The sequence below is a fragment of the Mchenga conophoros genome, linkage group LG6 (genome assembly GCF_057382185.1).
Source record: "Mchenga conophoros isolate Kocher_MC1m ecotype Shallow Benthic linkage group LG6, M_conophoros_male_GT1.1, whole genome shotgun sequence".
In the NCBI taxonomy this organism is placed as follows: domain Eukaryota; kingdom Metazoa; phylum Chordata; class Actinopteri; order Cichliformes; family Cichlidae; genus Mchenga; species Mchenga conophoros.
Window position 1 is genome coordinate 7,246,249 of NC_140531.1, and position 72,089 is coordinate 7,318,337.

Sequence of the window (72,089 nt, forward strand, 5' to 3'; positions counted from 1 at the left end):
TCAAACAGCTGCAAATCCTGTTTTCCCAGCACGGGGACCTTGAGTTCTATAAGATAAAGCCATAAACATGTGTATCCGAGTCTTCTATCAAAAGTTACAGCGATTTATATGAAGTTGTACAAAAACGCTTTATTTCGCTAAGACGGTGCGTTTCTCACTGTTACATGCATTTGAATGGGGAACTCGACCGAAACAAAGTATAGGTTTTCATTATGTGTATAACTTGGAAATCTTAGCTCAAACAGCTGCAAAACCTGTTTTCCCAGCAAGGGGACCTTGAGTTCTATAAGATAAAGCCATAAACATGTTTGTCTGAGTCTTCTATCAAAAGTTACAGCTATTTATATGAAGTTGTACAAAAACGCTTTCTTTCGCCAAGACAGTGCGTTTCTCACTGTTACATGCATTTGAATGGGGAACTCGACCGAAACAAAGTATAGGTTTTCATTATGTGTATAACTTGAAAATCTTAGCTCAAACAGCTGCAAATCCTGTTTTCCCAGCACGGGGACCTTGAGTTCTATAAGATAAAGCCATAAACATGTTTGTCTGAGTCTTCTATCAAAAGTTACAGCTATTTATATGAAGTTGTACAAAAACGCTTTCTTTCGCCAAGACAGTGCGTTTCTCACTGTTACATGCATTTGAATGGGGAACTCGACCGAAACAAAGTATAGGTTTTCATTATGTGTATAACTTGAAAATCTTAGCTCAAACAGCTGCAAATCCTGTTTTCCCAGCAAGGGGACCTTGAGTTCTATAAGATAAAGCCATAAACATGTGTATTCGAGTCTTCTATCAAAAGTTACAGCTATTTATATGAAGTTGTACAAAAACGCTTTCTTTCGCCAAGACAGTGCGTTTCTCACTGTTACATGCATTTGAATGGGGAACTCGCCCAAAACAAAGTATAGGTTTTCATTATGTGTATAACTTGAAAATCTTAGCTCAAACAGCTGCAAATCCTGTTTTCCCAGCACGGGGACCTTGAGTTCTATAAGATAAAGCCATAAACATGTTTGTCTGAGTCTTCTATCAAAAGTTACAGCTATTTATATGAAGTTGTACAAAAACGCTTTCTTTTGCCAAGACAGTGCGTTTCTCACTGTTACATGCATTTGAATGGGGAACTCGACCGAAACAAAGTATAGGTTTTCATTATGTGTATAACTTGAAAATCTTAGCTCAAACAGCTGCAAATCCTGTTTTCCCAGCACGGGGACCTTGAGTTCTATAAGATAAAGCCATAAACATGTGTATCCGAGTCTTCTATCAAAAGTTACAGCGATTTATATGAAGTTGTACAAAAACGCTTTATTTCGCTAAGACGGTGCGTTTCTCACTGTTACATGCATTTGAATGGGGAACTCGACCGAAACAAAGTATAGGTTTTCATTATGTGTATAACTTGGAAATCTTAGCTCAAACAGCTGCAAAACCTGTTTTCCCAGCAAGGGGACCTTGAGTTCTATAAGATAAAGCCATAAACATGTGTATCCGAGTCTTCTATCAAAAGTTACAGCTAACTTCGTGAAGTTGTACAAAAAGGCTTTATTTTGCAAAGATAGTGCGTTTCTGACTATTACATGCGAGACATGTGTCTCTTTACTGTGTTCAAGACACTTTACAGGTCCCTCCCCTAATGAAGAGTAGTGAGCAGCTGATTGGACCATGGAACAGGTGACCACGTTCAAAAAGCCGCTCTGACAGCTCCAGAGGGGAGAGAGAGAGTGTGTGTGCAACGAGCGAGTAGCCTGACAGCCGTCGCGGTCCTGACCATGGTTTTCCCAGCCTGTGCTTATCTTGTGTATTTGTGTGAGGGTGAATTGTAAAAGCCGCTCCTAGTGCATTAGCTGAGAGCTTAGGCACTCGTGGGCTGAAGCGGAAGGGGTGAGCTGCCTTTTCTTTTGGAATCGTTTTCTCCTGTTTTCTTGGTCAGGGAGCGAGGGATAGCTCTGTCATTTGTTTGTTCTTTTTCTTTCCTAGGGTTTAGTTCGTCTTTTCTGGTGGGTCTTAGTTGGTTTTGTTTATTATTTTGGCCTGGGCTCACCCTGGAGCTATGCTTCTTGTCCTTAAATAAAATCACCTTTTTTTACTCACAACTGGTTTGGATGTTTGGCTTGGGAACCAGGGCGGGGATTTGTCTCTCTCTCCTCCAACCTTATGTGTGTCCCTACAGCCTAGATTAGGGGCGTAACATAAATGGAGTTCTCACACGAAACAAAGTATAGCTTTTTATTTTGTGAATAACTTAAAAATCTTAGCTCAAATAGCTTTAAAACTGTTTGCTCAACGGGGATATTGAATTCTATAAGATAAAGCCATAAATACATATATCTGAGTTTCCTATCAAAAGTTACAGCTGTCTTCATGAAGTTGTAAACCCTTTTATTTGAATGGAGTTCTCGCACGAAACAAAGTATAGGCTTTCATTTTTTCAATAACTGGAAGCTCTTGGCTCAAACAGCTGCAAAACCTGTTTCCCCAGCACGGAGATGCTGAATTGTATAAGGCAAAGCCATATTGATGTGTGTCTGAGCCTTCTATCAAAAGTTACAGGTAACTTCATGAAGCTGTACAAAAACACTTTATTTCGCCGAGACCGTGCGTTTCTGACTATTACATGCATTTGAATGGAGTTCTCGCACGAAACAAAGTATAGGTTTTCATCTTGTGAATAACTTGAAAATCTTAGCTCACATAGCTTTAAAACTGTTTGCTCAACACGGGGATATTGAATTCGATAAGATAAAGCCATAAATACGCATATCTGAGTCTCCTATCAAAAGTTAGAGCTGTCTTCATGAAGTTGTAAACGCTTTATTTCGCCAAGACAGTGCGTTTCTGACTATTACATGCATTTGAATGAAGTTGTCGCACGAAACAAAGTATAGGTATTCATTTTGTGAATAACTTGAAAATCTTAGATCAAACAGCTGCAAAACCTGTTTGCTCAACACGGGGATATCGAACTTTATAAGATAAAGCCATAAATATGTTCTATCAAAAGTTACAGCTGTCTTGAATGAAAGCATTATAGCAGCTTACCTCGATCATGTGGTAGAACAGACACATGGGCCACCTATGTGTCCTTCTACGGCAGGAGTAGTTGCCACAAACCTGCAAAACAAAAAGTCCTGGACTTGTAGCTCACGGTGCCTGGTGCTCAATAAGACAACCTTTTTTCTTTGCTTGGGAATGTAGGAAACCACAGCCTTGCCCCCCCCCCCCCCCCCCCCCCCCCCCCCCCCCCGTAGCGACCTGGACGGGAGAGACGATCATCGAATCTTACTGCCCGATTAATTTGCTCAAATCTTTTTTTTTTTTTTTTGACATGGTAGCATGAAACAGAAGAGCCCTGTCTCCCCATTTCACAGGCTTGTTGTCGTTTCATGTTGAGACCTGTACAGGCCAGCCAGCATCACAAGCCCCATGTAAGCCTCATCTATGTCCTTCCAGTCTTTTACTGACCTGTTGCCCCTGCAGGTTGGTGAAATGCAGGATTAGCTGCATAATGTCCTCTGCAAAAAAAAGATGGAAAGTGCTCACAGGGCTGCTGATCCTATACGAATTGCATAATGGGTTGGTCCTGGGGTTAAAATGGGGGGAGGAAAAAATAGCAGGACCTCTTCGTGTGTGGGTTGCCACATGATTTCTCCATTTTTAGATCTCTACTGGCCATCCTCCAGTCTTGTCTCTTCCTCCTGCTCTTCTTCCTCCTTCTCCTTCTCCTCCTCCGCACATGAGCTGCAAAGCTCCTCGGTGCCTGGCAAAAATTCTTCTTCGCTGTCAGAAGTATCTCCACTGCTTGTGGAGAGTGCAAAACTGCAGCAACAGCCTCCTCTAAACTGAGTGCACGCTTCATTGTGTCTGTGCAGAAATGACCACTCAGACCAGGCTGCAAAGTATTTTCATAGACTTCAAAGGTGCACCTGAATAAACATGCTATACCATACATCCAATAAGAGAGAGGAGGCACACTCTTGATCAAGAAAAAACATAAGCGCACGCCTTTGATCTCTCCCCCCCCCCTCTCTCTTTCTCTCTCTCTCTCTCTCTCTCTCTCTCTCTCACACACACACACACACATGCACATACATACATACACAATACCATTTTATGGTGGTTAGCTGTTTTATTGTCATGCATTTTACAAGGTAAGATAACCATGTCCTGCATTCAAAACCACTGAAAATGTCTATGGTGGTGCTGTGCCTAATATTGTGCTGGTGTATGCTGGGTAATCGCACAGCTAGCGACTGGGTGACTTTATTCACCCGCTTCGGCTGTTATCAGTCCATATCCCCTAGATATGGACCATCTCCTGCTAGATTGTTCAGAAGGTTGTTATCATCCATCCAGATGGAGGATCACTAACAGGAGCGTGGGAAGACTCCAGAATCCACTCTGGCTGCAATCCGGTGGATACAGCAGTGTGTACAGGTAAGACCGTTTAAACGGACAGCATTTATAGAATGACTATTAAGTCAGACCAGCGAGTGTCAATAATGTTAATGTGGTTATGTTAGTAATACACCGAGTGCTAATATAACAGCTTTAAGATGCATTTGTAGATGTTATTACGTGTTTTACCGTCTTTATGGTGCTAGCTTAAAGTTACGGTGTAAACGTTAGCTTATATTGGAGTAAAGCTGTTACTGTTTAAACGATGTTAGCACAGAAATATTAGCTTCTGTCATGACTGACGAAGTTACTAGTTAATAAAGTTTCCAGTAAAGTGTTTAATCGCAGCCACAGACTGACAGCAAATATCTCGATTAGCTTCAGTGCATCTGTAATAAATATGTGCAAGTTTCAGTGCTTCGTTTAAACTGTATGATACTTATACTGACCCAGGGTCAGTGTAAAATACAATCCTAGCTGTGTGAACAAAGCCTGGCTCCTTTAATCCTGCATGAAAAACCTCAGGATGCAGGCTATTATTACTCTTTCCTGCTGGCACACCTGTCACACCTGAGAGTCAGCTAGAAACTTACAGTGACGTGGACATCATGCAAAGACTGCCAGACTCTGTAATACTGCAAATGATCAGTGACTCAAGTTAACACTAAACTTTAAACGGTACCTCTGTGTCTCTGTGTGCTGAACAGTTAGGATTGAGTCAGGCTGCATCTGTGTTAGTCCTCTGACAGACTGGTGACCTGTCCAGGTGTGCTCTACCTATGACTACTGGGACAGGCTCTAGCTCCTGTAATAGAAATTTTATGTTATTCTCATTTAAAGCATTTAAGTGCTTATGCATATGCTTAGTTGTGACACTGTTATAGACTGTTCAATGAAAGTTTCTAAAACTAGATGAACTTACTTCAGCAGTTTGAGAAAACAACTCCCTTTACAGGTGCTGATAACGTCAAGGGCACAAAACAGCATAACCATTGATCCGTTAGGTTTCATAGCGAGACACGTGAAGTGGCAGAGCTGACATGACTGAACTGTGATGTTTGATGTGTGTTTGCTCTCCTGTGCACAGTAATAAATAGCATGATCACAGCTCTTTCTGTGTTGCAGACTTTATTAAAAAAATTCCATGACATCTACTATAACTGAACCAACCTGGTGCTCTTCATTTATGGAGGCTGTTGAGTCTGAATGTTGGATGTTGTGTATCTCGTGTTCTCTGGGCTTTGTTGTCCTCAGTCTTTTTGCAGGATCAGAAAACAAAACCGGGAGGCGCGTAAATGTTTCTTCTCCATGATGTTTCTTCAAATGTTTCTTCTGGATGATGATATGACCGTGACACGGGATGCCACCTTTGGTCTTGTGACGAAGCAAAGCTCAGGAAGAAGTGTGATTAAATGGTACCCACATGTTGAGAAGGATGTACAGGGCACCTGCAGCCAAATCCAAGCTTCAGCTTAGTTGTAGTTGCAGAATGCTATAGGACTGAGACATCTAAGGCATCAAATGTTTGATTAAACGGATGAAAAAGAGAAGTTTTTTCCCTATAATTATCACTTCTTAAAATCTGTAGCAACTTCAAGTCTGTCAGCATGCTGAGCATGCTCAGAATGTGACAATATATTTTTGTTCAATATTTAATTTCTTTCAGTTGCAATTGTTAAATGAAAAAATATATATTCTTATAATTTAGCAAACGAATTTATCAAAAAAATACATATATCTGTATTAGTTTTAGTAAATTAATTTGACACCTGTATTGAAAATACCATATTGTATTCATACAGAATCAGTATGGTATCATTGTTTGTCTGTTCACTGATTGTTGAAGCTAAGAGCTACTTTGATCTGTTTAGATCTAAAGTATCCAAAGTTGAGTTCTAATGTTTCTTCACCCCTGTGTGTGTGATATGTGATTTCCTACATGCTGGCAGAGCAGAGCAGCAGTTTGTGCTCACAGATGGTGACGGTGTGGAGAGACAGTGGTATTTCCTCAGAAGAACCAGCAGAGTCACAAAGGACACCAGTCCATCTCACCACCTTGACTTGCTGACTGATGTTCGTCTGCACTGCACAGAGGAAATCAACTGACCGAGGTTTGTCCAGTGACGTGTTATGAAATGTATATTTGTTTTATGCTTACAGATATGTTTTTCTTGACAGAGGCTCTGCAGAGGTTAGACAAAGCAGAGAAAACATGTGCTTTACATTTTACTGTGATTTATTGAGATATTTGTTGCCTGATGTTCAGCAGGAATGGAGAAATAGAATCAAAGGGAGATGTTTTTCCTGTTTTTGTAATGATGTAAGTAAATCTTCAATATTATTTATTTGCTTGGTTATATTAGGAGCGTTTCTGAGTGAGGGGGAGAGGAGTCATCATCCAGGTAAAGTGACGTGGATCAGTGGATACACTTGTCTCCCCTTTAAAGGAGACGATCCAAGTCATCCTTAAATGTTAACGCTTTCAAATACACAAACATTTTTAAAGGACAAAAATGAACATCCAACTTTGACTGTAATACAAAATAAATCTTTGCATGTGTGTTTTCAAACTCTCAGATGGGCAGTATATCAGTCTTGGACTGTCTAACCTGCCGGAGCAGTACTGAATGACCACCGCACGAGCATGTTCCTGCAACATTCAGCATCTGATCCTTCATCTGTGTGCTTCTGCTTTTGGTAAGTAGAGTTACCCAACTCCAGTAACTCTAAACACATGCCATCCATTTCTAACGGCCTGGTTACTTCCTGTCAGTTACTTTAGAAACCATGTGGTCACCTGACCTAACACTGTTTCTTCTTCTTCCCCTTAATGTTGAAGTGTCAAATGTCAAACAGCTGGAGAGGAAACTACACCAGTGTACTGGGATGTTTCAGCAACACGTGCCAGATGCTGTTCCTTCATGGTGACATCACCAGAGACAGTCCCGCCCACCTCAGGACCCATTGATTATGATGATCTGATCCATCAAACCCCCAGCAGGTGAACTTTATTCATGACATAACACCGCAACAATGTAAAAAATTAAACAGCAACAGTCTAAATGTAAAGTGCATTCTAAAGTCCTCTTCAATAAATTGTATGCAAAGAGTCATTCAGGTCACTACAGAACCCAGAGTCTTCATCATTAAATCTCTGGTTGCTTCATTTTTTCTATCCTATATCAGATATTTTAAAGGTTAGCTTAGGTAAAGTTCCATTCTCATGGTGAGGCAAAGTGCTTTATATGTGTGTGTGTGTGTCATGAACGGCTATAAAAGGCCTATAATTAAAGAACAAAGCGGGGTTTGAGTTCGAGTTGCGGCAGACTGTCACTACTTGTAAATGGAACGCAGCCTTCCTACGGCGGACAGCTAATAACAGGAATCGGACGCGGTCCAGCCAAGTCCACAGCAACCACCATAGCAACCGCCTAGCATGACCTTAAAAACATATTCTGTCTTCATAACTATCAAAATCGTGAAATGATTTGCAAAGTGTGAAAGTGTTACAGCTGCAGAGAGCTATGGCGGTATCTATGGAAGCTGTTTGCATAGCTAATAATATACGATGTAACCATGGAGACAGTCAGTCACTTGAGCTAGCGGTGCATGTTTACTACAGTGAATAAGGTGATTGAGTGCACAGCGTCCACACTCTGCAGGGGGTAAAGACATTACTTCAATATTGTTTTATATTGATATATATTAGCCTTCTGTTGACCATCACCTCAGGTTCACCATTACAGTTTCAGATTACAGATGCACACTGTCTAAACACATTCAAAAACTCATGTCTCAGAAATAAGCACAGCTGTTCATGTTTGTCATTAGAGTTTTATTTGTAAGAAAATTATGAACTTCATATTGTGCATTAAATAAAAGAACATTTCACAACTCTGAGTCAACAGAAACAGGTAACAGAAATGTCTCTAATGTGTACAGTGTAGTGTAAGCATTAAAAGATCATAAAGGAAAAACTAACATTTATGTGAAACTAATTGTAATAAAAAATGAGCAGGTGCTTTATAGATTTAAAAGAAAGAATCTGAAAACAACACTTTTTTGGTCTAAGTGATCAAAGTAGAAAACAGAACTGATGTTCAAGAACAAACCGTAGCTGCACTAATATTACACATCTCGATCGTTGTACTGAACAGACGTGTTGCTTTTAAAACCACATGCAGTGTGTGACCATGACTGTTCACTGAGACCATGAACGCCACTTCGCTGAAGCATTCTTCTTCTTCTTCTTGCCATTAAATTGGAAGCAGAAGCAGCACGAGCTGATTTGATCTACTGAAAGGAAAAAGCAGAACATCTGAGTTGAAACCAGTCAGCTGAAATCATTAAGACAGGAACAAATTCAATGCAGTGTCTCAAGTGGCTTAGCCTGTTACAACTGTTGATACAAGCTAAATACGGTTAACACACAGTGTCAGGGAGCTCCAGTGTGGGAACTAGTGGCTTTAGGTTTGTAGTCATTTAACTTTCATCCATTCATTCATTTAATTCAGGAGGAAGAAATGCCAGGTTGGTGCAGGCTGGTTACATGCATTTGGTCCCATGCTGTCTTTAATTAAATGACTTGGTTCATTTTATGGCTGGGCTGTATGTGGGGTTATATCATGTTATTTGGGCAGGAGTACCTGTCCCCTGTTAGACTTAGAAAGTTTCTCCATAAGTAGAGTTTCTAACTCTTCTAGCACATCTGTGGCTGACAGCTTTTTGGTGGCTCTTTTTACCCCACACTGGTTGTGAGTGTGTAAATAGCCCCACTAGTTATTTTGGGTTGCAGTTAACTAGGGAGGAAGGGGTGGGTATGCCATGATTAGGTGAATAACAATTATATGTGATACATAAATTTCACAATGCATGCATATATCTCTATCAATTAAACCTGGCCTGAGGGCTGCCATTTTTTACATTCAGTTATTTCTCTTAGAAATGTTGGAACTAAATAATGAATGTGTTACAGTTAAAGTGAAACACTGGTCAGTGTAAATGGCTCATTGGGACACAGAAACCTTTAAATTAAACCTGATATCTAGTGTCAAACAATATCAAAGCTGTAAAAGATGTTTACATTCAGAATTTATAAAACTATGATTGTAAATAAATTCAAACAAGTGAGCTTTTCTCTTTGTGCTGAATATCAACACTGTGGTTTCTTAGACTGTAAGCTTTACTTTAGTGCAACCAGTTGCAGAAGCTGCCACTCCAAATGTCTTTTGATAACAAGAAAAAAATACCTTTTCAGTACACGGCCTGAAGTTCTTCTCCGACATCTTCTGCAATCGGCTTTGTCTGCTGGTTTGAAGACAATAAACCACAAAAAAGATGATTTAGTCACTTTGTCTGCGTCATGCAGCTCGAATGTGTCGTGTAACGATGTTGAATAGCCGTCGTTATCTCTCTGCTTTGAGCCTTTTATCAAAAGTTACAGCTAACTTCATGAAGTTGTACAAAAAGGCTTCATTTCGCCGAGACAGTGCGTTTCTGACTATTACATGCATTTGAATGGAGTTCTTGCACGAAACAAAGTATAAGTTTTCATTATGTGAATAACTTGTATTTTACACTGACCCTGGGTCAGTATCAACTTCATGAAGACAGCTGTAACTTTTGATAGAGGACTCACACACACACATATTTATGGCTTTGCCTTATAGAATTCAGCATCTCCGTGCTGAGGAAATAGGTTTTGCAGCTGTTTGAGCTAAGATTTTCAAGTTATTCACAAATTGAAAACCTATACTTTGTGTCGGTCGAGAACTCCATTCAAATGCATGTAATAGCGAGAAACGCACTAACGTGGTGAAATAAAGCGTTTTTCCATAAACTTCATAAAGACAGCTGTAAATTTTGAGAGAAGACTCACACACACATTGGGGGGATATTGAAGTCTATAAGATAAAGCCATGAGTCTTCTATCAAAAGTTACAGCAAGCTCTATGAAGTTGATGAGAAACGCTTTACTTCGCCAAGACAGTGCGTTTCTCACTGTTACATGCATTTGAATTTAGTTCTTGCCCGACACAAAGTATAGGTTTTAATTTGTGAATAACTTGAAAATCTTAGCTCAAACAGCTGCAAAACCTATTTCCTGAGCACTGAGATGCTGAATTCTATAAGGCAAAGCCATAAATATGTGTGTGTGATTCTTCTATCAACAGTTACAGCTGTCTTCTTGAAGTTGATACTGACCCACGGTCAGTGTAAAATACAATCCTAGCTGTGTGAACAAAGCTTGGCTCCTTTAATCCTGCATGACAAACCTCAGGATGCAGGTTATTATTACTCTTTCCTGCTGGCACACCTGAGAGTCAGCTAGAAACTTACAGTGACGTGGACATCATGCAAAGACTGCCAGACTCTGTAATACTGTGAATGATCAGTGACTCAAGTTAACACTAAACTTTAAACAGTACCTCTGTGTCTCTGTGTGCTGAACATTTAGGATTGAGTCTGCATTGACTTTATTTATTGAGACTTTAATGTGCTAAAAGCAGGTTGAAGACAGCTCAGAAACATTTGAAGATTAAAATTTAGCATTATGGCTGCTGGTGGTCTGTAAAGCCTATACTCAGCTGTAGTTTTTGTTACTAATTTATGTTTGTTGTTGTTTAACACAGATTTCAGAAGAGCAAATATGCTTAATAGTTTAACTAGATTTCATTTGTCAGTGTGGGACTGCTGAGTCACCTGAAGAACTCATTTCATTCATTCTCCACATGATGTTCATATACAGAAATGTTTCACAGGAACTGGTTCCTCCCAAACTGTGAACTAGTGTGTTTCCATAGATTATCTCTGTATGAATGTACTTTTAAATGAAGGCAAGTGTTTGTCCTTTTTTGTTCCTCAGTTACAGTACGTGATATCTTGATATCAGGCGGTCAACACTGGGGGAAGACAAGAAGCAGACGTACTTCCAAGAGGGAGCTGCAGTGAGGACACAGCCAGGTCACTGAGGTCAGAGGTCAGAATCTGAAACAGCTCAGGTTTATATTTTAGGGGTTATAAAAAATCAAAATGTATTTATGAAGAAACCTTTAAATAATAGTCATAATTATGATTATTATAAGAAATATCAAACATTTAAGTGGATTTTCTGTTACACATATTGTATTAGCCCTGCAATAAACTGGCAGCCTGTCTTTGTCCTGTATCAGCTGGGATAGGCTTCATCCTCCCGCAACCCTGAATTGGATACATTGTATTCCAATTATGTAATCTGATCATTTACAAACTCAAGGTATCTAATCAAAATGTAAGTAATAATTATAAAATGGGAAAGCAGAAATAAGTGTGACATAAATGTAAATGTGTGAGCTGACATAGAGGACAGCTACATGTAGTCTGAAAAACCTTTGTTGTCAAGTTTGCAGGTATATCAGCACGAGACATTCTTACATAGAAGAGTCTGTTAAAGTCTCTAACTCAGCGAAGCATTATTGGTCCCGTCTGTTTGGATAAATATAGTAAGTTGATGTTTGTCCATTTATTGACACATTTTCTTAAGTGCTTCTCCAGTTCAGGATCACAGTGGAGCTGCAGCTGGATATGTTCATTAAATAAACCTTACAAAAGTTAACAATAAACCTGCATCCATGTACGTTGTTGTCCACAGGATAAGAAAATCAAACTGGAACACTGTGGAACATGTTAATAAATGTTTGTGTGTTTATGCCTGTGTCTTTCACAGGAGGCGCTGGAAGGTTTCCCTAATAGTTCCTGGTGAATCAAAGCAGAACCATAAAGGTTGCTGGATTGCATGATGGCCTTACCCCTGAGCAGTCATCCTGTTAAAGGAGGAACCAATTAGAAGCTGTTTTCAAAGTAGCTGAGCAGATTTCATCTCAAGTAAGCGATTAACTGTTTGTTCATCTGTTCTGCCACTTAAAGAGCATTTAAGGACGTCTTTTGAGTGTCCAGCTGAATTAATTCTACTGGCTCTCATGGTCATTTGTTATTATAGACATATTTTTCATGTTCATCCAGCTATTTAGTAAATTCTATCTATTTAGTAAAATCCGTCAGCTATAAAATGTAATATAAATATAAAAAATATCTAAATATCTCCTGCACTTTATATTTTAATGATGTAAGTCTGTTATCGTGTTACATTAGCATTCCTCACATATCAATGAGATGCTGTACAGTACAATCCTACTGACGCAGCAGAGGGATAACGACGGCTATTCAACATCGTTACACGACACATTCGAGCTGCATGACACAGACAAAGTGACTAAATCATCTTTTTTATGGTTTATTGTCTTCAAACCAGCAGACAAAGCCGATTGCAGAAGATGTCGGAGAAGAACTTCAGGCCGTGTACTGAAAAGGTATTTTTTTCTTGTTATCAAAAGACATTTGGAGTGGCAGCTTCTGCAACTGGTTGCACTAAAGTAAAGCTTACAGTCTAAGAAACCACAGTGTTGATATTCAGCACAAAGAGAAAAGCTCACTTGTTTGAATTTATTTACAATCATAGTTTTATAAATTCTGAATGTAAACATCTTTTACAGCTTTGATATTGTTTGACACTAGATATCAGGTTTAATTTAAAGGTTTCTGTGTCCCAATGAGCCATTTACACTGACCAGTGTTTCACTTTAACTGTAACACATTCATTATTTAGTTCCAACATTTCTAAGAGAAATAACTGAATGTAAAAAATGGCAGCCCTCAGGCCAGGTTTAATTGATAGAGATATATGCATGCATTGTGAAATTTATGTATCACATATAATTGTTATTCACCTAATCATGGCATACCCAGCCCTTCCTCCCTAGTTAACTGCAACCCAAAATAACTAGTGGGGCTATTTACACACTCACAACCAGTGTGGGGTAAAAAGAGCCACCAAAAAGCTGTCAGCCACAGATGTGCTAGAAGAGTTAGAAACTCTACTTATGGAGAAACTTTCTAAGTCTAACAGGGGACAGGTACTCCTGCCCAAATAACATGATATAACCCCACATACAGCCCAGCCATAAAATGAACCAAGTCATTTAATTAAAGACAGCATGGGACCAAATGCATGTAACCAGCCTGCACCAACCTGGCATTTCTTCCTCCTGAATTAAATGAATGAATGGATGAAAGTTAAATGACTACAAACCTAAAGCCACTAGTTCCCACACTGGAGCTCCCTGACACTGTGTGTTAACCGTATTAAGCTTGTATCAACAGTTGTAACAGGCTAAGCCACTTGAGACACTGCATTGAATTTGTTCCTGTCTTAATGATTTCAGCTGACTGGTTTCAACTCAGATGTTCTGCTTTTTCCTTTCAGTAGATCAAATCAGCTCGTGCTGCTTCTGCTTCCAATTTAATGGCAAGAAGAAGAAGAAGAATGCTTCAGCGAAGTGGCGTTCATGGTCTCAGTGAACAGTCATGGTCACACACTGCATGTGGTTTTAAAAGCAACATGTCTGTTCAGTACAACGATCGAGATGTGTAATATTAGTGCAGCTACGGTTTGTTCTTGAACATCAGTTCTGTTTTCTACTTTGATCACTTAGACCAAAAAAGTGTTGTTTTCAGATTCTTTCTTTTGAATCTATAAAGCACCTGCTCATTTTTTATTACAATTAGTTTCACATAAATGTTAGTTTTTCCTTTATGATCTTTTAATGCTTACACTACACTGTACACATTAGAGACATTTCTGTTACCTGTTTCTGTTGACTCAGAGTTGTGAAATGTTCTTTTATTTAATGCACAATATGAAGTTCATAATTTTCTTACAAATAAAACTCTAATGACAAACATGAACAGCTGTGCTTATTTCTGAGACATGAGTTTTTGAATGTGTTTAGACAGTGTGCATCTGTAATCTGAAACTGTAATGGTGAACCTGAGGTGATGGTCAACAGAAGGCTAATATATATCAATATAAAACAATATTGAAGTAATGTCTTTACCCCCTGCAGAGTGTGGACGCTGTGCACTCAATCACCTTATTCACTGTAGTAAACATGCACCGCTAGCTCAAGTGACTGACTGTCTCCATGGTTACATCGTATATTATTAGCTATGCAAACAGCTTCCATAGATACCGCCATAGCTCTCTGCAGCTGTAACACTTTCACACTTTGCAAATCATTTCACGATTTTGATAGTTATGAAGACAGAATATGTTTTTAAGGTCATGCTAGGCGGTTGCTATGGTGGTTGCTGTGGACTTGGCTGGACCGCGTCCGATTCCTGTTATTAGCTGTCCGCCGTAGGAAGGCTGCGTTCCATTTACAAGTAGTGACAGTCTGCCGCAACACGAACTCAAACACCGCTTTGTTCTTTAATTATAGGCCTTTTATAGCCGTTCATGACACACACACACACACACACACACACACACACACACACACACACACACACACACACATAAAACACTTTGCCTCACCATGAGAATGGAACTTTACCTAAGCGCCTTGAGGCGACTTTTGTTGTGATTTGGCGCTATATAAATAAAATTGAATTGAATTGAATTGAATTGAACCTAAGCTAGCCTTTAAAATATCTGATATAGGATAGAAAAATGAAGCAACCAGAGATTTAATGATGAAGACTCTAAAACCCACTGTCTTGACAAAATAAAGCGTTTTTGTACAACTTCATATAAATAGCTGTAACTTTTGATAGAAGATTCAGATATACGTATTCATGGCTTTATCTTATAGAACTCAATATCCCCGTGCTGGGCAAACAGGTTTTGCAGCCGTTTGAGCTAAGATTTTAAAATTATTCACATAATGAAAACCTATACTTTGTTTCAGGCGAGTTTCCCATTCAAATGCATGTAACAGTGAGAAACGCATTGTCTTGGCGAAATAAAGCGTTTTTGAACAACTTCATATAAATCGCTGTAACTTTTGATAGAAGACTCAGACAACCATGTTTATGGCTTTATCTTATAGAACTCAATATCCCCGTGCTGGGCAAACAGGTTTTGCAGCCGTTTGAGCTAAGATTTTAAAATTATTCACATAATGAAAACCTATACTTTGTTTCAGGCGAGTTTCCCATTCAAATGCATGTAACAGTGAGAAACGCATTGTCTTGGCGAAATAAAGCGTTTTTGAACAACTTCATATAAATCGCTGTAACTTTTGATAGAAGACTCAGACAAACATGTTTATGGCTTTATCTTATAGAACTCAATATCCCCGTGCTGGGCAAACAGGTTTTGCAGCCGTTTGAGCTAAGATTTTAAAATTATTCACATAATGAAAACCTATACTTTGTCTCGGGTGAGTTTCCCATTCAAATGCATGTAACAGTGAGAAACACACTGTCTTGGCGAAATAAAGCGATTTTCAACCACTTCATATAAATCGCTGTAACTTTTGATAGAAGACTCAGACAAACATGTTTATGGCTTTATCTTATAGAACTCAATATCCCTGTGCTGGGCAAACAGGTTTTGCAGCCGTTTGAGCTAAGATTTTAAAATTATTCACATAATGAAAACCTATACTTTGTTTCAGGCGAGTTTCCCATTCAAATGCATGTAACAGTGAGAAACGCATTGTCTTGGCGAAATAAAGCGTTTTTGAACAACTTCATATAAATCGCTGTAACTTTTGATAGAAGACTCAGACAAACATGTTTATGGCTTTATCTTATAGAACTCAATATCCCCGTGCTGGGCAAACAGGTTTTGCAGCCGTTTGAGCTAAGATTTTAAAATGATTCACATAATGAAAACCTATACTTTGTTTCAGGCGAGTTTCCCATTCAAATGCATGTAACAGTGAGAAACGCATTGTCTTGGCGAAATAAAGCGTTTTTGAACAACTTCATATAAATCGCTGTAACTTTTGATAGAAGACTCAGACAAACATGTTTATGGCTTTATCTTATAGAACTCAATATCCCCGTGCTGGGCAAACAGGTTTTGCAGCCGTTTGAGCTAAGATTTTAAAATTATTCACATAATGAAAACCTATACTTTGTTTCAGGCGAGTTTCCCATTCAAATGCATGTAACAGTGAGAAACGCATTGTCTTGGCGAAATAAAGCGTTTTTGAACAACTTCATATAAATCGCTGTAACTTTTGATAGAAGACTCAGACAAACATGTTTATGGCTTTATCTTATAGAACTCAATATCCCCGTGCTGGGCAAACAGGTTTTGCAGCCGTTTGAGCTAAGATTTTAAAATTATTCACATAATGAAAACCTATACTTTGTCTCGGGTGAGTTTCCCATTCAAATGCATGTAACAGTGAGAAACACACTGTCTTGGCGAAATAAAGCGATTTTCAACCACTTCATATAAATCGCTGTAACTTTTGATAGAAGACTCAGACAAACATGTTTATGGCTTTATCTTATAGAACTCAATATCCCCGTGCTGGGCAAACAGGTTTTGCAGCCGTTTGAGCTAAGATTTAAAAATTATTCACATAATGAAAACCTATACTTTGTCTCGGGTGAGTTTCCCATTCAAATGCATGTAACAGTGAGAAACACACTGTCTTGGCGAAATAAAGCGATTTTCAACCACTTCATATAAATCGCTGTAACTTTTGATAGAAGACTCAGACAAACATGTTTATGGCTTTATCTTATAGAACTCAATATCCCCGTGCGGGGAAAACAGGTTTTGCAGCCGTTTGAGCTAAGATTTTAAAATTATTCACATAATGAAAACCTATACTTTGTTTCAGGCGAGTTTCCCATTCAAATGCATGTAACAGTGAGAAACGCATTGTCTTGGCGAAATAAAGCGTTTTTGAACAACTTCATATAAATCGCTGTAACTTTTGATAGAAGACTCAGACAAACATGTTTATGGCTTTATCTTATAGAACTCAATATCCCCGTGCTGGGCAAACAGGTTTTGCAGCCGTTTGAGCTAAGATTTTAAAATTATTCACATAATGAAAACCTATACTTTGTTTCAGGCGAGTTTCCCATTCAAATGCATGTAACAGTGAGAAACGCATTGTCTTGGCGAAATAAAGCGTTTTTGAACAACTTCATATAAATCGCTGTAACTTTTGATAGAAGACTCAGACAACCATGTTTATGGCTTTATCTTATAGAACTCAATATCCCCGTGCTGGGCAAACAGGTTTTGCAGCCGTTTGAGCTAAGATTTTAAAATTATTCACATAATGAAAACCTATACTTTGTTTCAGGCGAGTTTCCCATTCAAATGCATGTAACAGTGAGAAACGCATTGTCTTGGCGAAATAAAGCGTTTTTGAACAACTTCATATAAATCGCTGTAACTTTTGATAGAAGACTCAGACAAACATGTTTATGGCTTTATCTTATAGAACTCAATATCCCCGTGCTGGGCAAACAGGTTTTGCAGCCGTTTGAGCTAAGATTTTAAAATTATTCACATAATGAAAACCTATACTTTGTCTCGGGTGAGTTTCCCATTCAAATGCATGTAACAGTGAGAAACACACTGTCTTGGCGAAATAAAGCGATTTTCAACCACTTCATATAAATCGCTGTAACTTTTGATAGAAGACTCAGACAAACATGTTTATGGCTTTATCTTATAGAACTCAATATCCCTGTGCTGGGCAAACAGGTTTTGCAGCCGTTTGAGCTAAGATTTTAAAATTATTCACATAATGAAAACCTATACTTTGTTTCAGGCGAGTTTCCCATTCAAATGCATGTAACAGTGAGAAACGCATTGTCTTGGCGAAATAAAGCGTTTTTGAACAACTTCATATAAATCGCTGTAACTTTTGATAGAAGACTCAGACAAACATGTTTATGGCTTTATCTTATAGAACTCAATATCCCCGTGCTGGGCAAACAGGTTTTGCAGCCGTTTGAGCTAAGATTTTAAAATTATTCACATAATGAAAACCTATACTTTGTTTCAGGCGAGTTTCCCATTCAAATGCATGTAACAGTGAGAAACGCATTGTCTTGGCGAAATAAAGCGTTTTTGAACAACTTCATATAAATCGCTGTAACTTTTGATAGAAGACTCAGACAAACATGTTTATGGCTTTATCTTATAGAACTCAATATCCCCGTGCTGGGCAAACAGGTTTTGCAGCCGTTTGAGCTAAGATTTTAAAATTATTCACATAATGAAAACCTATACTTTGTTTCAGGCGAGTTTCCCATTCAAATGCATGTAACAGTGAGAAACGCATTGTCTTGGCGAAATAAAGCGTTTTTGAACAACTTCATATAAATCGCTGTAACTTTTGATAGAAGACTCAGACAAACATGTTTATGGCTTTATCTTATAGAACTCAATATCCCCGTGCTGGGCAAACAGGTTTTGCAGCCGTTTGAGCTAAGATTTTAAAATTATTCACATAATGAAAACCTATACTTTGTCTCGGGTGAGTTTCCCATTCAAATGCATGTAACAGTGAGAAACACACTGTCTTGGCGAAATAAAGCGATTTTCAACCACTTCATATAAATCGCTGTAACTTTTGATAGAAGACTCAGACAAACATGTTTATGGCTTTATCTTATAGAACTCAATATCCCCGTGCTGGGCAAACAGGTTTTGCAGCCGTTTGAGCTAAGATTTAAAAATTATTCACATAATGAAAACCTATACTTTGTCTCGGGTGAGTTTCCCATTCAAATGCATGTAACAGTGAGAAACACACTGTCTTGGCGAAATAAAGCGATTTTCAACCACTTCATATAAATCGCTGTAACTTTTGATAGAAGACTCAGACAAACATGTTTATGGCTTTATCTTATAGAACTCAATATCCCCGTGCGGGGAAAACAGGTTTTGCAGCCGTTTGAGCTAAGATTTTAAAATTATTCACATAATGAAAACCTATACTTTGTTTCAGGCGAGTTTCCCATTCAAATGCATGTAACAGTGAGAAACGCATTGTCTTGGCGAAATAAAGCGTTTTTGAACAACTTCATATAAATCGCTGTAACTTTTGATAGAAGACTCAGACAAACATGTTTATGGCTTTATCTTATAGAACTCAATATCCCCGTGCTGGGCAAACAGGTTTTGCAGCCGTTTGAGCTAAGATTTTAAAATTATTCACATAATGAAAACCTATACTTTGTTTCAGGCGAGTTTCCCATTCAAATGCATGTAACAGTGAGAAACGCATTGTCTTGGCGAAATAAAGCGTTTTTGAACAACTTCATATAAATCGCTGTAACTTTTGATAGAAGACTCAGACAACCATGTTTATGGCTTTATCTTATAGAACTCAATATCCCCGTGCTGGGCAAACAGGTTTTGCAGCCGTTTGAGCTAAGATTTTAAAATTATTCACATAATGAAAACCTATACTTTGTTTCAGGCGAGTTTCCCATTCAAATGCATGTAACAGTGAGAAACGCATTGTCTTGGCGAAATAAAGCGTTTTTGAACAACTTCATATAAATCGCTGTAACTTTTGATAGAAGACTCAGACAAACATGTTTATGGCTTTATCTTATAGAACTCAATATCCCCGTGCTGGGCAAACAGGTTTTGCAGCCGTTTGAGCTAAGATTTTAAAATTATTCACATAATGAAAACCTATACTTTGTCTCGGGTGAGTTTCCCATTCAAATGCATGTAACAGTGAGAAACACACTGTCTTGGCGAAATAAAGCGTTTTTGAACAACTTCATATAAATCGCTGTAACTTTTGATAGAAGACTCAGACAAACATGTTTATGGCTTTATCTTATATAACTCAATATCCCCGTGCTGGGCAAACAGGTTTTGCAGCCGTTTGAGCTAAGATTTAAAAATTATTCACATAATGAAAACCTATACTTTGTTTCAGGCGAGTTTCCCATTCAAATGCATGTAACAGTGAGAAACGCATTGTCTTGGCGAAATAAAGCGTTTTTGAACAACTTCATATAAATCGCTGTAACTTTTGATAGAAGACTCAGACAAACATGTTTATGGCTTTATCTTATAGAACTCAATATCCCCGTGCTGGGCAAACAGGTTTTGCAGCCGTTTGGGCTAAGATTTAAAAATTATTCACATAATGAAAACCTATACTTTGTTTCAGGCGAGTTTCCCATTCAAATGCATGTAACAGTGAGAAACGCATTGTCTTGGCGAAATAAAGCGTTTTTGAACAACTTCATATAAATCGCTGTAACTTTTGATAGAAGACTCAGACAACCATGTTTATGGCTTTATCTTATAGAACTCAATATCCCCGTGCTGGGCAAACAGGTTTTGCAGCCGTTTGAGCTAAGATTTTAAAATTATTCACATAATGAAAACCTATACTTTGTTTCAGGCGAGTTTCCCATTCAAATGCATGTAACAGTGAGAAACGCATTGTCTTGGCGAAATAAAGCGTTTTTGAACAACTTCATATAAATCGCTGTAACTTTTGATAGAAGACTCAGACAAACATGTTTATGGCTTTATCTTATAGAACTCAATATCCCCGTGCTGGGCAAACAGGTTTTGCAGCCGTTTGAGCTAAGATTTTAAAATTATTCACATAATGAAAACCTATACTTTGTTTCAGGCGAGTTTCCCATTCAAATGCATGTAACAGTGAGAAACGCATTGTCTTGGCGAAATAAAGCGTTTTTGAACAACTTCATATAAATCGCTGTAACTTTTGATAGAAGACTCAGACAACCATGTTTATGGCTTTATCTTATAGAACTCAATATCCCCGTGCTGGGCAAACAGGTTTTGCAGCCGTTTGAGCTAAGATTTTAAAATTATTCACATAATGAAAACCTATACTTTGTTTCAGGCGAGTTTCCCATTCAAATGCATGTAACAGTGAGAAACGCATTGTCTTGGCGAAATAAAGCGTTTTTGAACAACTTCATATAAATCGCTGTAACTTTTGATAGAAGACTCAGACAACCATGTTTATGGCTTTATCTTATAGAACTCAATATCCCCGTGCTGGGCAAACAGGTTTTGCAGCCGTTTGAGCTAAGATTTTAAAATTATTCACATAATGAAAACATATACTTTGTCTCGGGTGAGTTTCCCATTCAAATGCATGTAACAGTGAGAAACACACTGTCTTGGCGAAATAAAGCGTTTTTGAACAACTTCATATAAATCGCTGTAACTTTTGATAGAAGACTCAGACAAACATGTTTATGGCTTTATCTTATAGAACTCAATATCCCCGTGCTGGGCAAACAGGTTTTGCAGCCGTTTGGGCTAAGATTTAAAAATTATTCACATAATGAAAACCTATACTTTGTTTCAGGCGAGTTTCCCATTCAAATGCATGTAACAGTGAGAAACGCATTGTCTTGGCGAAATAAAGCGTTTTTGAACAACTTCATATAAATCGCTGTAACTTTTGATAGAAGACTCAGACAACCATGTTTATGGCTTTATCTTATAGAACTCAATATCCCCGTGCTGGGCAAACAGGTTTTGCAGCCGTTTGAGCTAAGATTTTAAAATTATTCACATAATGAAAACCTATACTTTGTTTCAGGCGAGTTTCCCATTCAAATGCATGTAACAGTGAGAAACGCATTGTCTTGGCGAAATAAAGCGTTTTTGAACAACTTCATATAAATCGCTGTAACTTTTGATAGAAGACTCAGACAAACATGTTTATGGCTTTATCTTATAGAACTCAATATCCCCGTGCTGGGCAAACAGGTTTTGCAGCCGTTTGAGCTAAGATTTTAAAATTATTCACATAATGAAAACCTATATTTTGTTTCAGGCGAGTTTCCCATTCAAATGCATGTAACAGTGAGAAACGCATTGTCTTGGCGAAATAAAGCGTTTTTGAACAACTTCATATAAATCGCTGTAACTTTTGATAGAAGACTCAGACAACCATGTTTATGGCTTTATCTTATAGAACTCAATATCCCCGTGCTGGGCAAACAGGTTTTGCAGCCGTTTGGGCTAAGATTTAAAAATTATTCACATAATGAAAACCTATACTTTGTTTCAGGCGAGTTTCCCATTCAAATGCATGTAACAGTGAGAAACGCATTGTCTTGGCGAAATAAAGCGTTTTTGAACAACTTCATATAAATCGCTGTAACTTTTGATAGAAGACTCAGACAACCATGTTTATGGCTTTATCTTATAGAACTCAATATCCCCGTGCTGGGCAAACAGGTTTTGCAGCCGTTTGAGCTAAGATTTTAAAATTATTCACATAATGAAAACCTATATTTTGTTTCAGGCGAGTTTCCCATTCAAATGCATGTAACAGTGAGAAACGCATTGTCTTGGCGAAATAAAGCGTTTTTGAACAACTTCATATAAATCGCTGTAACTTTTGATAGAAGACTCAGACAACCATGTTTATGGCTTTATCTTATAGAACTCAATATCCCCGTGCTGGGCAAACAGGTTTTGCAGCCGTTTGGGCTAAGATTTAAAAATTATTCACATAATGAAAACCTATACTTTGTTTCAGGCGAGTTTCCCATTCAAATGCATGTAACAGTGAGAAACGCATTGTCTTGGCGAAATAAAGCGTTTTTGAACAACTTCATATAAATCGCTGTAACTTTTGATAGAAGACTCAGACAACCATGTTTATGGCTTTATCTTATAGAACTCAATATCCCCGTGCTGGGCAAACAGGTTTTGCAGCCGTTTGAGCTAAGATTTAAAAATTATTCACATAATGAAAACCTATACTTTGTTTCAGGCGAGTTTCCCATTCAAATGCATGTAACAGTGAGAAACGCATTGTCTTGGCGAAATAAAGCGTTTTTGAACAACTTCATATAAATCGCTGTAACTTTTGATAGAAGACTCAGACAACCATGTTTATGGCTTTATCTTATAGAACTCAATATCCCCGTGCTGGGCAAACAGGTTTTGCAGCCGTTTGAGCTAAGATTTTAAAATTATTCACATAATGAAAACCTATACTTTGTTTCAGGCGAGTTTCCCATTCAAATGCATGTAACAGTGAGAAACGCATTGTCTTGGCGAAATAAAGCGTTTTTGAACAACTTCATATAAATCGCTGTAACTTTTGATAGAAGACTCAGACAAACATGTTTATGGCTTTATCTTATAGAACTCAATATCCCCGTGCTGGGCAAACAGGTTTTGCAGCCGTTTGAGCTAAGATTTTAAAATTATTCACATAATGAAAACCTATATTTTGTTTCAGGCGAGTTTCCCATTCAAATGCATGTAACAGTGAGAAACGCATTGTCTTGGCGAAATAAAGCGTTTTTGAACAACTTCATATAAATCGCTGTAACTTTTGATAGAAGACTCAGACAACCATGTTTATGGCTTTATCTTATAGAACTCAATATCCCCGTGCTGGGCAAACAGGTTTTGCAGCCGTTTGAGCTAAGATTTTAAAATTATTCACATAATGAAAACCTATATTTTGTTTCAGGCGAGTTTCCCATTCAAATGCATGTAACAGTGAGAAACGCATTGTCTTGGCGAAATAAAGCGTTTTTGAACAACTTCATATAAATCGCTGTAACTTTTGATAGAAGACTCAGACAACCATGTTTATGGCTTTATCTTATAGAACTCAATATCCCCGTGCTGGGCAAACAGGTTTTGCAGCCGTTTGGGCTAAGATTTAAAAATTATTCACATAATGAAAACCTATACTTTGTTTCAGGCGAGTTTCCCATTCAAATGCATGTAACAGTGAGAAACGCATTGTCTTGGCGAAATAAAGCGTTTTTGAACAACTTCATATAAATCGCTGTAACTTTTGATAGAAGACTCAGACAACCATGTTTATGGCTTTATCTTATAGAACTCAATATCCCCGTGCTGGGCAAACAGGTTTTGCAGCCGTTTGAGCTAAGATTTTAAAATTATTCACATAATGAAAACCTATACTTTGTTTCAGGCGAGTTTCCCATTCAAATGCATGTAACAGTGAGAAACGCATTGTCTTGGCGAAATAAAGCGTTTTTGAACAACTTCATATAAATCGCTGTAACTTTTGATAGAAGACTCAGACAAACATGTTTATGGCTTTATCTTATAGAACTCAATATCCCCGTGCTGGGCAAACAGGTTTTGCAGCCGTTTGAGCTAAGATTTTAAAATTATTCACATAATGAAAACCTATATTTTGTTTCAGGCGAGTTTCCCATTCAAATGCATGTAACAGTGAGAAACGCATTGTCTTGGCGAAATAAAGCGTTTTTGAACAACTTCATATAAATCGCTGTAACTTTTGATAGAAGACTCAGACAACCATGTTTATGGCTTTATCTTATAGAACTCAATATCCCCGTGCTGGGCAAACAGGTTTTGCAGCCGTTTGGGCTAAGATTTAAAAATTATTCACATAATGAAAACCTATACTTTGTTTCAGGCGAGTTTCCCATTCAAATGCATGTAACAGTGAGAAACGCATTGTCTTGGCGAAATAAAGCGTTTTTGAACAACTTCATATAAATCGCTGTAACTTTTGATAGAAGACTCAGACAACCATGTTTATGGCTTTATCTTATAGAACTCAATATCCCCGTGCTGGGCAAACAGGTTTTGCAGCCGTTTGAGCTAAGATTTTAAAATTATTCACATAATGAAAACCTATACTTTGTTTCAGGCGAGTTTCCCATTCAAATGCATGTAACAGTGAGAAACGCATTGTCTTGGCGAAATAAAGCGTTTTTGAACAACTTCATATAAATCGCTGTAACTTTTGATAGAAGACTCAGACAACCATGTTTATGGCTTTATCTTATAGAACTCAATATCCCCGTGCTGGGCAAACAGGTTTTGCAGCCGTTTGAGCTAAGATTTAAAAATTATTCACATAATGAAAACCTATACTTTGTTTCAGGCGAGTTTCCCATTCAAATGCATGTAACAGTGAGAAACGCATTGTCTTGGCGAAATAAAGCGTTTTTGAACAACTTCATATAAATCGCTGTAACTTTTGATAGAAGACTCAGACAAACATGTTTATGGCTTTATCTTATAGAACTCAATATCCCCGTGCTGGGCAAACAGGTTTTGCAGCCGTTTGAGCTAAGATTTAAAAATTATTCACATAATGAAAACCTATACTTTGTTTCAGGCGAGTTTCCCATTCAAATGCATGTAACAGTGAGAAACGCATTGTCTTGGCGAAATAAAGCGTTTTTGAACAACTTCATATAAATCGCTGTAACTTTTGATAGAAGACTCAGACAAACATGTTTATGGCTTTATCTTATAGAACTCAATATCCCCGTGCTGGGCAAACAGGTTTTGCAGCCGTTTGGGCTAAGATTTAAAAATTATTCACATAATGAAAACCTATACTTTGTTTCAGGCGAGTTTCCCATTCAAATGCATGTAACAGTGAGAAACGCATTGTCTTGGCGAAATAAAGCGTTTTTGAACAACTTCATATAAATCGCTGTAACTTTTGATAGAAGACTCAGACAACCATGTTTATGGCTTTATCTTATAGAACTCAATATCCCCGTGCTGGGCAAACAGGTTTTGCAGCCGTTTGAGCTAAGATTTTAAAATTATTCACATAATGAAAACCTATACTTTGTTTCAGGCGAGTTTCCCATTCAAATGCATGTAACAGTGAGAAACGCATTGTCTTGGCGAAATAAAGCGTTTTTGAACAACTTCATATAAATCGCTGTAACTTTTGATAGAAGACTCAGACAAACATGTTTATGGCTTTATCTTATAGAACTCAATATCCCCGTGCTGGGCAAACAGGTTTTGCAGCCGTTTGAGCTAAGATTTTAAAATTATTCACATAATGAAAACCTATATTTTGTTTCAGGCGAGTTTCCCATTCAAATGCATGTAACAGTGAGAAACGCATTGTCTTGGCGAAATAAAGCGTTTTTGAACAACTTCATATAAATCGCTGTAACTTTTGATAGAAGACTCAGACAACCATGTTTATGGCTTTATCTTATAGAACTCAATATCCCCGTGCTGGGCAAACAGGTTTTGCAGCCGTTTGGGCTAAGATTTAAAAATTATTCACATAATGAAAACCTATACTTTGTTTCAGGCGAGTTTCCCATTCAAATGCATGTAACAGTGAGAAACGCATTGTCTTGGCGAAATAAAGCGTTTTTGAACAACTTCATATAAATCGCTGTAACTTTTGATAGAAGACTCAGACAACCATGTTTATGGCTTTATCTTATAGAACTCAATATCCCCGTGCTGGGCAAACAGGTTTTGCAGCCGTTTGAGCTAAGATTTTAAAATTATTCACATAATGAAAACCTATACTTTGTTTCAGGCGAGTTTCCCATTCAAATGCATGTAACAGTGAGAAACGCATTGTCTTGGCGAAATAAAGCGTTTTTGAACAACTTCATATAAATCGCTGTAACTTTTGATAGAAGACTCAGACAACCATGTTTATGGCTTTATCTTATAGAACTCAATATCCCCGTGCTGGGCAAACAGGTTTTGCAGCCGTTTGAGCTAAGATTTAAAAATTATTCACATAATGAAAACCTATACTTTGTTTCAGGCGAGTTTCCCATTCAAATGCATGTAACAGTGAGAAACGCATTGTCTTGGCGAAATAAAGCGTTTTTGAACAACTTCATATAAATCGCTGTAACTTTTGATAGAAGACTCAGACAACCATGTTTATGGCTTTATCTTATAGAACTCAATATCCCCGTGCTGGGCAAACAGGTTTTGCAGCCGTTTGAGCTAAGATTTTAAAATTATTCACATAATGAAAACCTATACTTTGTTTCAGGCGAGTTTCCCATTCAAATGCATGTAACAGTGAGAAACGCATTGTCTTGGCGAAATAAAGCGTTTTTGAACAACTTCATATAAATCGCTGTAACTTTTGATAGAAGACTCAGACAAACATGTTTATGGCTTTATCTTATAGAACTCAATATCCCCGTGCTGGGCAAACAGGTTTTGCAGCCGTTTGAGCTAAGATTTTAAAATTATTCACTTAATGAAAACCTATATTTTGTTTCAGGCGAGTTTCCCATTCAAATGCATGTAACAGTGAGAAACGCATTGTCTTGGCGAAATAAAGCGTTTTTGAACAACTTCATATAAATCGCTGTAACTTTTGATAGAAGACTCAGACAACCATGTTTATGGCTTTATCTTATAGAACTCAATATCCCCGTGCTGGGCAAACAGGTTTTGCAGCCGTTTGAGCTAAGATTTTAAAATTATTCACATAATGAAAACCTATACTTTGTTTCAGGCGAGTTTCCCATTCAAATGCATGTAACAGTGAGAAACGCATTGTCTTGGCGAAATAAAGCGTTTTTGAACAACTTCATATAAATCGCTGTAACTTTTGATAGAAGACTCAGACAAACATGTTTATGGCTTTATCTTATAGAACTCAATATCCCCGTGCTGGGCAAACAGGTTTTGCAGCCGTTTGGGCTAAGATTTAAAAATTATTCACATAATGAAAACCTATACTTTGTTTCAGGCGAGTTTCCCATTCAAATGCATGTAACAGTGAGAAACGCATTGTCTTGGCGAAATAAAGCGTTTTTGAACAACTTCATATAAATCGCTGTAACTTTTGATAGAAGACTCAGACAAACATGTTTATGGCTTTATCTTATAGAACTCAATATCCCCGTGCTGGGCAAACAGGTTTTGCAGCCGTTTGAGCTAAGATTTTAAAATTATTCACATAATGAAAACCTATATTTTGTTTCAGGCGAGTTTCCCATTCAAATGCATGTAACAGTGAGAAACGCATTGTCTTGGCGAAATAAAGCGTTTTTGAACAACTTCATATAAATCGCTGTAACTTTTGATAGAAGACTCAGACAACCATGTTTATGGCTTTATCTTATAGAACTCAATATCCCCGTGCTGGGCAAACAGGTTTTGCAGCCGTTTGGGCTAAGATTTAAAAATTATTCACATAATGAAAACCTATACTTTGTTTCAGGCGAGTTTCCCATTCAAATGCATGTAACAGTGAAAAACGCATTGTCTTGGCGAAATAAAGCGTTTTTGAACAACTTCATATAAATCGCTGTAACTTTTGATAGAAGACTCAGACAACCATGTTTATGGCTTTATCTTATAGAACTCAATATCCCCGTGCTGGGCAAACAGGTTTTGCAGCCGTTTGAGCTAAGATTTTAAAATTATTCACATAATGAAAACCTATACTTTGTTTCAGGCGAGTTTCCCATTCAAATGCATGTAACAGTGAGAAACGCATTGTCTTGGCGAAATAAAGCGTTTTTGAACAACTTCATATAAATCGCTGTAACTTTTGATAGAAGACTCAGACAAACATGTTTATGGCTTTATCTTATAGAACTCAATATCCCCGTGCTGGGCAAACAGGTTTTGCAGCCGTTTGAGCTAAGATTTTAAAATTATTCACTTAATGAAAACCTATATTTTGTTTCAGGCGAGTTTCCCATTCAAATGCATGTAACAGTGAGAAACGCATTGTCTTGGCGAAATAAAGCGTTTTTGAACAACTTCATATAAATCGCTGTAACTTTTGATAGAAGACTCAGACAACCATGTTTATGGCTTTATCTTATAGAACTCAATATCCCCGTGCTGGGCAAACAGGTTTTGCAGCCGTTTGGGCTAAGATTTAAAAATTATTCACATAATGAAAACCTATACTTTGTTTCAGGCGAGTTTCCCATTCAAATGCATGTAACAGTGAGAAACGCATTGTCTTGGCGAAATAAAGCGTTTTTGAACAACTTCATATAAATCGCTGTAACTTTTGATAGAAGACTCAGACAAACATGTTTATGGCTTTATCTTATAGAACTCAATATCCCCGTGCTGGGCAAACAGGTTTTGCAGCCGTTTGAGCTAAGATTTTAAAATTATTCACATAATGAAAACCTATACTTTGTTTCAGGCGAGTTTCCCATTCAAATGCATGTAACAGTGAGAAACGCATTGTCTTGGCGAAATAAAGCGTTTTTGAACAACTTCATATAAATCGCTGTAACTTTTGATAGAAGACTCAGACAACCATGTTTATGGCTTTATCTTATAGAACTCAATATCCCCGTGCTGGGCAAACAGGTTTTGCAGCCGTTTGAGCTAAGATTTAAAAATTATTCACATAATGAAAACCTATACTTTGTTTCAGGCGAGTTTCCCATTCAAATGCATGTAACAGTGAGAAACGCATTGTCTTGGCGAAATAAAGCGTTTTTGAACAACTTCATATAAATCGCTGTAACTTTTGATAGAAGACTCAGACAACCATGTTTATGGCTTTATCTTATAGAACTCAATATCCCCGTGCTGGGCAAACAGGTTTTGCAGCCGTTTGAGCTAAGATTTTAAAATTATTCACATAATGAAAACCTATACTTTGTTTCAGGCGAGTTTCCCATTCAAATGCATGTAACAGTGAGAAACGCATTGTCTTGGCGAAATAAAGCGTTTTTGAACAACTTCATATAAATCGCTGTAACTTTTGATAGAAGACTCAGACAAACATGTTTATGGCTTTATCTTATAGAACTCAATATCCCCGTGCTGGGCAAACAGGTTTTGCAGCCGTTTGAGCTAAGATTTTAAAATTATTCACTTAATGAAAACCTATATTTTGTTTCAGGCGAGTTTCCCATTCAAATGCATGTAACAGTGAGAAACGCATTGTCTTGGCGAAATAAAGCGTTTTTGAACAACTTCATATAAATCGCTGTAACTTTTGATAGAAGACTCAGACAACCATGTTTATGGCTTTATCTTATAGAACTCAATATCCCCGTGCTGGGCAAACAGGTTTTGCAGCCGTTTGAGCTAAGATTTTAAAATTATTCACATAATGAAAACCTATACTTTGTTTCAGGCGAGTTTCCCATTCAAATGCATGTAACAGTGAGAAACGCATTGTCTTGGCGAAATAAAGCGTTTTTGAACAACTTCATATAAATCGCTGTAACTTTTGATAGAAGACTCAGACAAACATGTTTATGGCTTTATCTTATAGAACTCAATATCCCCGTGCTGGGCAAACAGGTTTTGCAGCCGTTTGGGCTAAGATTTAAAAATTATTCACATAATGAAAACCTATACTTTGTTTCAGGCGAGTTTCCCATTCAAATGCATGTAACAGTGAGAAACGCATTGTCTTGGCGAAATAAAGCGTTTTTGAACAACTTCATATAAATCGCTGTAACTTTTGATAGAAGACTCAGACAACCATGTTTATGGCTTTATCTTATAGAACTCAATATCCCCGTGCTGGGCAAACAGGTTTTGCAGCCGTTTGAGCTAAGATTTTAAAATTATTCACATAATGAAAACCTATACTTTGTTTCAGGCGAGTTTCCCATTCAAATGCATGTAACAGTGAGAAACGCATTGTCTTGGCGAAATAAAGCGTTTTTGAACAACTTCATATAAATCGCTGTAACTTTTGATAGAAGACTCAGACAAACATGTTTATGGCTTTATCTTATAGAACTCAATATCCCCGTGCTGGGCAAACAGGTTTTGCAGCCGTTTGAGCTAAGATTTAAAAATTATTCACATAATGAAAACCTATACTTTGTTTCAGGCGAGTTTCCCATTCAAATGCATGTAACAGTGAGAAACGCATTGTCTTGGCGAAATAAAGCGTTTTTGAACAACTTCATATAAATCGCTGTAACTTTTGATAGAAGACTCAGACAACCATGTTTATGGCTTTATCTTATAGAACTCAATATCCCCGTGCTGGGCAAACAGGTTTTGCAGCCGTTTGAGCTAAGATTTTAAAATTATTCACATAATGAAAACCTATACTTTGTTTCAGGCGAGTTTCCCATTCAAATGCATGTAACAGTGAGAAACGCATTGTCTTGGCGAAATAAAGCGTTTTTGAACAACTTCATATAAATCGCTGTAACTTTTGATAGAAGACTCAGACAAACATGTTTATGGCTTTATCTTATAGAACTCAATATCCCCGTGCTGGGCAAACAGGTTTTGCAGCCGTTTGAGCTAAGATTTAAAAATTATTCACATAATGAAAACCTATACTTTGTTTCAGGCGAGTTTCCCATTCAAATGCATGTAACAGTGAGAAACGCATTGTCTTGGCGAAATAAAGCGTTTTTGAACAACTTCATATAAATCGCTGTAACTTTTGATAGAAGACTCAGACAACCATGTTTATGGCTTTATCTTATAGAACTCAATATCCCCGTGCTGGGCAAACAGGTTTTGCAGCCGTTTGAGCTAAGATTTTAAAATTATTCACATAATGAAAACCTATACTTTGTTTCAGGCGAGTTTCCCATTCAAATGCATGTAACAGTGAGAAACGCATTGTCTTGGCGAAATAAAGCGTTTTTGAACAACTTCATATAAATCGCTGTAACTTTTGATAGAAGACTCAGACAACCATGTTTATGGCTTTATCTTATAGAACTCAATATCCCCGTGCTGGGCAAACAGGTTTTGCAGCCGTTTGAGCTAAGATTTTAAAATTATTCACATAATGAAAACCTATACTTTGTTTCAGGCGAGTTTCCCATTCAAATGCATGTAACAGTGAGAAACGCATTGTCTTGGCGAAATAAAGCGTTTTTGAACAACTTCATATAAATCGCTGTAACTTTTGATAGAAGACTCAGACAAACATGTTTATGGCTTTATCTTATAGAACTCAATATCCCCGTGCTGGGCAAACAGGTTTTGCAGCCGTTTGGGCTAAGATTTAAAAATTATTCACATAATGAAAACCTATACTTTGTTTCAGGCGAGTTTCCCATTCAAATGCATGTAACAGTGAGAAACGCATTGTCTTGGCGAAATAAAGCGTTTTTGAACAACTTCATATAAATCGCTGTAACTTTTGATAGAAGACTCAGACAACCATGTTTATGGCTTTATCTTATAGAACTCAATATCCCCGTGCTGGGCAAACAGGTTTTGCAGCCGTTTGAGCTAAGATTTTAAAATTATTCACATAATGAAAACCTATACTTTGTTTCAGGCGAGTTTCCCATTCAAATGCATGTAACAGTGAGAAACGCATTGTCTTGGCGAAATAAAGCGTTTTTGAACAACTTCATATAAATCGCTGTAACTTTTGATAGAAGACTCAGACAACCATGTTTATGGCTTTATCTTATAGAACTCAATATCCCCGTGCTGGGCAAACAGGTTTTGCAGCCGTTTGAGCTAAGATTTAAAAATTATTCACATAATGAAAACCTATACTTTGTTTCAGGCGAGTTTCCCATTCAAATGCATGTAACAGTGAGAAACGCATTGTCTTGGCGAAATAAAGCGTTTTTGAACAACTTCATATAAATCGCTGTAACTTTTGATAGAAGACTCAGACAAACATGTTTATGGCTTTATCTTATAGAACTCAATATCCCCGTGCTGGGCAAACAGGTTTTGCAGCCGTTTGAGCTAAGATTTTAAAATTATTCACATAATGAAAACCTATATTTTGTTTCAGGCGAGTTTCCCATTCAAATGCATGTAACAGTGAGAAACGCATTGTCTTGGCGAAATAAAGCGTTTTTGAACAACTTCATATAAATCGCTGTAACTTTTGATAGAAGACTCAGACAACCATGTTTATGGCTTTATCTTATAGAACTCAATATCCCCGTGCTGGGCAAACAGGTTTTGCAGCCGTTTGAGCTAAGATTTTAAAATTATTCACATAATGAAAACCTATACTTTGTTTCAGGCGAGTTTCCCATTCAAATGCATGTAACAGTGAGAAACGCATTGTCTTGGCGAAATAAAGCGTTTTTGAACAACTTCATATAAATCGCTGTAACTTTTGATAGAAGACTCAGACAACCATGTTTATGGCTTTATCTTATAGAACTCAATATCCCCGTGCTGGGCAAACAGGTTTTGCAGCCGTTTGAGCTAAGATTTTAAAATTATTCACATAATGAAAACCTATACTTTGTTTCAGGCGAGTTTCCCATTCAAATGCATGTAACAGTGAGAAACGCATTGTCTTGGCGAAATAAAGCGTTTTTGAACAACTTCATATAAATCGCTGTAACTTTTGATAGAAGACTCAGACAAACATGTTTATGGCTTTATCTTATAGAACTCAATATCCCCGTGCTGGGCAAACAGGTTTTGCAGCCGTTTGAGCTAAGATTTTAAAATTATTCACATAATGAAAACCTATATTTTGTTTCAGGCGAGTTTCCCATTCAAATGCATGTAACAGTGAGAAACGCATTGTCTTGGCGAAATAAAGCGTTTTTGAACAACTTCATATAAATCGCTGTAACTTTTGATAGAAGACTCAGACAACCATGTTTATGGCTTTATCTTATAGAACTCAATATCCCCGTGCTGGGCAAACAGGTTTTGCAGCCGTTTGAGCTAAGATTTTAAAATTATTCACATAATGAAAACCTATACTTTGTTTCAGGCGAGTTTCCCATTCAAATGCATGTAACAGTGAGAAACGCATTGTCTTGGCGAAATAAAGCGTTTTTGAACAACTTCATATAAATCGCTGTAACTTTTGATAGAAGACTCAGACAAACATGTTTATGGCTTTATCTTATAGAACTCAATATCCCCGTGCTGGGCAAACAGGTTTTGCAGCCGTTTGAGCTAAGATTTAAAAATTATTCACATAATGAAAACCTATACTTTGTTTCAGGCGAGTTTCCCATTCAAATGCATGTAACAGTGAGAAACGCATTGTCTTGGCGAAATAAAGCGTTTTTGAACAACTTCATATAAATCGCTGTAACTTTTGATAGAAGACTCAGACAACCATGTTTATGGCTTTATCTTATAGAACTCAATATCCCCGTGCTGGGCAAACAGGTTTTGCAGCCGTTTGAGCTAAGATTTTAAAATTATTCACATAATGAAAACCTATACTTTGTTTCAGGCGAGTTTCCCATTCAAATGCATGTAACAGTGAGAAACGCATTGTCTTGGCGAAATAAAGCGTTTTTGAACAACTTCATATAAATCGCTGTAACTTTTGATAGAAGACTCAGACAAACATGTTTATGGCTTTATCTTATAGAACTCAATATCCCCGTGCTGGGCAAACAGGTTTTGCAGCCGTTTGAGCTAAGATTTTAAAATTATTCACATAATGAAAACCTATATTTTGTTTCAGGCGAGTTTCCCATTCAAATGCATGTAACAGTGAGAAACGCATTGTCTTGGCGAAATAAAGCGTTTTTGAACAACTTCATATAAATCGCTGTAACTTTTGATAGAAGACTCAGACAACCATGTTTATGGCTTTATCTTATAGAACTCAATATCCCCGTGCTGGGCAAACAGGTTTTGCAGCCGTTTGGGCTAAGATTTAAAAATTATTCACATAATGAAAACCTATACTTTGTTTCAGGCGAGTTTCCCATTCAAATGCATGTAACAGTGAGAAACGCATTGTCTTGGCGAAATAAAGCGTTTTTGAACAACTTCATATAAATCGCTGTAACTTTTGATAGAAGACTCAGACAACCATGTTTATGGCTTTATCTTATAGAACTCAATATCCCCGTGCTGGGCAAACAGGTTTTGCAGCCGTTTGAGCTAAGATTTTAAAATTATTCACATAATGAAAACCTATACTTTGTTTCAGGCGAGTTTCCCATTCAAATGCATGTAACAGTGAGAAACGCATTGTCTTGGCGAAATAAAGCGTTTTTGAACAACTTCATATAAATCGCTGTAACTTTTGATAGAAGACTCAGACAACCATGTTTATGGCTTTATCTTATAGAACTCAATATCCCCGTGCTGGGCAAACAGGTTTTGCAGCCGTTTGAGCTAAGATTTAAAAATTATTCACATAATGAAAACCTATACTTTGTTTCAGGCGAGTTTCCCATTCAAATGCATGTAACAGTGAGAAACGCATTGTCTTGGCGAAATAAAGCGTTTTTGAACAACTTCATATAAATCGCTGTAACTTTTGATAGAAGACTCAGACAACCATGTTTATGGCTTTATCTTATAGAACTCAATATCCCCGTGCTGGGCAAACAGGTTTTGCAGCCGTTTGAGCTAAGATTTTAAAATTATTCACATAATGAAAACCTATACTTTGTTTCAGGCGAGTTTCCCATTCAAATGCATGTAACAGTGAGAAACGCATTGTCTTGGCGAAATAAAGCGTTTTTGAACAACTTCATATAAATCGCTGTAACTTTTGATAGAAGACTCAGACAAACATGTTTATGGCTTTATCTTATAGAACCTAATATCCCCGTGCTGGGCAAACAGGTTTTGCAGCCGTTTGAGCTAAGATTTAAAAATTATTCACATAATGAAAACCTATACTTTGTTTCAGGCGAGTTTCCCATTCAAATGCATGTAACAGTGAGAAACGCATTGTCTTGGCGAAATAAAGCGTTTTTGAACAACTTCATATAAATCGCTGTAACTTTTGATAGAAGACTCAGATAACCATGTTTATGGCTTTATCTTATAGAACTCAATATCCCCGTGCTGGGCAAACAGGTTTTGCAGCCGTTTGGGCTAAGATTTAAAAATTATTCACATAATGAAAACCTATACTTTGTTTCAGGCGAGTTTCCCATTCAAATGCATGTAACAGTGAGAAACGCATTGTCTTGGCGAAATAAAGCGTTTTTGAACAACTTCATATAAATCGCTGTAACTTTTGATAGAAGACTCAGACAACCATGTTTATGGCTTTATCTTATAGAACTCAATATCCCCGTGCTGGGCAAACAGGTTTTGCAGCCGTTTGAGCTAAGATTTTAAAATTATTCACATAATGAAAACCTATACTTTGTTTCAGGCGAGTTTCCCATTCAAATGCATGTAACAGTGAGAAACGCATTGTCTTGGCGAAATAAAGCGTTTTTGAACAACTTCATATAAATCGCTGTAACTTTTGATAGAAGACTCAGACAACCATGTTTATGGCTTTATCTTATAGAACTCAATATCCCCGTGCTGGGCAAACAGGTTTTGCAGCCGTTTGAGCTAAGATTTAAAAATTATTCACATAATGAAAACCTATACTTTGTTTCAGGCGAGTTTCCCATTCAAATGCATGTAACAGTGAGAAACGCATTGTCTTGGCGAAATAAAGCGTTTTTGAACAACTTCATATAAATCGCTGTAACTTTTGATAGAAGACTCAGACAACCATGTTTATGGCTTTATCTTATAGAACTCAATATCCCCGTGCTGGGCAAACAGGTTTTGCAGCCGTTTGAGCTAAGATTTTAAAATTATTCACATAATGAAAACCTATACTTTGTTTCAGGCGAGTTTCCCATTCAAATGCATGTAACAGTGAGAAACGCATTGTCTTGGCGAAATAAAGCGTTTTTGAACAACTTCATATAAATCGCTGTAACTTTTGATAGAAGACTCAGACAAACATGTTTATGGCTTTATCTTATAGAACCTAATATCCCCGTGCTGGGCAAACAGGTTTTGCAGCCGTTTGAGCTAAGATTTAAAAATTATTCACATAATGAAAACCTATACTTTGTTTCAGGCGAGTTTCCCATTCAAATGCATGTAACAGTGAGAAACGCATTGTCTTGGCGAAATAAAGCGTTTTTGAACAACTTCATATAAATCGCTGTAACTTTTGATAGAAGACTCAGACAAACATGTTTATGGCTTTATCTTATAGAACCTAATATCCCCGTGCTGGGCAAACAGGTTTTGCAGCCGTTTGAGCTAAGATTTAAAAATTATTCACATAATGAAAACCTATACTTTGTTTCAGGCGAGTTTCCCATTCAAATGCATGTAACAGTGAGAAACGCATTGTCTTGGCGAAATAAAGCGTTTTTGAACAACTTCATATAAATCGCTGTAACTTTTGATAGAAGACTCAGATAACCATGTTTATGGCTTTATCTTATAGAACTCAATATCCCCGTGCTGGGCAAACAGGTTTTGCAGCCGTTTGGGCTAAGATTTTAAAATTATTCACATAATGAAAACCTATACTTTGTTTCAGGCGAGTTTCCCATTCAAATGCATGTAACAGTGAGAAACGCATTGTCTTGGCGAAATAAAGCGTTTTTGAACAACTTCATATAAATCGCTGTAACTTTTGATAGAAGACTCAGACAACCATGTTTATGGCTTTATCTTATAGAACTCAATATCCCCGTGCTGGGCAAACAGGTTTTGCAGCCGTTTGAGCTAAGATTTTAAAATTATTCACATAATGAAAACCTATACTTTGTTTCAGGCGAGTTTCCCATTCAAATGCATGTAACAGTGAGAAACGCATTGTCTTGGCGAAATAAAGCGTTTTTGAACAACTTCATATAAATCGCTGTAACTTTTGATAGAAGACTCAGACAACCATGTTTATGGCTTTATCTTATAGAACTCAATATCCCCGTGCTGGGCAAACAGGTTTTGCAGCCGTTTGAGCTAAGATTTAAAAATTATTCACATAATGAAAACCTATACTTTGTTTCAGGCGAGTTTCCCATTCAAATGCATGTAACAGTGAGAAACGCATTGTCTTGGCGAAATAAAGCGTTTTTGAACAACTTCATATAAATCGCTGTAACTTTTGATAGAAGACTCAGACAAACATGTTTATGGCTTTATCTTATAGAACTCAATATCCCCGTGCTGGGAAAACAGGTTTTGCAGCCGTTTGAGCTAAGATTTTAAAATTATTCACATAATGAAAACCTATATTTTGTTTCAGGCGAGTTTCCCATTCAAATGCATGTAACAGTGAGAAACGCATTGTCTTGGCGAAATAAAGCGTTTTTGAACAACTTCATATAAATCGCTGTAACTTTTGATAGAAGACTCAGACAACCATGTTTATGGCTTTATCTTATAGAACTCAATATCCCCGTGCTGGGCAAACAGGTTTTGCAGCCGTTTGAGCTAAGATTTTAAAATTATTCACATAATGAAAACCTATATTTTGTTTCAGGCGAGTTTCCCATTCAAATGCATGTAACAGTGAGAAACGCATTGTCTTGGCGAAATAAAGCGTTTTTGAACAACTTCATATAAATCGCTGTAACTTTTGATAGAAGACTCAGACAAACATGTTTATGGCTTTATCTTATAGAACTCAATATCCCCGTGCTGGGCAAACAGGTTTTGCAGCCGTTTGGGCTAAGATTTAAAAATTATTCACATAATGAAAACCTATACTTTGTTTCAGGCGAGTTTCCCATTCAAATGCATGTAACAGTGAGAAACGCATTGTCTTGGCGAAATAAAGCGTTTTTGAACAACTTCATATAAATCGCTGTAACTTTTGATAGAAGACTCAGACAACCATGTTTATGGCTTTATCTTATAGAACTCAATATCCCCGTGCTGGGCAAACAGGTTTTGCAGCCGTTTGAGCTAAGATTTTAAAATTATTCACATAATGAAAACCTATATTTTGTTTCAGGCGAGTTTCCCATTCAAATGCATGTAACAGTGAGAAACGCATTGTCTTGGCGAAATAAAGCGTTTTTGAACAACTTCATATAAATCGCTGTAACTTTTGATAGAAGACTCAGACAACCATGTTTATGGCTTTATCTTATAGAACTCAATATCCCCGTGCTGGGCAAACAGGTTTTGCAGCCGTTTGAGCTAAGATTTTAAAATTATTCACATAATGAAAACCTATATTTTGTTTCAGGCGAGTTTCCCATTCAAATGCATGTAACAGTGAGAAACGCATTGTCTTGGCGAAATAAAGCGTTTTTGAACAACTTCATATAAATCGCTGTAACTTTTGATAGAAGACTCAGACAAACATGTTTATGGCTTTATCTTATAGAACTCAATATCCCCGTGCTGGGCAAACAGGTTTTGCAGCCGTTTGGGCTAAGATTTAAAAATTATTCACATAATGAAAACCTATACTTTGTTTCAGGCGAGTTTCCCATTCAAATGCATGTAACAGTGAGAAACGCATTGTCTTGGCGAAATAAAGCGTTTTTGAACAACTTCATATAAATCGCTGTAACTTTTGATAGAAGACTCAGACAACCATGTTTATGGCTTTATCTTATAGAACTCAATATCCCCGTGCTGGGCAAACAGGTTTTGCAGCCGTTTGAGCTAAGATTTTAAAATTATTCACATAATGAAAACCTATACTTTGTTTCAGGCGAGTTTCCCATTCAAATGCATGTAACAGTGAGAAACGCATTGTCTTGGCGAAATAAAGCGTTTTTGAACAACTTCATATAAATCGCTGTAACTTTTGATAGAAGACTCAGACAACCATGTTTATGGCTTTATCTTATAGAACTCAATATCCCCGTGCTGGGCAAACAGGTTTTGCAGCCGTTTGAGCTAAGATTTAAAAATTATTCACATAATGAAAACCTATACTTTGTTTCAGGCGAGTTTCCCATTCAAATGCATGTAACAGTGAGAAACGCATTGTCTTGGCGAAATAAAGCGTTTTTGAACAACTTCATATAAATCGCTGTAACTTTTGATAGAAGACTCAGACAACCATGTTTATGGCTTTATCTTATAGAACTCAATATCCCCGTGCTGGGCAAACAGGTTTTGCAGCCGTTTGAGCTAAGATTTTAAAATTATTCACATAATGAAAACCTATACTTTGTTTCAGGCGAGTTTCCCATTCAAATGCATGTAACAGTGAGAAACGCATTGTCTTGGCGAAATAAAGCGTTTTTGAACAACTTCATATAAATCGCTGTAACTTTTGATAGAAGACTCAGACAAACATGTTTATGGCTTTATCTTATAGAACTCAATATCCCCGTGCTGGGCAAACAGGTTTTGCAGCCGTTTGAGCTAAGATTTAAAAATTATTCACATAATGAAAACCTATACTTTGTTTCAGGCGAGTTTCCCATTCAAATGCATGTAACAGTGAGAAACGCATTGTCTTGGCGAAATAAAGCGTTTTTGAACAACTTCATATAAATCGCTGTAACTTTTGATAGAAGACTCAGATAACCATGTTTATGGCTTTATCTTATAGAACTCAATATCCCCGTGCTGGGCAAACAGGTTTTGCAGCCGTTTGAGCTAAGATTTTAAAATTATTCACATAATGAAAACCTATACTTTGTTTCAGGCGAGTTTCCCATTCAAATGCATGTAACAGTGAGAAACGCATTGTCTTGGCGAAATAAAGCGTTTTTGAACAACTTCATATAAATCGCTGTAACTTTTGATAGAAGACTCAGACAAACATGTTTATGGCTTTATCTTATAGAACTCAATATCCCCGTGCTGGGCAAACAGGTTTTGCAGCCGTTTGAGCTAAGATTTTAAAATTATTCACATAATGAAAACCTATACTTTGTTTCAGGCGAGTTTCCCATTCAAATGCATGTAACAGTGAGAAACGCATTGTCTTGGCGAAATAAAGCGTTTTTGAACAACTTCATATAAATCGCTGTAACTTTTGATAGAAGACTCAGACAACCATGTTTATGGCTTTATCTTATAGAACTCAATATCCCCGTGCTGGGCAAACAGGTTTTGCAGCCGTTTGAGCTAAGATTTTAAAATTATTCACATAATGAAAACCTATACTTTGTTTCAGGCGAGTTTCCCATTCAAATGCATGTAACAGTGAGAAACGCATTGTCTTGGCGAAATAAAGCGTTTTTGAACAACTTCATATAAATCGCTGTAACTTTTGATAGAAGACTCAGACAAACATGTTTATGGCTTTATCTTATAGAACTCAATATCCCCGTGCTGGGCAAACAGGTTTTGCAGCCGTTTGAGCTAAGATTTAAAAATTATTCACATAATGAAAACCTATACTTTGTTTCAGGCGAGTTTCCCATTCAAATGCATGTAACAGTGAGAAACGCATTGTCTTGGCGAAATAAAGCGTTTTTGAACAACTTCATATAAATCGCTGTAACTTTTGATAGAAGACTCAGACAAACATGTTTATGGCTTTATCTTATAGAACTCAATATCCCCGTGCTGGGCAAACAGGTTTTGCAGCCGTTTGAGCTAAGATTTTAAAATTATTCACATAATGAAAACCTATATTTTGTTTCAGGCGAGTTTCCCATTCAAATGCATGTAACAGTGAGAAACGCATTGTCTTGGCGAAATAAAGCGTTTTTGAACAACTTCATATAAATCGCTGTAACTTTTGATAGAAGACTCAGACAACCATGTTTATGGCTTTATCTTATAGAACTCAATATCCCCGTGCTGGGCAAACAGGTTTTGCAGCCGTTTGAGCTAAGATTTAAAAATTATTCACATAATGAAAACCTATACTTTGTTTCAGGCGAGTTTCCCATTCAAATGCATGTAACAGTGAGAAACGCATTGTCTTGGCGAAATAAAGCGTTTTTGAACAACTTCATATAAATCGCTGTAACTTTTGATAGAAGACTCAGACAACCATGTTTATGGCTTTATCTTATAGAACTCAATATCCCCGTGCTGGGCAAACAGGTTTTGCAGCCGTTTGGGCTAAGATTTAAAAATTATTCACATAATGAAAACCTATACTTTGTTTCAGGCGAGTTTCCCATTCAAATGCATGTAACAGTGAGAAACGCATTGTCTTGGCGAAAGAAAGCGTTTTTGAACAACTTCATATAAATCGCTGTAACTTTTGATAGAAGACTCAGACAACCATGTTTATGGCTTTATCTTATAGAACTCAATATCCCCGTGCTGGGCAAACAGGTTTTGCAGCCGTTTGAGCTAAGATTTTAAAATTATTCACATAATGAAAACCTATACTTTGTTTCAGGCGAGTTTCCCATTCAAATGCATGTAACAGTGAGAAACGCATTGTCTTGGCGAAATAAAGCGTTTTTGAACAACTTCATATAAATCGCTGTAACTTTTGATAGAAGACTCAGACAACCATGTTTATGGCTTTATCTTATAGAACTCAATATCCCCGTGCTGGGCAAACAGGTTTTGCAGCCGTTTGAGCTAAGATTTTAAAATTATTCACATAATGAAAACCTATACTTTGTTTCAGGCGAGTTTCCCATTCAAATGCATGTAACAGTGAGAAACGCATTGTCTTGGCGAAATAAAGCGTTTTTGAACAACTTCATATAAATCGCTGTAACTTTTGATAGAAGACTCAGACAACCATGTTTATGGCTTTATCTTATAGAACTCAATATCCCCGTGCTGGGCAAACAGGTTTTGCAGCCGTTTGGGCTAAGATTTAAAAATTATTCACATAATGAAAACCTATACTTTGTTTCAGGCGAGTTTCCCATTCAAATGCATGTAACAGTGAGAAACGCATTGTCTTGGCGAAATAAAGCGTTTTTGAACAACTTCATATAAATCGCTGTAACTTTTGATAGAAGACTCAGACAACCATGTTTATGGCTTTATCTTATAGAACTCAATATCCCCGTGCTGGGCAAACAGGTTTTGCAGCCGTTTGGGCTAAGATTTAAAAATTATTCACATAATGAAAACCTATACTTTGTTTCAGGCGAGTTTCCCATTCAAATGCATGTAACAGTGAGAAACGCATTGTCTTGGCGAAAGAAAGCGTTTTTGAACAACTTCATATAAATCGCTGTAACTTTTGATAGAAGACTCAGACAACCATGTTTATGGCTTTATCTTATAGAACTCAATATCCCCGTGCTGGGCAAACAGGTTTTGCAGCCGTTTGAGCTAAGATTTTAAAATTATTCACATAATGAAAACCTATACTTTGTTTCAGGCGAGTTTCCCATTCAAATGCATGTAACAGTGAGAAACGCATTGTCTTGGCGAAATAAAGCGTTTTTGAACAACTTCATATAAATCGCTGTAACTTTTGATAGAAGACTCAGACAACCATGTTTATGGCTTTATCTTATAGAACTCAATATCCCCGTGCTGGGCAAACAGGTTTTGCAGCCGTTTGAGCTAAGATTTTAAAATTATTCACATAATGAAAACCTATACTTTGTTTCAGGCGAGTTTCCCATTCAAATGCATGTAACAGTGAGAAACGCATTGTCTTGGCGAAATAAAGCGTTTTTGAACAACTTCATATAAATCGCTGTAACTTTTGATAGAAGACTCAGACAACCATGTTTATGGCTTTATCTTATAGAACTCAATATCCCCGTGCTGGGCAAACAGGTTTTGCAGCCGTTTGAGCTAAGATTTAAAAATTATTCACATAATGAAAACCTATACTTTGTTTCAGGCGAGTTTCCCATTCAAATGCATGTAACAGTGAGAAACGCATTGTCTTGGCGAAATAAAGCGTTTTTGAACAACTTCATATAAATCGCTGTAACTTTTGATAGAAGACTCAGACAACCATGTTTATGGCTTTATCTTATAGAACTCAATATCCCCGTGCTGGGCAAACAGGTTTTGCAGCCGTTTGAGCTAAGATTTTAAAATTATTCACATAATGAAAACCTATACTTTGTTTCAGGCGAGTTTCCCATTCAAATGCATGTAACAGTGAGAAACGCATTGTCTTGGCGAAATAAAGCGTTTTTGAACAACTTCATATAAATCGCTGTAACTTTTGATAGAAGACTCAGACAACCATGTTTATGGCTTTATCTTATAGAACTCAATATCCCCGTGCTGGGCAAACAGGTTTTGCAGCCGTTTGAGCTAAGATTTTAAAATTATTCACATAATGAAAACCTATACTTTGTTTCAGGCGAGTTTCCCATTCAAATGCATGTAACAGTGAGAAACGCATTGTCTTGGCGAAATAAAGCGTTTTTGAACAACTTCATATAAATCGCTGTAACTTTTGATAGAAGACTCAGACAAACATGTTTATGGCTTTATCTTATAGAACTCAATATCCCCGTGCTGGGCAAACAGGTTTTGCAGCCGTTTGAGCTAAGATTTAAAAATTATTCACATAATGAAAACCTATACTTTGTTTCAGGCGAGTTTCCCATTCAAATGCATGTAACAGTGAGAAACGCATTGTCTTGGCGAAATAAAGCGTTTTTGAACAACTTCATATAAATCGCTGTAACTTTTGATAGAAGACTCAGACAACCATGTTTATGGCTTTATCTTATAGAACTCAATATCCCCGTGCTGGGCAAACAGGTTTTGCAGCCGTTTGAGCTAAGATTTTAAAATTATTCACATAATGAAAACCTATACTTTGTTTCAGGCGAGTTTCCCATTCAAATGCATGTAACAGTGAGAAACGCATTGTCTTGGCGAAAGAAAGCGTTTTTGAACAACTTCATATAAATCGCTGTAACTTTTGATAGAAGACTCAGACAACCATGTTTATGGCTTTATCTTATAGAACTCAATATCCCCGTGCTGGGCAAACAGGTTTTGCAGCCGTTTGAGCTAAGATTTAAAAATTATTCACATAATGAAAACCTATACTTTGTTTCAGGCGAGTTTCCCATTCAAATGCATGTAACAGTGAGAAACGCATTGTCTTGGCGAAAGAAAGCGTTTTTGAACAACTTCATATAAATCGCTGTAACTTTTGATAGAAGACTCAGACAACCATGTTTATGGCTTTATCTTATAGAACTCAATATCCCCGTGCTGGGCAAACAGGTTTTGCAGCCGTTTGAGCTAAGATTTTAAAATTATTCACATAATGAAAACCTATACTTTGTTTCAGGCGAGTTTCCCATTCAAATGCATGTAACAGTGAGAAACGCATTGTCTTGGCGAAATAAAGCGTTTTTGAACAACTTCATATAAATCGCTGTAACTTTTGATAGAAGACTCAGACAACCATGTTTATGGCTTTATCTTATAGAACTCAATATCCCCGTGCTGGGCAAACAGGTTTTGCAGCCGTTTGAGCTAAGATTTTAAAATTATTCACATAATGAAAACCTATACTTTGTTTCAGGCGAGTTTCCCATTCAAATGCATGTAACAGTGAGAAACGCATTGTCTTGGCGAAATAAAGCGTTTTTGAACAACTTCATATAAATCGCTGTAACTTTTGATAGAAGACTCAGACAACCATGTTTATGGCTTTATCTTATAGAACTCAATATCCCCGTGCTGGGCAAACAGGTTTTGCAGCCGTTTGAGCTAAGATTTAAAAATTATTCACATAATGAAAACCTATACTTTGTTTCAGGCGAGTTTCCCATTCAAATGCATGTAACAGTGAGAAACGCATTGTCTTGGCGAAATAAAGCGTTTTTGAACAACTTCATATAAATCGCTGTAACTTTTGATAGAAGACTCAGACAACCATGTTTATGGCTTTATCTTATAGAACTCAATATCCCCGTGCTGGGCAAACAGGTTTTGCAGCCGTTTGAGCTAAGATTTTAAAATTATTCACATAATGAAAACCTATATTTTGTTTCAGGCGAGTTTCCCATTCAAATGCATGTAACAGTGAGAAACGCATTGTCTTGGCGAAATAAAGCGTTTTTGAACAACTTCATATAAATCGCTGTAACTTTTGATAGAAGACTCAGACAACCATGTTTATGGCTTTATCTTATAGAACTCAATATCCCCGTGCTGGGCAAACAGGTTTTGCAGCCGTTTGAGCTAAGATTTTAAAATTATTCACATAATGAAAACCTATACTTTGTTTCAGGCGAGTTTCCCATTCAAATGCATGTAACAGTGAGAAACGCATTGTCTTGGCGAAATAAAGCGTTTTTGAACAACTTCATATAAATCGCTGTAACCTTTGATAGAAGACTCAGACAAACATGTTTATGGCTTTATCTTATAGAACTCAATATCCCCGTGCTGGGCAAACAGGTTTTGCAGCCGTTTGGGCTAAGATTTTAAAAATTATTCACATAATGAAAACCTATACTTTGTTTCAGGCGAGTTTCCCATTCAAATGCATGTAACAGTGAGAAACGCATTGTCTTGGCGAAATAAAGCGTTTTTGAACAACTTCATATAAATCGCTGTAACTTTTGATAGAAGACTCAGACAACCATGTTTATGGCTTTATCTTATAGAACTCAATATCCCCGTGCTGGGCAAACAGGTTTTGCAGCCGTTTGAGCTAAGATTTTAAAATTATTCACATAATGAAAACCTATACTTTGTTTCAGGCGAGTTTCCCATTCAAATGCATGTAACAGTGAGAAACGCATTGTCTTGGCGAAAGAAAGCGTTTTTGAACAACTTCATATAAATCGCTGTAACTTTTGATAGAAGACTCAGACAACCATGTTTATGGCTTTATCTTATAGAACTCAATATCCCCGTGCTGGGCAAACAGGTTTTGCAGCCGTTTGAGCTAAGATTTAAAAATTATTCACATAATGAAAACCTATACTTTGTTTCAGGCGAGTTTCCCATTCAAATGCATGTAACAGTGAGAAACGCATTGTCTTGGCGAAATAAAGCGTTTTTGAACAACTTCATATAAATCGCTGTAACTTTTGATAGAAGACTCAGACAACCATGTTTATGGCTTTATCTTATAGAACTCAATATCCCCGTGCTGGGCAAACAGGTTTTGCAGCCGTTTGAGCTAAGATTTTAAAATGATTCACATAATGAAAACCTATACTTTGTTTCAGGCGAGTTTCCCATTCAAATGCATGTAACAGTGAGAAACGCATTGTCTTGGCGAAATAAAGCGTTTTTGAACAACTTCATATAAATCGCTGTAACTTTTGATAGAAGACTCAGACAACCATGTTTATGGCTTTATCTTATAGAACTCAATATCCCCGTGCTGGGCAAACAGGTTTTGCAGCCGTTTGAGCTAAGATTTTAAAATTATTCACATAATGAAAACCTATACTTTGTTTCAGGCGAGTTTCCCATTCAAATGCATGTAACAGTGAGAAACGCATTGTCTTGGCGAAATAAAGCGTTTTTGAACAACTTCATATAAATCGCTGTAACTTTTGATAGAAGACTCAGACAAACATGTTTATGGCTTTATCTTATAGAACCTAATATCCCCGTGCTGGGCAAACAGGTTTTGCAGCCGTTTGAGCTAAGATTTTAAAATTATTCACATAATGAAAACCTATACTTTGTTTCAGGCGAGTTTCCCATTCAAATGCATGTAACAGTGAGAAACGCATTGTCTTGGCGAAATAAAGCGTTTTTGAACAACTTCATATAAATCGCTGTAACTTTTGATAGAAGACTCAGATAACCATGTTTATGGCTTTATCTTATAGAACTCAATATCCCCGTGCTGGGCAAACAGGTTTTGCAGCCGTTTGAGCTAAGATTTTAAAAATTATTCACATAATGAAAACCTATACTTTGTTTCAGGCGAGTTTCCCATTCAAATGCATGTAACAGTGAGAAACGCATTGTCTTGGCGAAATAAAGCGTTTTTGAACAACTTCATATAAATCGCTGTAACTTTTGATAGAAGACTCAGACAAACATGTTTATGGCTTTATCTTATAGAACTCAATATCCCCGTGCTGGGCAAACAGGTTTTGCAGCCGTTTGAGCTAAGATTTTAAAATTATTCACATAATGAAAACCTATACTTTGTTTCAGGCGAGTTTCCCATTCAAATGCATGTAACAGTGAGAAACGCATTGTCTTGGCGAAATAAAGCGTTTTTGAACAACTTCATATAAATCGCTGTAACTTTTGATAGAAGACTCAGACAACCATGTTTATGGCTTTATCTTATAGAACTCAATATCCCCGTGCTGGGCAAACAGGTTTTGCAGCCGTTTGAGCTAAGATTTTAAAATTATTCACATAATGAAAACCTATACTTTGTTTCAGGCGAGTTTCCCATTCAAATGCATGTAACAGTGAGAAACGCATTGTCTTGGCGAAATAAAGCGTTTTTGAACAACTTCATATAAATCGCTGTAACTTTTGATAGAAGACTCAGACAACCATGTTTATGGCTTTATCTTATAGAACTCAATATCCCCGTGCTGGGCAAACAGGTTTTGCAGCCGTTTGAGCTAAGATTTTAAAATTATTCACATAATGAAAACCTATACTTTGTTTCAGGCGAGTTTCCCATTCAAATGCATGTAACAGTGAGAAACGCATTGTCTTGGCGAAATAAAGCGTTTTTGAACAACTTCATATAAATCGCTGTAACTTTTGATAGAAGACTCAGACAAACATGTTTATGGCTTTATCTTATAGAACTCAATATCCCCGTGCTGGGCAAACAGGTTTTGCAGCCGTTTGAGCTAAGATTTTAAAATTATTCACATAATGAAAACCTATACTTTGTTTCAGGCGAGTTTCCCATTCAAATGCATGTAACAGTGAGAAACGCATTGTCTTGGCGAAATAAAGCGTTTTTGAACAACTTCATATAAATCGCTGTAACTTTTGATAGAAGACTCAGACAACCATGTTTATGGCTTTATCTTATAGAACTCAATATCCCCGTGCTGGGCAAACAGGTTTTGCAGCCGTTTGAGCTAAGATTTTAAAATTATTCACATAATGAAAACCTATACTTTGTTTCAGGCGAGTTTCCCATTCAAATGCATGTAACAGTGAGAAACGCATTGTCTTGGCGAAATAAAGCGTTTTTGAACAACTTCATATAAATCGCTGTAACTTTTGATAGAAGACTCAGACAACCATGTTTATGGCTTTATCTTATAGAACTCAATATCCCCGTGCTGGGCAAACAGGTTTTGCAGCCGTTTGAGCTAAGATTTTAAAATTATTCACATAATGAAAACCTATACTTTGTTTCAGGCGAGTTTCCCATTCAAATGCATGTAACAGTGAGAAACGCATTGTCTTGGCGAAATAAAGCGTTTTTGAACAACTTCATATAAATCGCTGTAACTTTTGATAGAAGACTCAGACAAACATGTTTATGGCTTTATCTTATAGAACTCAATATCCCCGTGCTGGGCAAACAGGTTTTGCAGCCGTTTGAGCTAAGATTTTAAAATTATTCACATAATGAAAACCTATACTTTGTTTCAGGCGAGTTTCCCATTCAAATGCATGTAACAGTGAGAAACGCATTGTCTTGGCGAAATAAAGCGTTTTTGAACAACTTCATATAAATCGCTGTAACTTTTGATAGAAGACTCAGACAACATGTTTATGGCTTTATCTTATAGAACTCAATATCCCCGTGCTGGGCAAACAGGTTTTGCAGCCGTTTGGGCTAAGATTTTAAAATTATTCACATAATGAAAACCTATACTTTGTTTCAGGCGAGTTTCCCATTCAAATGCATGTAACAGTGAGAAACGCATTGTCTTGGCGAAATAAAGCGTTTTTGAACAACTTCATATAAATCGCTGTAACTTTTGATAGAAGACTCAGACAACCATGTTTATGGCTTTATCTTATAGAACTCAATATCCCCGTGCTGGGCAAACAGGTTTTGCAGCCGTTTGAGCTAAGATTTTAAAATTATTCACATAATGAAAACCTATACTTTGTTTCAGGCGAGTTTCCCATTCAAATGCATGTAACAGTGAGAAACGCATTGTCTTGGCGAAATAAAGCGTTTTTGAACAACTTCATATAAATCGCTGTAACTTTTGATAGAAGACTCAGACAAACATGTTTATGGCTTTATCTTATAGAACTCAATATCCCCGTGCTGGGCAAACAGGTTTTGCAGCCGTTTGAGCTAAGATTTTAAAATTATTCACATAATGAAAACCTATACTTTGTTTCAGGCGAGTTTCCCATTCAAATGCATGTAACAGTGAGAAACGCATTGTCTTGGCGAAATAAAGCGTTTTTGAACAACTTCATATAAATCGCTGTAACTTTTGATAGAAGACTCAGACAACCATGTTTATGGCTTTATCTTATAGAACTCAATATCCCCGTGCTGGGCAAACAGGTTTTGCAGCCGTTTGAGCTAAGATTTTAAAATTATTCACATAATGAAAACCTATACTTTGTTTCAGGCGAGTTTCCCATTCAAATGCATGTAACAGTGAGAAACGCATTGTCTTGGCGAAATAAAGCGTTTTTGAACAACTTCATATAAATCGCTGTAACTTTTGATAGAAGACTCAGACAAACATGTTTATGGCTTTATCTTATAGAACTCAATATCCCCGTGCTGGGCAAACAGGTTTTGCAGCCGTTTGAGCTAAGATTTTAAAAATTATTCACATAATGAAAACCTATACTTTGTTTCAGGCGAGTTTCCCATTCAAATGCATGTAACAGTGAGAAACGCATTGTCTTGGCGAAATAAAGCGTTTTTGAACAACTTCATATAAATCGCTGTAACTTTTGATAGAAGACTCAGACAAACATGTTTATGGCTTTATCTTATAGAACTCAATATCCCCGTGCTGGGCAAACAGGTTTTGCAGCCGTTTGAGCTAAGATTTTAAAATTATTCACATAATGAAAACCTATACTTTGTTTCAGGCGAGTTTCCCATTCAAATGCATGTAACAGTGAGAAACGCATTGTCTTGGCGAAATAAAGCGTTTTTGAACAACTTCATATAAATCGCTGTAACTTTTGATAGAAGACTCAGACAAACATGTTTATGGCTTTATCTTATAGAACTCAATATCCCCGTGCTGGGCAAACAGGTTTTGCAGCCGTTTGAGCTAAGATTTAAAAATTATTCACATAATGAAAACCTATACTTTGTTTCAGAGAGAGTTCCCATTCAAATGCATGTAACAGTGAGAAACGCATTGTCTTGGCGAAATAAAGCGTTTTTGAACAACTTCATATAAATCGCTGTAACTTTTGATAGAAGACTCAGACAAACATGTTTATGGCTTTATCTTATAGAACTCAATATCCCCGTGCTGGGCAAACAGGTTTTGCAGCCGTTTGAGCTAAGATTTAAAAATTATTCACATAATGAAAACCTATACTTTGTTTCAGGCGAGTTTCCCATTCAAATGCATGTAACAGTGAGAAACGCATTGTCTTGGCGAAATAAAGCGTTTTTGAACAACTTCATATAAATCGCTGTAACTTTTGATAGAAGACTCAGACAACCATGTTTATGGCTTTATCTTATAGAACTCAATATCCCCGTGCTGGGCAAACAGGTTTTGCAGCCGTTTGAGCTAAGATTTAAAAATTATTCACATAATGAAAACCTATACTTTGTTTCAGGCGAGTTTCCCATTCAAATGCATGTAACAGTGAGAAACGCATTGTCTTGGCGAAATAAAGCGTTTTTGAACAACTTCATATAAATCGCTGTAACTTTTGATAGAAGACTCAGACAAACATGTTTATGGCTTTATCTTATAGAACTCAATATCCCCGTGCTGGGCAAACAGGTTTTGCAGCCGTTTGAGCTAAGATTTTAAAATTATTCACATAATGAAAACCTATACTTTGTTTCAGGCGAGTTTCCCATTCAAATGCATGTAACAGTGAGAAACGCATTGTCTTGGCGAAATAAAGCGTTTTTGAACAACTTCATATAAATCGCTGTAACTTTTGATAGAAGACTCAGACAAACATGTTTATGGCTTTATCTTATAGAACTCAATATCCCCGTGCTGGGCAAACAGGTTTTGCAGCCGTTTGAGCTAAGATTTAAAAATTATTCACATAATGAAAACCTATACTTTGTTTCAGGCGAGTTTCCCATTCAAATGCATGTAACAGTGAGAAACGCATTGTCTTGGCGAAATAAAGCGTTTTTGAACAACTTCATATAAATCGCTGTAACTTTTGATAGAAGACTCAGACAAACATGTTTATGGCTTTATCTTATAGAACTCAATATCCCCGTGCTGGGCAAACAGGTTTTGCAGCCGTTTGAGCTAAGATTTTAAAATTATTCACATAATGAAAACCTATATTTTGTTTCAGGCGAGTTTCCCATTCAAATGCATGTAACAGTGAGAAACGCATTGTCTTGGCGAAAGAAAGCGTTTTTGAACAACTTCATATAAATCGCTGTAACTTTTGATAGAAGACTCAGACAACCATGTTTATGGCTTTATCTTATAGAACTCAATATCCCCGTGCTGGGCAAACAGGTTTTGCAGCCGTTTGAGCTAAGATTTAAAAATTATTCACATAATGAAAACCTATACTTTGTTTCAGGCGAGTTTCCCATTCAAATGCATGTAACAGTGAGAAACGCATTGTCTTGGCGAAATAAAGCGTTTTTGAACAACTTCATATAAATCGCTGTAACTTTTGATAGAAGACTCAGACAACCATGTTTATGGCTTTATCTTATAGAACTCAATATCCCCGTGCTGGGCAAACAGGTTTTGCAGCCGTTTGAGCTAAGATTTTAAAATTATTCACATAATGAAAACCTATACTTTGTTTCAGGCGAGTTTCCCATTCAAATGCATGTAACAGTGAGAAACGCATTGTCTTGGCGAAATAAAGCGTTTTTGAACAACTTCATATAAATCGCTGTAACTTTTGATAGAAGACTCAGACAACCATGTTTATGGCTTTATCTTATAGAACCTAATATCCCCGTGCTGGGCAAACAGGTTTTGCAGCCGTTTGAGCTAAGATTTAAAAATTATTCACATAATGAAAACCTATACTTTGTTTCAGGCGAGTTTCCCATTCAAATGCATGTAACAGTGAGAAACGCATTGTCTTGGCGAAATAAAGCGTTTTTGAACAACTTCATATAAATCGCTGTAACTTTTGATAGAAGACTCAGACAAACATGTTTATGGCTTTATCTTATAGAACCTAATATCCCCGTGCTGGGCAAACAGGTTTTGCAGCCGTTTGAGCTAAGATTTTAAAATTATTCACATAATGAAAACCTATATTTTGTTTCAGGCGAGTTTCCCATTCAAATGCATGTAACAGTGAGAAACGCATTGTCTTGGCGAAATAAAGCGTTTTTGAACAACTTCATATAAATCGCTGTAACTTTTGATAGAAGACTCAGACAACCATGTTTATGGCTTTATCTTATAGAACTCAATATCCCCGTGCTGGGCAAACAGGTTTTGCAGCCGTTTGAGCTAAGATTTTAAAATTATTCACATAATGAAAACCTATACTTTGTTTCAGGCGAGTTTCCCATTCAAATGCATGTAACAGTGAGAAACGCATTGTCTTGGCGAAATAAAGCGTTTTTGAACAACTTCATATAAATCGCTGTAACTTTTGATAGAAGACTCAGACAACCATGTTTATGGCTTTATCTTATAGAACTCAATATCCCCGTGCTGGGCAAACAGGTTTTGCAGCCGTTTGAGCTAAGATTTTAAAATTATTCACATAATGAAAACCTATACTTTGTTTCAGGCGAGTTTCCCATTCAAATGCATGTAACAGTGAGAAACGCATTGTCTTGGCGAAATAAAGCGTTTTTGAACAACTTCATATAAATCGCTGTAACTTTTGATAGAAGACTCAGACAACCATGTTTATGGCTTTATCTTATAGAACTCAATATCCCCGTGCTGGGCAAACAGGTTTTGCAGCCGTTTGAGCTAAGATTTTAAAATTATTCACATAATGAAAACCTATACTTTGTTTCAGGCGAGTTTCCCATTCAAATGCATGTAACAGTGAGAAACGCATTGTCTTGGCGAAATAAAGCGTTTTTGAACAACTTCATATAAATCGCTGTAACTTTTGATAGAAGACTCAGACAAACATGTTTATGGCTTTATCTTATAGAACCTAATATCCCCGTGCTGGGCAAACAGGTTTTGCAGCCGTTTGAGCTAAGATTTTAAAATTATTCACATAATGAAAACCTATACTTTGTTTCAGGCGAGTTTCCCATTCAAATGCATGTAACAGTGAGAAACGCATTGTCTTGGCGAAATAAAGCGTTTTTGAACAACTTCATATAAATCGCTGTAACTTTTGATAGAAGACTCAGACAAACATGTTTATGGCTTTATCTTATAGAACTCAATATCCCCGTGCTGGGCAAACAGGTTTTGCAGCCGTTTGAGCTAAGATTTTAAAATTATTCACATAATGAAAACCTATACTTTGTTTCAGGCGAGTTTCCCATTCAAATGCATGTAACAGTGAGAAACGCATTGTCTTGGCGAAATAAAGCGTTTTTGAACAACTTCATATAAATCGCTGTAACTTTTGATAGAAGACTCAGACAAACATGTTTATGGCTTTATCTTATAGAACTCAATATCCCCGTGCTGGGCAAACAGGTTTTGCAGCCGTTTGAGCTAAGATTTTAAAATTATTCACATAATGAAAACCTATACTTTGTTTCAGGCGAGTTTCCCATTCAAATGCATGTAACAGTGAGAAACGCATTGTCTTGGCGAAATAAAGCGTTTTTGAACAACTTCATATAAATCGCTGTAACTTTTGATAGAAGACTCAGACAAACATGTTTATGGCTTTATCTTATAGAACTCAATATCCCCGTGCTGGGCAAACAGGTTTTGCAGCCGTTTGAGCTAAGATTTTAAAATTATTCACATAATGAAAACCTATACTTTGTTTCAGGCGAGTTTCCCATTCAAATGCATGTAACAGTGAGAAACGCATTGTCTTGGCGAAATAAAGCGTTTTTGAACAACTTCATATAAATCGCTGTAACTTTTGATAGAAGACTCAGACAAACATGTTTATGGCTTTATCTTATAGAACTCAATATCCCCGTGCTGGGCAAACAGAACAGGTTTTGCAGCCGTTTGAGCTAAGATTTTAAAATGATTCACATAATGAAAACCTATACTTTGTTTCAGGCGAGTTTCCCATTCAAATGCATGTAACAGTGAGAAACGCATTGTCTTGGCGAAATAAAGCGTTTTTGAACAACTTCATATAAATCGCTGTAACTTTTGATAGAAGACTCAGACAAACATGTTTATGGCTTTATCTTATAGAACTCAATATCCCCGTGCTGGGCAAACAGGTTTTGCAAGCCGTTTGAGCTAAGATTTAAAAATTATTCACATAATGAAAACCTATACTTTGTTTCAGGCGAGTTTCCCATTCAAATGCATGTAACAGTGAGAAACGCATTGTCTTGGCGAAATAAAGCGTTTTTGAACAACTTCATATAAATCGCTGTAACTTTTGATAGAAGACTCAGACAAACATGTTTATGGCTTTATCTTATAGAACTCAATATCCCCGTGCTGGGCAAACAGGTTTTGCAGCCGTTTGAGCTAAGATTTTAAAATTATTCACATAATGAAAACCTATATTTTGTTTCAGGCGAGTTTCCCATTCAAATGCATGTAACAGTGAGAAACGCATTGTCTTGGCGAAATAAAGCGTTTTTGAACAACTTCATATAAATCGCTGTAACTTTTGATAGAAGACTCAGATAACCATGTTTATGGCTTTATCTTATAGAACTCAATATCCCCGTGCTGGGCAAACAGGTTTTGCAGCCGTTTGAGCTAAGATTTTAAAATTATTCACATAATGAAAACCTATATTTTGTTTCAGGCGAGTTTCCCATTCAAATGCATGTAACAGTGAGAAACGCATTGTCTTGGCGAAATAAAGCGTTTTTGAACAACTTCATATAAATCGCTGTAACTTTTGATAGAAGACTCAGACAACCATGTTTATGGCTTTATCTTATAGAACTCAATATCCCCGTGCTGGGCAAACAGGTTTTGCAGCCGTTTGAGCTAAGATTTTAAAATTATTCACATAATGAAAACCTATACTTTGTTTCAGGCGAGTTTCCCATTCAAATGCATGTAACAGTGAGAAACGCATTGTCTTGGCGAAATAAAGCGTTTTTGAACAACTTCATATAAATCGCTGTAACTTTTGATAGAAGACTCAGACAAACATGTTTATGGCTTTATCTTATAGAACTCAATATCCCCGTGCTGGGCAAACAGGTTTTGCAGCCGTTTGGGCTAAGATTTAAAAATTATTCACATAATGAAAACCTATACTTTGTTTCAGGCGAGTTTCCCATTCAAATGCATGTAACAGTGAGAAACGCATTGTCTTGGCGAAATAAAGCGTTTTTGAACAACTTCATATAAATCGCTGTAACTTTTGATAGAAGACTCAGACAACCATGTTTATGGCTTTATCTTATAGAACTCAATATCCCCGTGCTGGGCAAACAGGTTTTGCAGCCGTTTGAGCTAAGATTTTAAAATTATTCACATAATGAAAACCTATACTTTGTTTCAGGCGAGTTTCCCATTCAAATGCATGTAACAGTGAGAAACGCATTGTCTTGGCGAAATAAAGCGTTTTTGAACAACTTCATATAAATCGCTGTAACTTTTGATAGAAGACTCAGACAAACATGTTTATGGCTTTATCTTATAGAACTCAATATCCCCGTGCTGGGCAAACAGGTTTTGCAGCCGTTTGAGCTAAGATTTAAAAATTATTCACATAATGAAAACCTATACTTTGTTTCAGGCGAGTTTCCCATTCAAATGCATGTAACAGTGAGAAACGCATTGTCTTGGCGAAATAAAGCGTTTTTGAACAACTTCATATAAATCGCTGTAACTTTTGATAGAGGACTCAGACAACCATGTTTATGGCTTTATCTTATAGAACTCAATATCCCCGTGCTGGGCAAACAGGTTTTGCAGCCGTTTGAGCTAAGATTTTAAAATTATTCACATAATGAAAACCTATACTTTGTTTCAGGCGAGTTTCCCATTCAAATGCATGTAACAGTGAGAAACGCATTGTCTTGGCGAAATAAAGCGTTTTTGAACAACTTCATATAAATCGCTGTAACTTTTGATAGAAGACTCAGACAAACATGTTTATGGCTTTATCTTATAGAACTCAATATCCCCGTGCTGGGCAAACAGGTTTTGCAGCCGTTTGAGCTAAGATTTTAAAATTATTCACATAATGAAAACCTATACTTTGTTTCAGGCGAGTTTCCCATTCAAATGCATGTAACAGTGAGAAACGCATTGTCTTGGCGAAATAAAGCGTTTTTGAACAACTTCATATAAATCGCTGTAACTTTTGATAGAAGACTCAGACAAACATGTTTATGGCTTTATCTTATAGAACTCAATATCCCCGTGCTGGGCAAACAGGTTTTGCAGCCGTTTGAGCTAAGATTTAAAAATTATTCACATAATGAAAACCTATACTTTGTTTCAGGCGAGTTTCCCATTCAAATGCATGTAACAGTGAGAAACGCATTGTCTTGGCGAAATAAAGCGTTTTTGAACAACTTCATATAAATCGCTGTAACTTTTGATAGAAGACTCAGACAAACATGTTTATGGCTTTATCTTATAGAACTCAATATCCCCGTGCTGGGCAAACAGGTTTTGCAGCCGTTTGAGCTAAGATTTTAAAATTATTCACATAATGAAAACCTATATTTTGTTTCAGGCGAGTTTCCCATTCAAATGCATGTAACAGTGAGAAACGCATTGTCTTGGCGAAATAAAGCGTTTTTGAACAACTTCATATAAATCGCTGTAACTTTTGATAGAAGACTCAGACAACCATGTTTATGGCTTTATCTTATAGAACTCAATATCCCCGTGCTGGGCAAACAGGTTTTGCAGCCGTTTGAGCTAAGATTTTAAAATTATTCACATAATGAAAACCTATACTTTGTTTCAGGCGAGTTTCCCATTCAAATGCATGTAACAGTGAGAAACGCATTGTCTTGGCGAAATAAAGCGTTTTTGAACAACTTCATATAAATCGCTGTAACTTTTGATAGAAGACTCAGACAAACATGTTTATGGCTTTATCTTATAGAACTCAATATCCCCGTGCTGGGCAAACAGGTTTTGCAGCCGTTTGAGCTAAGATTTAAAATTATTCACATAATGAAAACCTATACTTTGTTTCAGGCGAGTTTCCCATTCAAATGCATGTAACAGTGAGAAACGCATTGTCTTGGCGAAATAAAGCGTTTTTGAACAACTTCATATAAATCGCTGTAACTTTTGATAGAAGACTCAGACAACCATGTTTATGGCTTTATCTTATAGAACTCAATATCCCCGTGCTGGGCAAACAGGTTTTGCAGCCGTTTGAGCTAAGATTTAAAATTATTCACATAATGAAAACCTATACTTGTTTCAGGCGAGTTTCCCATTCAAATGCATGTAACAGTGAGAAACGCATTGTCTTGGCGAAATAAAGCGTTTTTGAACAACTTCATATAAATCGCTGTAAACTTTTGATAGAAGACTCAGACAACCATGTTTATGGCTTTATCTTATAGAACTCAATATCCCCGTGCTGGGCAAACAGGTTTTGCAGCCGTTTGAGCTAAGATTTAAAATTATTCACATAATGAAAACCTATACTTTGTTTCAGGCGAGTTTCCCATTCAAATGCATGTAACAGTGAGAAACGCATTGTCTTGGCGAAATAAAGCGTTTTTGAACAACTTCATATAAATCGCTGTAACTTTTGATAGAAGACTCAGACAAACATGTTTATGGCTTTATCTTATAGAACTCAATATCCCCGTGCTGGGCAAACAGGTTTTGCAGCCGTTTGAGCTAGATTTTAAAATTATTCACATAATGAAAACCTATACTTTGTTTCAGGCGAGTTTCCCATTCAAATGCATGTAACAGTGAGAAACGCATTGTCTTGGCGAAATAAAGCGTTTTTGAACAACTTCATATAAATCGCTGTAACTTTTGATAGAAGACTCAGACAACCATGTTTATGGCTTTATCTTATAGAACTCAATATCCCCGTGCTGGGCAAACAGGTTTTGCAGCCGTTTGAGCTAAGATTTAAAAATTATTCACATAATGAAAACCTATACTTTGTTTCAGGCGAGTTTCCCATTCAAATGCATGTAACAGTGAGAAACGCATTGTCTTGGCGAAATAAAGCGTTTTTGAACAACTTCATATAAATCGCTGTAACTTTTGATAGAAGACTCAGACAAACATGTTTATGGCTTTATCTTATAGAACTCAATATCCCCGTGCTGGGCAAACAGGTTTTGCAGCCGTTTGAGCTAAGATTTTAAAATTATTCACATAATGAAAACCTATATTTTGTTTCAGGCGAGTTTCCCATTCAAATGCATGTAACAGTGAGAAACGCATTGTCTTGGCGAAAGAAAGCGTTTTTGAACAACTTCATATAAATCGCTGTAACTTTTGATAGAAGACTCAGACAACCATGTTTATGGCTTTATCTTATAGAACTCAATATCCCCGTGCTGGGCAAACAGGTTTTGCAGCCGTTTGAGCTAAGATTTAAAAATTATTCACATAATGAAAACCTATACTTTGTTTCAGGCGAGTTTCCCATTCAAATGCATGTAACAGTGAGAAACGCATTGTCTTGGCGAAATAAAGCGTTTTTGAACAACTTCATATAAATCGCTGTAACTTTTGATAGAAGACTCAGACAACCATGTTTATGGCTTTATCTTATAGAACTCAATATCCCCGTGCTGGGCAAACAGGTTTTGCAGCCGTTTGAGCTAAGATTTTAAAATTATTCACATAATGAAAACCTATACTTTGTTTCAGGCGAGTTTCCCATTCAAATGCATGTAACAGTGAGAAACGCATTGTCTTGGCGAAATAAAGCGTTTTTGAACAACTTCATATAAATCGCTGTAACTTTTGATAGAAGACTCAGACAACCATGTTTATGGCTTTATCTTATAGAACCTAATATCCCCGTGCTGGGCAAACAGGTTTTGCAGCCGTTTGAGCTAAGATTTAAAAATTATTCACATAATGAAAACCTATACTTTGTTTCAGGCGAGTTTCCCATTCAAATGCATGTAACAGTGAGAAACGCATTGTCTTGGCGAAATAAAGCGTTTTTGAACAACTTCATATAAATCGCTGTAACTTTTGATAGAAGACTCAGACAAACATGTTTATGGCTTTATCTTATAGAACCTAATATCCCCGTGCTGGGCAAACAGGTTTTGCAGCCGTTTGAGCTAAGATTTTAAAATTATTCACATAATGAAAACCTATATTTTGTTTCAGGCGAGTTTCCCATTCAAATGCATGTAACAGTGAGAAACGCATTGTCTTGGCGAAATAAAGCGTTTTTGAACAACTTCATATAAATCGCTGTAACTTTTGATAGAAGACTCAGACAACCATGTTTATGGCTTTATCTTATAGAACTCAATATCCCCGTGCTGGGCAAACAGGTTTTGCAGCCGTTTGAGCTAAGATTTTAAAATTATTCACATAATGAAAACCTATACTTTGTTTCAGGCGAGTTTCCCATTCAAATGCATGTAACAGTGAGAAACGCATTGTCTTGGCGAAATAAAGCGTTTTTGAACAACTTCATATAAATCGCTGTAACTTTTGATAGAAGACTCAGACAACCATGTTTATGGCTTTATCTTATAGAACTCAATATCCCCGTGCTGGGCAAACAGGTTTTGCAGCCGTTTGAGCTAAGATTTTAAAATTATTCACATAATGAAAACCTATACTTTGTTTCAGGCGAGTTTCCCATTCAAATGCATGTAACAGTGAGAAACGCATTGTCTTGGCGAAATAAAGCGTTTTTGAACAACTTCATATAAATCGCTGTAACTTTTGATAGAAGACTCAGACAACCATGTTTATGGCTTTATCTTATAGAACTCAATATCCCCGTGCTGGGCAAACAGGTTTTGCAGCCGTTTGAGCTAAGATTTTAAAATTATTCACATAATGAAAACCTATACTTTGTTTCAGGCGAGTTTCCCATTCAAATGCATGTAACAGTGAGAAACGCATTGTCTTGGCGAAATAAAGCGTTTTTGAACAACTTCATATAAATCGCTGTAACTTTTGATAGAAGACTCAGACAAACATGTTTATGGCTTTATCTTATAGAACCTAATATCCCCGTGCTGGGCAAACAGGTTTTGCAGCCGTTTGAGCTAAGATTTTAAAATTATTCACATAATGAAAACCTATACTTTGTTTCAGGCGAGTTTCCCATTCAAATGCATGTAACAGTGAGAAACGCATTGTCTTGGCGAAATAAAGCGTTTTTGAACAACTTCATATAAATCGCTGTAACTTTTGATAGAAGACTCAGACAAACATGTTTATGGCTTTATCTTATAGAACTCAATATCCCCGTGCTGGGCAAACAGGTTTTGCAGCCGTTTGAGCTAAGATTTTAAAATTATTCACATAATGAAAACCTATACTTTGTTTCAGGCGAGTTTCCCATTCAAATGCATGTAACAGTGAGAAACGCATTGTCTTGGCGAAATAAAGCGTTTTTGAACAACTTCATATAAATCGCTGTAACTTTTGATAGAAGACTCAGACAAACATGTTTATGGCTTTATCTTATAGAACTCAATATCCCCGTGCTGGGCAAACAGGTTTTGCAGCCGTTTGAGCTAAGATTTTAAAATTATTCACATAATGAAAACCTATACTTTGTTTCAGGCGAGTTTCCCATTCAAATGCATGTAACAGTGAGAAACGCATTGTCTTGGCGAAATAAAGCGTTTTTGAACAACTTCATATAAATCGCTGTAACTTTTGATAGAAGACTCAGACAAACATGTTTATGGCTTTATCTTATAGAACTCAATATCCCCGTGCTGGGCAAACAGGTTTTGCAGCCGTTTGAGCTAAGATTTTAAAATTATTCACATAATGAAAACCTATACTTTGTTTCAGGCGAGTTTCCCATTCAAATGCATGTAACAGTGAGAAACGCATTGTCTTGGCGAAATAAAGCGTTTTTGAACAACTTCATATAAATCGCTGTAACTTTTGATAGAAGACTCAGACAAACATGTTTATGGCTTTATCTTATAGAACTCAATATCCCCGTGCTGGGCAAACAGAGGTTTTGCAGCCGTTTGAGCTAAGATTTTAAAATGATTCACATAATGAAAACCTATACTTTGTTTCAGGCGAGTTTCCCATTCAAATGCATGTAACAGTGAGAAACGCATTGTCTTGGCGAAATAAAGCGTTTTTGAACAACTTCATATAAATCGCTGTAACTTTTGATAGAAGACTCAGACAAACATGTTTATGGCTTTATCTTATAGAACTCAATATCCCCGTGCTGGGCAAACAGGTTTTGCAGCCGTTTGAGCTAAGATTTTAAAAATTATTCACATAATGAAAACCTATACTTTGTTTCAGGCGAGTTTCCCATTCAAATGCATGTAACAGTGAGAAACGCATTGTCTTGGCGAAATAAAGCGTTTTTGAACAACTTCATATAAATCGCTGTAACTTTTGATAGAAGACTCAGACAAACATGTTTATGGCTTTATCTTATAGAACTCAATATCCCCGTGCTGGGCAAACAGGTTTTGCAGCCGTTTGAGCTAAGATTTTAAAATTATTCACATAATGAAAACCTATACTTTGTTTCAGGCGAGTTTCCCATTCAAATGCATGTAACAGTGAGAAACGCATTGTCTTGGCGAAATAAAGCGTTTTTGAACAACTTCATATAAATCGCTGTAACTTTTGATAGAAGACTCAGATAAACATGTTTATGGCTTTATCTTATAGAACTCAATATCCCCGTGCTGGGCAAACAGGTTTTGCAGCCGTTTGAGCTAAGATTTTAAAATTATTCACATAATGAAAACCTATATTTTGTTTCAGGCGAGTTTCCCATTCAAATGCATGTAACAGTGAGAAACGCATTGTCTTGGCGAAATAAAGCGTTTTTGAACAACTTCATATAAATCGCTGTAACTTTTGATAGAAGACTCAGACAACCATGTTTATGGCTTTATCTTATAGAACTCAATATCCCCGTGCTGGGCAAACAGGTTTTGCAGCCGTTTGAGCTAAGATTTTAAAATTATTCACATAATGAAAACCTATACTTTGTTTCAGGCGAGTTTCCCATTCAAATGCATGTAACAGTGAGAAACGCATTGTCTTGGCGAAATAAAGCGTTTTTGAACAACTTCATATAAATCGCTGTAACTTTTGATAGAAGACTCAGACAAACATGTTTATGGCTTTATCTTATAGAACTCAATATCCCCGTGCTGGGCAAACAGGTTTTGCAGCCGTTTGAGCTAAGATTTAAAAATTATTCACATAATGAAAACCTATACTTTGTTTCAGGCGAGTTTCCCATTCAAATGCATGTAACAGTGAGAAACGCATTGTCTTGGCGAAATAAAGCGTTTTTGAACAACTTCATATAAATCGCTGTAACTTTTGATAGAAGACTCAGACAACCATGTTTATGGCTTTATCTTATAGAACTCAATATCCCCGTGCTGGGCAAACAGGTTTTGCAGCCGTTTGAGCTAAGATTTTAAAATTATTCACATAATGAAAACCTATACTTTGTTTCAGGCGAGTTTCCCATTCAAATGCATGTAACAGTGAGAAACGCATTGTCTTGGCGAAATAAAGCGTTTTTGAACAACTTCATATAAATCGCTGTAACTTTTGATAGAAGACTCAGACAAACATGTTTATGGCTTTATCTTATAGAACTCAATATCCCCGTGCTGGGCAAACAGGTTTTGCAGCCGTTTGAGCTAAGATTTAAAAATTATTCACATAATGAAAACCTATACTTTGTTTCAGGCGAGTTTCCCATTCAAATGCATGTAACAGTGAGAAACGCATTGTCTTGGCGAAATAAAGCGTTTTTGAACAACTTCATATAAATCGCTGTAACTTTTGATAGAAGGACTCAGACAACCATGTTTATGGCTTTATCTTATAGAACTCAATATCCCCGTGCTGGGCAAACAGGTTTTGCAGCCGTTTGAGCTAAGATTTTAAAATTATTCACATAATGAAAACCTATACTTTGTTTCAGGCGAGTTTCCCATTCAAATGCATGTAACAGTGAGAAACGCATTGTCTTGGCGAAATAAAGCGTTTTTGAACAACTTCATATAAATCGCTGTAACTTTTGATAGAAGACTCAGACAAACATGTTTATGGCTTTATCTTATAGAACTCAATATCCCCGTGCTGGGCAAACAGGTTTTGCAGCCGTTTGAGCTAAGATTTTAAAATTATTCACATAATGAAAACCTATACTTTGTTTCAGGCGAGTTTCCCATTCAAATGCATGTAACAGTGAGAAACGCATTGTCTTGGCGAAATAAAGCGTTTTTGAACAACTTCATATAAATCGCTGTAACTTTTGATAGAAGACTCAGACAAACATGTTTATGGCTTTATCTTATAGAACTCAATATCCCCGTGCTGGGCAAACAGGTTTTGCAGCCGTTTGAGCTAAGATTTAAAAATTATTCACATAATGAAAACCTATACTTTGTTTCAGGCGAGTTTCCCATTCAAATGCATGTAACAGTGAGAAACGCATTGTCTTGGCGAAATAAAGCGTTTTTGAACAACTTCATATAAATCGCTGTAACTTTTGATAGAAGACTCAGACAAACATGTTTATGGCTTTATCTTATAGAACTCAATATCCCCGTGCTGGGCAAACAGGTTTTGCAGCCGTTTGAGCTAAGATTTTAAAATTATTCACATAATGAAAACCTATATTTTGTTTCAGGCGAGTTTCCCATTCAAATGCATGTAACAGTGAGAAACGCATTGTCTTGGCGAAATAAAGCGTTTTTGAACAACTTCATATAAATCGCTGTAACTTTTGATAGAAGACTCAGACAACCATGTTTATGGCTTTATCTTATAGAACTCAATATCCCCGTGCTGGGCAAACAGGTTTTGCAGCCGTTTGAGCTAAGATTTTAAAATTATTCACATAATGAAAACCTATACTTTGTTTCAGGCGAGTTTCCCATTCAAATGCATGTAACAGTGAGAAACGCATTGTCTTGGCGAAATAAAGCGTTTTTGAACAACTTCATATAAATCGCTGTAACTTTTGATAGAAGACTCAGACAAACATGTTTATGGCTTTATCTTATAGAACTCAATATCCCCGTGCTGGGCAAACAGGTTTTGCAGCCGTTTGAGCTAAGATTTAAAAATTATTCACATAATGAAAACCTATACTTTGTTTCAGGCGAGTTTCCCATTCAAATGCATGTAACAGTGAGAAACGCATTGTCTTGGCGAAATAAAGCGTTTTTGAACAACTTCATATAAATCGCTGTAACTTTTGATAGAAGACTCAGACAAACATGTTTATGGCTTTATCTTATAGAACTCAATATCCCCGTGCTGGGCAAACAGGTTTTGCAGCCGTTTGAGCTAAGATTTTAAAATTATTCACATAATGAAAACCTATATTTTGTTTCAGGCGAGTTTCCCATTCAAATGCATGTAACAGTGAGAAACGCATTGTCTTGGCGAAATAAAGCGTTTTTGAACAACTTCATATAAATCGCTGTAACTTTTGATAGAAGACTCAGACAACCATGTTTATGGCTTTATCTTATAGAACTCAATATCCCCGTGCTGGGCAAACAGGTTTTGCAGCCGTTTGAGCTAAGATTTTAAAATTATTCACATAATGAAAACCTATACTTTGTTTCAGGCGAGTTTCCCATTCAAATGCATGTAACAGTGAGAAACGCATTGTCTTGGCGAAATAAAGCGTTTTTGAACAACTTCATATAAATCGCTGTAACTTTTGATAGAAGACTCAGACAACCATGTTTATGGCTTTATCTTATAGAACTCAATATCCCCGTGCTGGGCAAACAGGTTTTGCAGCCGTTTGAGCTAAGATTTTAAAATTATTCACATAATGAAAACCTATACTTTGTTTCAGGCGAGTTTCCCATTCAAATGCATGTAACAGTGAGAAACGCATTGTCTTGGCGAAATAAAGCGTTTTTGAACAACTTCATATAAATCGCTGTAACTTTTGATAGAAGACTCAGACAACCATGTTTATGGCTTTATCTTATAGAACTCAATATCCCCGTGCTGGGCAAACAGGTTTTGCAGCCGTTTGAGCTAAGATTTTAAAATTATTCACATAATGAAAACCTATACTTTGTTTCAGGCGAGTTTCCCATTCAAATGCATGTAACAGTGAGAAACGCATTGTCTTGGCGAAATAAAGCGTTTTTGAACAACTTCATATAAATCGCTGTAACTTTTGATAGAAGACTCAGACAAACATGTTTATGGCTTTATCTTATAGAACTCAATATCCCCGTGCTGGGCAAACAGGTTTTGCAGCCGTTTGAGCTAAGATTTTAAAATTATTCACATAATGAAAACCTATACTTTGTTTCAGGCGAGTTTCCCATTCAAATGCATGTAACAGTGAGAAACGCATTGTCTTGGCGAAATAAAGCGTTTTTGAACAACTTCATATAAATCGCTGTAACTTTTGATAGAAGACTCAGACAACCATGTTTATGGCTTTATCTTATAGAACTCAATATCCCCGTGCTGGGCAAACAGGTTTTGCAGCCGTTTGAGCTAAGATTTTAAAATTATTCACATAATGAAAACCTATACTTTGTTTCAGGCGAGTTTCCCATTCAAATGCATGTAACAGTGAGAAACGCATTGTCTTGGCGAAATAAAGCGTTTTTGAACAACTTCATATAAATCGCTGTAACTTTTGATAGAAGACTCAGACAAACATGTTTATGGCTTTATCTTATAGAACTCAATATCCCCGTGCTGGGCAAACAGGTTTTGCAGCCGTTTGAGCTAAGATTTTAAAATTATTCACATAATGAAAACCTATACTTTGTTTCAGGCGAGTTTCCCATTCAAATGCATGTAACAGTGAGAAACGCATTGTCTTGGCGAAATAAAGCGTTTTTGAACAACTTCATATAAATCGCTGTAACTTTTGATAGAAGACTCAGACAAACATGTTTATGGCTTTATCTTATAGAACTCAATATCCCCGTGCTGGGCAAACAGGTTTTGCAGCCGTTTGGGCTAAGATTTAAAAATTATTCACATAATGAAAACCTATACTTTGTTTCAGGCGAGTTTCCCATTCAAATGCATGTAACAGTGAGAAACGCATTGTCTTGGCGAAATAAAGCGTTTTTGAACAACTTCATATAAATCGCTGTAACTTTTGATAGAAGACTCAGACAACCATGTTTATGGCTTTATCTTATAGAACTCAATATCCCCGTGCTGGGCAAACAGGTTTTGCAGCCGTTTGAGCTAAGATTTTAAAATTATTCACATAATGAAAACCTATACTTTGTTTCAGGCGAGTTTCCCATTCAAATGCATGTAACAGTGAGAAACGCATTGTCTTGGCGAAATAAAGCGTTTTTGAACAACTTCATATAAATCGCTGTAACTTTTGATAGAAGACTCAGACAAACATGTTTATGGCTTTATCTTATAGAACTCAATATCCCCGTGCTGGGCAAACAGGTTTTGCAGCCGTTTGAGCTAAGATTTTAAAATTATTCACATAATGAAAACCTATACTTTGTTTCAGGCGAGTTTCCCATTCAAATGCATGTAACAGTGAGAAACGCATTGTCTTGGCGAAATAAAGCGTTTTTGAACAACTTCATATAAATCGCTGTAACTTTTGATAGAAGACTCAGACAAACATGTTTATGGCTTTATCTTATAGAACTCAATATCCCCGTGCTGGGCAAACAGGTTTTGCAGCCGTTTGGGCTAAGATTTAAAAATTATTCACATAATGAAAACCTATACTTTGTTTCAGGCGAGTTTCCCATTCAAATGCATGTAACAGTGAGAAACGCATTGTCTTGGCGAAATAAAGCGTTTTTGAACAACTTCATATAAATCGCTGTAACTTTTGATAGAAGACTCAGACAACCATGTTTATGGCTTTATCTTATAGAACTCAATATCCCCGTGCTGGGCAAACAGGTTTTGCAGCCGTTTGAGCTAAGATTTTAAAATTATTCACATAATGAAAACCTATACTTTGTTTCAGGCGAGTTTCCCATTCAAATGCATGTAACAGTGAGAAACGCATTGTCTTGGCGAAATAAAGCGTTTTTGAACAACTTCATATAAATCGCTGTAACTTTTGATAGAAGACTCAGACAAACATGTTTATGGCTTTATCTTATAGAACTCAATATCCCCGTGCTGGGCAAACAGGTTTTGCAGCCGTTTGAGCTAAGATTTTAAAATTATTCACATAATGAAAACCTATACTTTGTTTCAGGCGAGTTTCCCATTCAAATGCATGTAACAGTGAGAAACGCATTGTCTTGGCGAAATAAAGCGTTTTTGAACAACTTCATATAAATCGCTGTAACTTTTGATAGAAGACTCAGACAAACATGTTTATGGCTTTATCTTATAGAACTCAATATCCCCGTGCTGGGCAAACAGGTTTTGCAGCCGTTTGAGCTAAGATTTTAAAATTATTCACATAATGAAAACCTATACTTTGTTTCAGGCGAGTTTCCCATTCAAATGCATGTAACAGTGAGAAACGCATTGTCTTGGCGAAAGAAAGCGTTTTTGAACAACTTCATATAAATCGCTGTAACTTTTGATAGAAGACTCAGACAACCATGTTTATGGCTTTATCTTATAGAACTCAATATCCCCGTGCTGGGCAAACAGGTTTTGCAGCCGTTTGAGCTAAGATTTTAAAATTATTCACATAATGAAAACCTATACTTTGTTTCAGGCGAGTTTCCCATTCAAATGCATGTAACAGTGAGAAACGCATTGTCTTGGCGAAATAAAGCGTTTTTGAACAACTTCATATAAATCGCTGTAACTTTTGATAGAAGACTCAGACAAACATGTTTATGGCTTTATCTTATAGAACTCAATATCCCCGTGCTGGGCAAACAGGTTTTGCAGCCGTTTGAGCTAAGATTTTAAAATTATTCACATAATGAAAACCTATACTTTGTTTCAGGCGAGTTTCCCATTCAAATGCATGTAACAGTGAGAAACGCATTGTCTTGGCGAAATAAAGCGTTTTTGAACAACTTCATATAAATCGCTGTAACTTTTGATAGAAGACTCAGACAAACATGTTTATGGCTTTATCTTATAGAACTCAATATCCCCGTGCTGGGCAAACAGGTTTTGCAGCCGTTTGAGCTAAGATTTTAAAATTATTCACATAATGAAAACCTATACTTTGTTTCAGGCGAGTTTCCCATTCAAATGCATGTAACAGTGAGAAACGCATTGTCTTGGCGAAAGAAAGCGTTTTTGAACAACTTCATATAAATCGCTGTAACTTTTGATAGAAGACTCAGACAACCATGTTTATGGCTTTATCTTATAGAACTCAATATCCCCGTGCTGGGCAAACAGGTTTTGCAGCCGTTTGAGCTAAGATTTTAAAATTATTCACATAATGAAAACCTATACTTTGTTTCAGGCGAGTTTCCCATTCAAATGCATGTAACAGTGAGAAACGCATTGTCTTGGCGAAATAAAGCGTTTTTGAACAACTTCATATAAATCGCTGTAACTTTTGATAGAAGACTCAGACAAACATGTTTATGGCTTTATCTTATAGAACTCAATATCCCCGTGCTGGGCAAACAGGTTTTGCAGCCGTTTGAGCTAAGATTTTAAAATTATTCACATAATGAAAACCTATACTTTGTTTCAGGCGAGTTTCCCATTCAAATGCATGTAACAGTGAGAAACGCATTGTCTTGGCGAAATAAAGCGTTTTTGAACAACTTCATATAAATCGCTGTAACTTTTGATAGAAGACTCAGACAAACATGTTTATGGCTTTATCTTATAGAACTCAATATCCCCGTGCTGGGCAAACAGGTTTTGCAGCCGTTTGAGCTAAGATTTTAAAATTATTCACATAATGAAAACCTATACTTTGTTTCAGGCGAGTTTCCCATTCAAATGCATGTAACAGTGAGAAACGCATTGTCTTGGCGAAATAAAGCGTTTTTGAACAACTTCATATAAATCGCTGTAACTTTTGATAGAAGACTCAGACAACCATGTTTATGGCTTTATCTTATAGAACTCAATATCCCCGTGCTGGGCAAACAGGTTTTGCAGCCGTTTGAGCTAAGATTTTAAAATTATTCACATAATGAAAACCTATACTTTGTTTCAGGCGAGTTTCCCATTCAAATGCATGTAACAGTGAGAAACGCATTGTCTTGGCGAAAGAAAGCGTTTTTGAACAACTTCATATAAATCGCTGTAACTTTTGATAGAAGACTCAGACAACCATGTTTATGGCTTTATCTTATAGAACTCAATATCCCCGTGCTGGGCAAACAGGTTTTGCAGCCGTTTGAGCTAAGATTTTAAAATTATTCACATAATGAAAACCTATACTTTGTTTCAGGCGAGTTTCCCATTCAAATGCATGTAACAGTGAGAAACGCATTGTCTTGGCGAAAGAAAGCGTTTTTGAACAACTTCATATAAATCGCTGTAACTTTTGATAGAAGACTCAGACAACCATGTTTATGGCTTTATCTTATAGAACTCAATATCCCCGTGCTGGGCAAACAGGTTTTGCAGCCGTTTGAGCTAAGATTTTAAAATTATTCACATAATGAAAACCTATACTTTGTTTCAGGCGAGTTTCCCATTCAAATGCATGTAACAGTGAGAAACGCATTGTCTTGGCGAAATAAAGCGTTTTTGAACAACTTCATATAAATCGCTGTAACTTTTGATAGAAGACTCAGACAAACATGTTTATGGCTTTATCTTATAGAACTCAATATCCCCGTGCTGGGCAAACAGGTTTTGCAGCCGTTTGGGCTAAGATTTAAAAATTATTCACATAATGAAAACCTATACTTTGTTTCAGGCGAGTTTCCCATTCAAATGCATGTAACAGTGAGAAACGCATTGTCTTGGCGAAATAAAGCGTTTTTGAACAACTTCATATAAATCGCTGTAACTTTTGATAGAAGACTCAGACAACCATGTTTATGGCTTTATCTTATAGAACTCAATATCCCCGTGCTGGGCAAACAGGTTTTGCAGCCGTTTGAGCTAAGATTTTAAAATTATTCACATAATGAAAACCTATACTTTGTTTCAGGCGAGTTTCCCATTCAAATGCATGTAACAGTGAGAAACGCATTGTCTTGGCGAAAGAAAGCGTTTTTGAACAACTTCATATAAATCGCTGTAACTTTTGATAGAAGACTCAGACAACCATGTTTATGGCTTTATCTTATAGAACTCAATATCCCCGTGCTGGGCAAACAGGTTTTGCAGCCGTTTGAGCTAAGATTTAAAAATTATTCACATAATGAAAACCTATACTTTGTTTCAGGCGAGTTTCCCATTCAAATGCATGTAACAGTGAGAAACGCATTGTCTTGGCGAAATAAAGCGTTTTTGAACAACTTCATATAAATCGCTGTAACTTTTGATAGAAGACTCAGACAACCATGTTTATGGCTTTATCTTATAGAACTCAATATCCCCGTGCTGGGCAAACAGGTTTTGCAGCCGTTTGAGCTAAGATTTTAAAATTATTCACATAATGAAAACCTATACTTTGTTTCAGGCGAGTTTCCCATTCAAATGCATGTAACAGTGAGAAACGCATTGTCTTGGCGAAATAAAGCGTTTTTGAACAACTTCATATAAATCGCTGTAACTTTTGATAGAAGACTCAGACAACCATGTTTATGGCTTTATCTTATAGAACTCAATATCCCCGTGCTGGGCAAACAGGTTTTGCAGCCGTTTGAGCTAAGATTTAAAAATTATTCACATAATGAAAACCTATACTTTGTTTCAGGCGAGTTTCCCATTCAAATGCATGTAACAGTGAGAAACGCATTGTCTTGGCGAAATAAAGCGTTTTTGAACAACTTCATATAAATCGCTGTAACTTTTGATAGAAGACTCAGACAAACATGTTTATGGCTTTATCTTATAGAACCTAATATCCCCGTGCTGGGCAAACAGGTTTTGCAGCCGTTTGAGCTAAGATTTAAAAATTATTCACATAATGAAAACCTATACTTTGTTTCAGGCGAGTTTCCCATTCAAATGCATGTAACAGTGAGAAACGCATTGTCTTGGCGAAATAAAGCGTTTTTGAACAACTTCATATAAATCGCTGTAACTTTTGATAGAAGACTCAGACAAACATGTTTATGGCTTTATCTTATAGAACTCAATATCCCCGTGCTGGGCAAACAGGTTTTGCAGCCGTTTGAGCTAAGATTTTAAAATTATTCACATAATGAAAACCTATATTTTGTTTCAGGCGAGTTTCCCAT

At 36.8% G+C, this 72,089-nt stretch overlaps 1 long non-coding RNA gene across 4 annotated transcripts; it reads left to right on the forward strand.

Moving 5' to 3' along the window:
- Positions 1–4,085: 4,085 nt before the first annotated feature.
- LOC146571999 (uncharacterized) lies at positions 4,086–14,168 on the forward strand. Of its 4 annotated transcripts, XR_014892641.1 has the most exons (10): positions 4,098–4,157; positions 4,363–5,819; positions 6,354–6,515; positions 6,768–6,806; positions 6,982–7,101; positions 7,244–7,405; positions 11,270–11,383; positions 12,110–12,267; positions 12,695–12,752; positions 13,706–14,167. It is a non-coding gene; the product is annotated as an uncharacterized LOC146571999 (long non-coding RNA). The 4 variants fall into 4 exon arrangements; XR_014892639.1 differs by having other exon boundaries at positions 4,086–5,819; positions 13,706–14,168; XR_014892640.1 differs by having other exon boundaries at positions 4,086–5,819; positions 12,698–12,752; positions 13,706–14,168.
- Positions 14,169–72,089: the final 57,921 nt, after the last annotated feature.